The following is a 72089-nucleotide window of genomic DNA, read 5'->3' as shown; positions in this document are numbered from 1 at the left end:
GGGTACATAGGTTGCGCAAGTGTCATCTGGTAGTTATTTTTCTTCTAAGCCTACTTCTTGCTTGCATATTTCCATTGACAAGGAATGTGATTTAAAAGATTCCGTTTTGAGCAAAAACAATTTCTGCTTTTTGCACCCTTGCTTGTGTTGTTGGTGTTTAGCCAGCATCAATGGGTTCCTTTGTTCTGTCGAACACCAAGTAAAGCGTTATATGAAAACACGTATAAGTTTGGAATTGTGATATCACGACAAGCACAGCTATTCAGAAAAAGACGAGCTACCCTATAACGTATAAGCAATCCCATTTCTGGTACCTGATACACATGCTGAATGAGACTTCACCCAGTGAAACACCTAGATAAATGAACTATAGACAAACAAATTGCTGTTCAAAATGCATATGAAACACACATGACAAGCGACCTTCGAAATTGAAACAAAGATGAGACGGGCACCAATTAAAAAAAAAAAAACGGAGTACTATCAACATGCAAACCCATGTACACAGAGCACAATAATGCATAACGCAAATGCAATATTAAAGGTACACCAATGCAGAGACACACAACACATCTCGTATTTATCAGTTCACATGCCAAAACTGCAAGTCAATTTGTATCTGCCAAACATGTAGTAATTTAAACACCACACACACACACACACACACACACACACACATTACATAATGGCACTACAGAATCACATACGTCACTTCACATTTCTAGAGCAACTTGCTGATATGGTCCACAGGTCAACAGACATTAACACTGACCTCCATACATTTAAAGGCCATTCGCTGATAATAGTACTAAGAGAAGTGAAATACGACATGCAAGATGTTATTGTAGAAGGAAAGAAAATAATAAATGTATACATTACTCTCTGTAATGGAACTTTGTTCACTCCTCTAAAAGAGCAGTCTGAAGATCGAAATTCAAATAACACAAAATAATACTCAAGCTCTCTCTCCCTCCCGCTTCTCGTGCTACCCCTCTCTTTGTTTCTCTCTCTCTGTCCCTCTCTCTCGGTGTGTGTGTGTGTGTGTGTGTGTGTGTGTGTGTGTGTGTGTGTGTGTGTGTGCGGGTCTCACACATAAATGTCACTCACAAACTCTGCTGTGTAAACTAACTCTGAAATTTCCACCAAGAATACACAACGTAACATGCGGAGCAGATGAATTTATGTTAAACTGTCTGTAAGAGGATATGGACTATCAGACCAATTGTGTGATTGGATTGAAGATTTTCTAGATAACAGAACGCAGCATGTCTTTCTCAATGGAGAGAAGTCTTCCGAAGTAAGAGTGATTTCAGGTGTGCCGCAGGGGAGTGTCGTATGACCGTTGCTATTCACAATATACATAAATGACGTGGTGGATGACATCGGAAGTTCACTGAGGCTTTTTGCGGATGATGCTGTGGTATATCGAGAGGTTGTATCAACGGAAAATTGTACTGAAATGCAGGATGATCTGCAGCGAATTGACGCATGGTGTAGGGAATGGCAATTGAATCTCAATGTAGACAAGTGTAATGTGCTGCGAATACATAGAAAGAAAGATCCCTTATCATTTAGCTACAATAAAGCAGGTCAGCAACTGGAAGCAGTTAATTCCATAAATTATCTGGGAGTACGCATTAGGAGTGATTTAAAATGGAATGATCATATAAAGTTGATTGTCGGTAAAGCAGATGCCAGACTGAGATTCATTGGAAGGATCCTAAGGAAATGCAATCCGAAAACAAAGGAAGTAGGGTACAGTACGCTTGTTCGCCCACTGCTTGAATATTGCTCAGCAGTGTGGGATCCGTACCAGATAGGGTTGATAGAAGAGATAGAGAAGATCCAACGGAGAGCAGCGCGATTCGTTACGGGATCATTTAGTAATCGCGAAAGCGTTACGGAGGTGACAGATAAACTCCAGTGGAAGACTCTGCAGGAGAGACGCTCAGTAGCTCAGTACGGGCTTTTGTTGAAGTTTCGAGAACCTATCTTCACCGAGGAGACCATGAGGATAAAATCAGAGAGATTAGAGCCCACACAGAGGCATACCGACAATCCTTCTTTCCACGAACAATACGAGACTGGAATAGAAGGGAGAGTCGATAGAGGTACTCAAGGTACCCTCCGCCACACACCGTCAGGTGGCTTACAGAGTATGGATGTAGATGTAGATATAGTATGTGTTTGTGAACATTAGTCGACCGCAATATTATCGCACCAGGGTGTAAGGGCACTTCGGTCAGCCTGTCATGAGTTTTTTTGTGATATTTCAAGACGACACACTGCACCAGTTGATAATATATGCAATAGTGTCTCGAAATCTCTCACAGTGCGATGTGCTTTACTTATTCACTTATTTAGTGTAACGCCACAACGTGTTTCTGGTAACGGACACGGGAGGCCAAGTTCTATAACATCGTGGCTGAGTTGGACAGATCATAGTCTTGACACCGCGGAGGCAACAAAGAGTTTGTTAAAACAAATTACATACTCATCTAACATTCAGGAATTATGAAGCCTATTTACAGTTTTCGTTGCAAACTATAACAATAACCGCCTAAAGAAACGATAAACATAATTAACATACAACTCTTGGCCGTGGAAATTAACAAATGAATAGTAGCAGTAAGATAGATGACATTAACCGACAGCAAAATAACCCAATCATCAACAGTATCATCCGACCTAAGGAAAGTTCCATGCAATGCATGTTACCTCATGAGCCGCAGATAAAAAACTGTATGAGAAATAAGTAGATGATAGCAATGTGAATAAAAGCGTGTACTATTAAGGTATATGTGAAAGCTTGCCTCGCATTGTAAAAATTTAAGTGAAATTTCGTATTTACTTTGAACAAGTTTTACCATGAACTTCACACCCGATTTTCAAGTGTAGAACCCTGAATACCACAATCTGACTTGTAGAGTGTAAGTAACGACGTCGTAGAAGCTTCGCAAGCGCAGCGCGAATGTTTCTTCTAATGTATTCAAAAGTAACTACACAGGAAGACGGGGTTAAGTCACATGAGATAATCTCTTATCAATATCAATGCACACAGCCGCATGGCTATACGGGAGGTCAGAGTAAATGTTCTACTGCAACAAATATATATATATATATATATATATATATATATATATAATTGTTACATTTTTTCAGAACAGTATCGCAGAAATGGCCGTCCCACATGGACAGTATACATCATCAGTGCAACTGATGTACAACTTCATAACTCACGTATTCACCCAATAACATCTATAATTAAAGCTACGAAATGTTAACTGGACCTTCAACGAGAGACAGATGCAACAAGGAATTTTTACTCACAGATAATCAGATACTGCCAACCTCGTGTGCGCGTCGACTGTAACAGATTACAAAGAAATAAAGAAATCTCGCAGCAAATCGACATATAAACACTGTTACCACACTCTAACAAAGAGTTGAGACACTCACAGCTGCGAAATTTGTTACCGTCAGTTGGAACGACACTATCGCCCCTAGCGGCGAGAAAGCCAGGCGTAAGTTTAACGTTTGTTTTTGATTATTTTTCTACGTAATTAGCAAACCAGTTATTAAATGTTTGGGTCCCAAGAATTATTATATTATCAAGAGACATTAATGATCGCAAAATAAATGTAACAACAGTCAAATCTCATTAATTCAGTGACACAAGGAATAACTTATTTATGAAAAAGTGCTTTAGAATATGCATATAATTGTAAGTTACTCACTGAAAGTAAGAGATTATAATCACAAAATTCATGCATGGGACGCATATACACTACCGGAAAAATTAGTGTATGTGGAAAGACGACGTCGATTTTGACCCCTATGTACTGAATCATACAAGAGGTACTATAACGATTTCATCGTCGTCCACCAACAGATAGCGTAGTGGCAAAGCTTCCAGACTGCCGTCTGTATCTACTCTTTCATATGGAATGCTGACAGGCACAAGACATAGTGCGATGAAAACGTGTGAAGCAAGCTGGCAACCATGACACAGAACTGCGCTAGTGCTTCCTACACCCTACTGACTGAGTAGGAGATAGGGGTCAAGTTGCGGCCTTCCGATTGGGGGGATGGTCCTTTCTCACTACTGCCACACAAGCTGAACGTGCTGCGTCAGATGTGCAACGATGCTGGCCTCAGTGGTCAGGGGAACATTATCACAACCGCAGACGATGTTCTGGAAGCCCACGCAGCACAGACGCCTATATTGTTAACGGCAGTAGTGGCAGATCGTACAGTTACCATATCACGCATATCTTGTCTCGTGAGTCCAGACGTGCAAACAGGAACAGTTGCGAATCAGTTATTAACAGTGGGACTGCGGGCACGTACTCCTCTAGCCCATCTTCCACCCACAGCAAAGCATCGACGTTTACGGCTCAACTGGTACCGTCAGAGGATCACTTGGGAGATGGAATGGCGCGCCGTGGTCTTCAGGGATGAAAGCAGATTCTGTCTGCACGCAAGTGCTGGTCGTTTGTGCGTACGAGGTGCATTCAAGTTCTAATGCCTCCGATTTTTTTTCTCCGGACCGGAAAGAGATAGAAACATGCGCATTGTTTTAAAATGAGGCCGCGTTCATTGTCAATACGTCCCAGAGATGGCAGCACCGTACAGCAGATGAAATTTTACCGCCAGCGGCGAGAATGAGAACTGTTTTAAATACTTAAATTGGCGACGTTTTTCTTACTTGAACAGCGTGCAATCATTCGTTTTCTGAATTTGCGTGGTGTGAAACCAATTGAAATTCATCGACAGTTGAAGGAGACATTTGGTGATGGAGTCATGGATGTGTCGAAAGTGCGTTCGTGGGTGCGTCAGTTTAATGAAGGCAGAACATCGTGTGACAACAAACCGAAACAACCTCAGGCTCACACAAGCCGGTCTGACGACATGATCGAGAAAATGGAGAGAATTGTTTTGGGGGATCGCCGAATGACTGTTGAACAGATCGCCTCCAGAGTTGGCATTTCTGTGGGTTCTGTGCACACAATCCTGCATGATGACCTGAAAATGCGAAAAGTGTCATCCAGGTGGGTGCCACGAATGCTGACGGACGACCACATGGCTGCCTGTGTGGCATGTTGCCAAGCAATGTTGACGCACAACGACAGGATGAATGGGACTTTCTTTTCGTCGGTTGTGACAATGGATGAGACGTGGATGCCATTTTTCAATCCAGAAACAAAGCGCCAGTCAGCTCAATAGAAGCGCACAGATTCACCGCCATCAAAAAAAGTTTCGGGTAACCGCCAGTGCTGAAAAAATGGTGGTGTTCATGTTCTGAGACAGCGAGGGCGTAATCCTTACCCATTGCGTTCCAAAGGGCACTACGGTAACAGGTGCATCCTACGAAAATGTTTTGAAGAACAAATTCCTTCCTGCGCTGCAACAAAAACGTCTGGAAAGTGCTGCGCGTGTGCTGTTTCACCAAGACAACGCGTCCGCACGTCGAGCTAGCGTTACGCAACAGTTTCTTCGTGATAACAACTTTGGAGTGATTCCTCATGCTCCATACTCACCTGACCTGGCTCCAAGTGACTTTTCGCTGTTTCAAACAATGAAAAACACTCTCCGTGGCCGCACATTCACCAGCCGTGCTGCTATTGCCTCAGCGATTTTCCAGTGGTCAAAACAGACTCCTAAAGAAGCCTTCGCCGCTGCCATGGAATCATGGCGTCAGCGTTGTGAAAAATGTGTACGTCTGCAGGGCGATTACGTCGAGAAGTAACGCCAGTTTCATCGATTTCGGGTGAGTAGTTAATTAGAAAAAAAATCGGAGGCCTTAGAACTTAAATGCACCTCGTACAACGTAGAGCTGATGTTCACTGCTTCGTAGAGCGCATTCCTTCAAGACACACTGACCCACCCAGTCATTATGGTCTGGTGTGTGATAAGCTTCAACTCCCATCCATCTTTGGTGTTTCTGGATGGGACGCTAACTAGTGCTCGGTACGTGGAGAATATTATCACATTCTTTCTTTCGCCGTTCTCGCAACAGGACGTGATGTGTTGTTCCAATAGGATAATGCTCGCCCACACGCTGCCCGTGAAACTCGACTTGCTCTGCAAGACATGCAGCATCTTCCCTGGCCAGCATGATCTTCGGATTTATCTCCAGTCGAGCGCGTGTAGGATGCGATGGGACGAGAAATGACCTGTGCTACTCTTCATCCAATATGTCTCACACAGCTATGTGAACAGGTCGAGAAGGCCTGGCATAATGTATCTCTGGACAATATTCGCCATCTGTACGATCAACTGGATGCCAGCTACTCCCTGATCTGCGCTCATAGGCAGCACACCATTCCTGGTACACGCGGCGCTCGGTGACCACAGCACAGCTACGGTACCTGAGGATGGGCTTATAACAGTCCGAAACCGGTCGTGTGGAAATAAAGTAATTTACAACTGAAGCGGTATTTGCAACTTCTGCTTTCAGATACTGTTTTGCTGACTTATTTGGTACGTTAAATAAATGTGAGTATTGCATTCCATACACGTTTCATAAGTTCAACATTCACTGATGTCACTGCAAATTTAGTGGAGGAAACTTCGTGTTGTTTAGTAGATATAAGACGTTTGTCTGCAAAAGGTCAGGTTTTCTGACGTTTCTTAGCCATTTTTTTGTTCTTAAATGAGGACGACGTTCTTCCCCCCCTCCCCCCTCCCCCCCTCTTCTCTCCCTCCCCCCGAGTCCTTAGGAAACAAGGAATAGGCAAATGTGGTATTATTTTTTGAGTTTGTGCTCATTTTTACGCTGCTACATACGCTCCCTGTAGCAAAAACTATATTCAAGATATAAAAGATACTATTCTGATTAATCCGATAATGTATTCAGAAGTGCAACTTACTTGGCGCTTGGACCACTGCTGTCACAGTTTATAACACGAAGCAGTGAGACTTACGTGTCACTGTGTGTTAGAGTGTGCTGTTCTGTTACAATGGAGCAAATGGAAACAACAGAAGAATTTTTCTGTCATTTCCCATACGGAATAATAGGTTTCCATTATGCTGGTAAGTGCACAAGCAACTACAGCGTAAAAGCATTTCACAAACTTATCAAAACCCAAACTGGTTCCATTACAACTAGTGTATGCATTACACTTACCTAGAATTGTGATTACCGTTTACTGTAACAATTCTAACAGATGTTTACTGCATGCTCTATCCACTGACAATAACAGAGGAAATTTGCCATTTGTTTGCAGCACTCTGCAGGTCATTCGTAGCTCAAATAACTTACATTAGAAGAGAGGTATTCGACAGTAGCGAAGATGAATAAACGCTCATAAAGTACGCTTTTCAGAGTATACTTACTTGGATTTTTTTTCTGTTTTTGGTCCATATCTACACCTACTGCCGTTCAAAAAATGAAATACCCTTTTATTTTAAACAGTGTTTATTCTAAGGTCCTGGACAGTATTGGAAGAACGCAAATAGGTACGCAGTAAGAGTTTGCTATGGCAACGTCCTAATTAGATAGTGGCTTAGCAAGTCCCTCTTTCCATGTCTAAGGGGAAACACTTGTAATCTAAGGTCCTGGACAGTATTGGAAGAATGCAAATAGGTACGCAGTAAGAGTGTGCTATGGCAACGTCCTAATTAGATAGTGGCTTAGCAAGTCCCTCTTTCCATGTCTAAGGGGAAACACTTGTAGTTAAGGAGAGGTGAAGATATCTGTCACTAGCATGACTCATCGTGCACTGGGCCAAACGGAAGATGGATAGGCAACCCGCACTACAAGCTAAGGGACGACTGCACTGCAGGAATCTAACATGCGGCCTTCCAGATGTTGAAATTTTTATAAGTAGCACCCGTTCCCTTCACCCTAACCCTCTATTCTAGGTCAGTTTGGTTAGGTATAAATACCAGGCTGTTCTCCAACTGTCTCTGGCACCTGCATTCCTTATCCTTATCACTACTGGATTTCCCAATTAATACTACCTTTTCCCGCGCCCGAGTTCCCGGGTTCGATTCCCGGCGGGGTCAGGGATTTTCTCCGCCTCGTGATGACTGGGTGTTGTGTGATGTCCTTAGGTTAGTTAGGTTTAAGTAGTTCGAAGTTCTAGGAGACTGATGACCATAGATGTTAAGTCCCAAAGTGCTCAGAGCCATTTGAACCATTTTTTGAATACTACCTTTTCCTTACATTCTCCTTCATCTTATTCTGTAACACTGCTGCCCTCAGTGAACTTTGACTTCTTCCATTATTTTCCTCAACGCCTCTCTCTTTGTCTCCCTCTCACTTGTTTTCTTTTTGTTTTTTTGTTTTTTTTTTATTTTTTTGACGCTCTTTTCCACCTCAGATGCCGATACCAGTGAGATCCTTTGCTACACCATGAATTCAGTTTCTTCTAAGTCTCCTTTTTTGCCTAGCATCTTGTATCTTATCTTTGATCATTTTGTTTTGTATTCTGTCCTCTGGTATTCTTTCCACATGTCCTAGCATTTGTATCTGTTGTGATTTCGTATATTTTACTCTATCTTTTCTTTTCTTAATGAATGTAGCCCAGTGGTATAGTGTATCATCTAGCCTTCTTTCCCTTTATTGAGCTGTAAATTTTGTGTAGTATTTTTTACTCGACGATTATTAAAGCATTTTTGCCATCCTCTGTCAGCACCACTACCTCTGACCCATACGTGACAACTGGGAGAACTAGGGAGTTATGTACTAAGAATTTCGTTTTTCTTGTGACAAGATTCTTTCTGAATACTTGTAAATTTGGGAAGGCAGCTCTGTTCTTTGTTTGTATCCTTTCCATTATATACCCTCGAATGCTGTTATCATTTGATATTAAGACTACCAGTATCTAAAAGAGGAACACCTTTAAAACGTTTCCCCTTTCTACTTAGTTGTTTAGGTGTTCTTCTTTCCTCAGAGCATGACTTTAGTATTGTATTTTCATTCACTGTGAGGCCAATTTTAAAGCATCTGTTTTCATTGCCAGGTATATTTCATTAAGTGTATTGTTACTTCTTTCTACCATTGCAACGTTATCTGCATATTCACACATTTGGCTGTTTTCCACACATGTCACGTCACTTTTAGTGCCTTTATTAACTATGCTGTGCGTGGATTTATTGAATAAAACACCAGAGACACTATGATCTTACTTCACCCCTTTATTAAGTGCAAATTTTTCACCTGTCCTATTGATTATTTATAATTTTGCTTTAATCTCTCCCATTGCCATTCTGATTAGATTTATTATTTTAGCACATATACTAACTTCTCTCAGCAGTCTTACAGTTCTTGCGAATTTTTGCTGTCAGAATCTTGTTTGAAATCAGTGGCTATACTGGGCTTGGAGGCAGAAGGGTAGGCAACCCACACTGTAAGATAAGGGGCGAATGTATCATAGGGGCAAACAACACAGTCGTTCATGGTGTTGCAATTTTTATGACCAGAAACCCTCCACTTCCCCGCTCTCCACCACTCTAAACCAGTGTGGTGAAGTATAAATGGTGGGCTGTCTTCCTGTGCAACAAAGCATCCAGGTTTTTTCTCCTTTCGTTATAATTTAGGACCACCCTTTTCATTACTGCTGATTGTGATTACCCTGCCATGACATCCTTATCTTAGGATAATTTATGTTTCCGAGATGTCTTTCTAGACCCTTTTCCTTGTTACTATAATAAAACTCTCCTTTGTCCCCCCTTATGATGAGGTAATTTCGGAACTCATCGATTTTACATCCTCAGATCGATTTTTACCGGTATTTGTGGTAGTTTCACACACAAACGACACATGACGAGAAATTCTTTTTACATGTTTGCAAAATAAAGTGAAGACCATTTTCCGCGCAGCAGGAAAAATCAAAGACCTTCTCGGTTCAACCAAGGATCGACTAGGTCTGACGGCACCAGGTGTGTACAAGATCGGATGCGAATGTGGGATGCAATATATAGGACAGACGCAGCGTTGCATCTCACAGCGTCGCAGTGAACACATTAGGCATGCACGCTTGGGTCAGACCAACAAATCTGCTGTGGCGGAACATAGTATTGACGAGAAGCACACCCTTAGATTCCGAGGACACCAAGAAAATATGCAGTACAAACAGATTTTGGGACTCAGTAATCAAAGAGTCCATAGAAATACGGTTACACGACAACCTAATCAACCGCGACACTGGCTACCGTCTCAGCACAGCCTGAGAGCCTGCAATCAGGAAAATCAGAGACGAACGTTCCGTTCCATCAAGGGCCGCGGACGGAGCAGTCACAGACGGTCGCCGGGACTCGAGCCCCGCGCAAGCGTTCCCCCCACCACTGGCCGATCCAGGCGCATCGGGCGCGTGATTGGCCGACCGCGGGAAGCGGAGAGCGGTCCAGCAGAGAGATAAGCCTCAAAACAAGAGGGAGATTAAGATGGTCCTGGCTGTGCCTGTCACCACGGAGCCGCTGCGCCGTAAAAACAAGACGGTGCAGTGCTTCAGGTGTCAGGGCCTGAACCACATCGCTGCGCACTGCACCATGCCAGTGAGATGCAGGAAGTGCTCCGAGGCCCACGACACTAGGACATGCACACTAAAACACACGGACCCACAAATAAGGTGCGCGCTGTGTGGCAAAAACCACACAGCGGGCTACCAAGGTTGTGAGGTCCACAAAAGACACTCACAGCAGGCAAAGGCCGCCCCCCACACACGTAAACAAAACACGACAAACCCAACCAGTCACACAAGAAAACAAAATACAATAACACACACAGACAAGGCCTGGGTAAAACCAAGACCGGACACACCCAGGGCAACCTATGCAGAAGCGGTTTCTCCCCCGAGAAGCCATGAAAGCGTGGACCTGTCACCACAACACCAATCACAGTCATAAGAACAACACCGGGAAATACGCAACAACAACGACCAGGTCCACCAAGACGGAGGAAGCTCTAGGGAACACCACACACAGTCCCCACCCTCGGATCAGTTGTTAGGCGTTATGGTGCAGACCATGAACCTCGTCATGGAAATGATGAAGGAATTCAGGGAAGCCCAGAAGCAGAACACACAGATCCTCGCTGCCCTTCAGGCAACAGTCCAGCAGTCGCTTCCCTCTGCGACTTCCTCAGTAGTCACAAAACCCCATCATGGATCGACGACCAAACATCCAAGGCCTGAAAATGTGCGTCTTTAACGCAGACGGCATTGTTAATGAAGAGGTCGAGTTCAGAGAACTCATGAAGGAGTTCTCCATCGACATATGCATGATGGGAGAAACCCACCTAAAACCGGGAATAAAAGCGACAGTTCCCAACTACGTTAGCTACCGCAAAGACAGGCCAACCCAAGGCGGAGGAGTGGCCATATACATAAAAAGAGGGATCCCTCACCACCAGGTATTCTTACCAGCTTCCAATAAAATCGAAGCAGTGGCGGTGGAAGTAGCCACTGCCACTGGACCCCTAACAATCGTTGCAATCTACCGACCACCACAAGACCAGATAGATGAGGAAGACATAGCTACTCTAGGGCAAATTGAAGGCAAACTCATAATAGGGGGTGACTTCAATGCCAAACATTCTGACTGGAATTCTAGAGTAACCTCCAGAGCAGGCGCCAGATTGCAACAACTAGCACGCAACCACCATTTCGAAACATGGGGTCCAAAAAATGGAGGTAGGCCCGACGTGTTAGACATAGCTCTCACTAGGAGGATTACGGGGTTTGTGACCGCAAGGACAATCAACAGAATGTCCTCCGACAAACCCAGTGATTCCAGAGGTCGATGTGGGAGAATGGCAGTAGCACTCCCACGGTACCAGATGTCTTACAAACGTACAAACTGGGAGCGATACCGAGAAACTGTCGCCTCTGATATTGCTCGCGCACCGCCACCTACTGCCGAAACAGTAGAACAAGCGCTACAAGACCTAACAGGTACCATCCTGCAGGCAGCAGAAGAGGCCACCCCTCCACAAAGAGATGGCCCGCCGCCGCAAATACAGCTCCCGGAACACTTGCTAGCCCAAATTCGACATAAGAACAGAGTGGCAAAAGAGTGGAAGATAACCAGAAACCAGGCCACAAGGAGGCTGCTCAATCGTCTACAGAGAGAGTTGAAGGTAGCGCTCAATGAGCACAGAAACCAGCAATGGGAAAACCGCCTCACAGCCCCCAAAGTAGACGATCACACACTTTGGCAAGCAACCAAACAATTCACAAAAAGACGCGCCAGGATGCCGCCACTGCACGGCGAGCGGGGTATGGCCTGCAGCCATGCTGAAAAGGCCAACGCCCTCGCCGACACTTTCGAGAAGCAGTTCCAAGCGGCAGAACCCCAGGATGACGAGCATGGAAGAGGGGTCCGTCGTAAGCTGGCTGTCTTCCTCAATGCTGAGGAGGACCCAGAGGATGAACCCACAGTTTTTGCCCCTGAAGACGTGGCAAAAGTAATTAGGTCTCTCCCCTCCAAAAAGGCGGCAGGACATGACAGTGTCACCAACCAGTTGGTCAAAAACCTCCCACCCACGGCGATCGAACACCTAGCGAACGTCTTCAACGAGATTACTCGTACCCGCGAGTTCACAGCTTGCTGGACACACGCGGAAGTGATCGCGATACACAAACCAGGAAAAGACCCTCTATTCCCGCAGCACTAAAGGCCGATTAGCCTCTTGCCAATTCTCAGCAAGATCTATGAGCGCCTCCTGCTAAGACCCATACAGGAACATATTACCAGAGAGCAACTTCTGCCGGATTTCCAATTCGGATTCTGGTGGAACCACTCTGCCCCACAACAGATCATGAGAGTGGTTGAAGCAGCCACAGAGGGCTTCAACCACAGAGGCTACTGTGACATAGTGCTACTAGACGTAGCCAAAGCCTTTGACTCAGTATGGCATAGAGGGTTACTCTACAAATTGTACACACAAGGGTTCCCCAGGAGCATAGTTAAGCAGATCAGAAGCTATGTCTCGAACAGAACTATCTCTGTCAAAGTAGAAACAGCCACCTCCACCAAGAGGCGTATTCGTGCTGGGATGCCACAGAGATCGGTCCTGGGGCCCATTTTGTACAGTCTGTACACTGCGGACACACCAACGGCCCCCCTGGTGCACACCGCTCAGTACGCTGACGATACAGCCTTCTACACAAGAAATGCGAACAAGGACCTGGTCATCCGTAGGCTACAAAGGGTCTTAGATGACACAGAAACTTGGGCCCGTCGCTGGCGAATCACCATCAACTCCGAAAAGATGCAGGCAATGCTGATTACCCGTAGGCTCGGAAGGCGCGAACCTCCTCATCGCCCCCCCCCCCCTCCTCCTTCTTCACCTAAACGGAACCCAACTCTCCAGGCGCAGAACCGCCAAGTATCTTGGTGTAACCTTGGACTCTCGTCTTACGTGGAAACCCCTCAACTCATCCAGCTCCCTTCCTTGCTCAGTAGGAGTGAACGTATACCAGGCCCTGATCCGGCCAGTCATGGAACACGCATGTCCTCCCCCTCACACTTCCCCAAAGGGGGAAAGTAATAGATGAGAGCAGCAGCAGCATCCCAACATTTGCCCCCGAGGACGTGGCAAGAGTAACCAGGGCCCTCCTTACAAAAAAGGCGCCAGGGCACGATAGTGTCACAAACCAGTTAGTCAAAAAACTCCCACCCACAGCGATCACACACCTCGCGAACGTCCTCAACGAGATTACTCGTTCCCACGAGTTCACAGCTTGCTGGAAACATGCGGAAGTGGTCACGATACACAAACCAGGGAAAGACCCTCTATTCCTGCAGCACTAAAGGCCGATTAGCCTCTTGCCAACTCTCAGCAAAATCTATGAGCGCCTCCTGCTATGACCCATACAAGAACATATTACCAGAGAGCAAATTCTGCCGGATTTCCAATTTGGATTCCGGCAGAACCACTCTGCCCCACAACAGGTCATGAGAATGGTTGAAGCAGCCACAGAGGGCTTCAACCACAGAGGCTACAGCGGGATAGTGCTACTAGACATAGCCAAAGCCTTTGATTCAGTATGGAATAGAGGGCTACTCTACAGGTTGTACACACAAGGGTTTCCCGGGAGCATAGTTCAGCTGATCAAGAGCTACCTCACGAATAGGACTTTCTCCGTCAAAGTAGAAACTGCCACCTCCATCAGAAGGCGTATTCGTGCCGGGGTGCCACAGGGATCGTTCCTGAGGCCCGTATTGTACAGTTTATACACTGCAGACACTCCAACGGCCCCCCTGGTGCACACTGCGCAGTACGCGGACGACACAGCCTTCTACACAAGAAATGCGAACAAGGACCTGGTCATTCGTAGGCTACAAAGGGTTTTAGACGACACAGAAATCTGGGCCCGTCGCTGGCGCATCACCATCAACTCTGAGAAGATGCAGGCAATGCTGATTACCCACAGGCTCGGAAAGTGCGAACCTCCTCAATGTCCCCCCCTCCACCTTCACCTAAATGGAACCCAACTCCCCTGGCGCAGAACCGCCAAGTACCTTGGCGTAACCTTGGACTCTCGTCTTACGTGGAAACCCCACATAGACGAGGTCCACAGGAAGGTCTGCGCCAGAATGTCTATCCTATACCCTATCCTGAACTCAACCAGCTCCCTTCCCTGCCCAGTAGCAGTAAATGTGTACCAGGCCCTGATCCGGCCAGTAATGGAATATGCGTGCCGTGTCTGGGGATACGCGGCAAAGCAGCACCTGGACAAACTCCAGAGGCTGCAGAACCGCGCCCTCAGAAGGGCACTGCGTCTACCTCTTGGATTCCCCACAGACGACCTTCACGCCGCAGGCGAAATCCCACTCCTGAGAGAGCGTTTCCAGGATCTGGCAAAGGCCTTCTTTGAGGGTTCTTCCAGATCCGGAAACACACTCATCCACTCCCTAGGTCGGTATGACATGTCACGCGATAAGCACAAGCGCCTATGACGATCTTCGACGATTAAGTCGAAGAGAAAATCCCAATACCCAATCCCTAATCCTGTTCCTTCCCATATAACACCAAACATCTCGCCTACCTCAGGCAAGTACCAGATACAGTCACAACAATCATCACATATCACAGACACCAAAAAACTATAGAAAAATCACACACACGTTCACAGGGGAGTAAAAGCCGAAAGGCTACAAACTCCCCCTCACACTTCCCCAAAGAGGGGAAAGTAAAAGATGAAAGCAGCAGCAGCAGCATATATCCCGACACTTCGCCTGAAGATGATGGAGACGCATTCCATCGAAACATTGCTACGAGACGACGATGCTACTCCGCTGACAACCCCTTAATACTTCATATGTAACATTATTATTGGCAATAGTAGCAGTTTATGGTTTTTTCTTCCTTAAATCCTGTGGAATAACAAGATAAAGGTCGGCCAGCGTGGCCGAGAGTCCTAGGCGCTACGGTCTGGAACCGCGCGACCACTATGGTTGCAGGTTCGAACCCTGCCTCGGGCCTGGATGTGTGTGATGTCCTTAGGTTAGTTAGGTTTAAGTAGCTCTAAGTTCTAGGGAACTGATGACCTAAGAAGTTAAGTGCCATAGTGCTCAGAGCCATTTGAACCAATAACAAGATGCATGATGCCCAGTTCACCACATGTTGAAATGGTATAAACACCCTTCTTTAAACACATCCAAATGGGAACAGCTGTTTATAAACAGATTTTTTTTGTGAATCACCCAATGTAGCAAAAACCCTCACATACATCATTTTTCTGCATGTGTGTCAACATATGGCCACATTCCTTTAGTGTTTATAATAAATTCAAACATCTTCTGTTACCCTCCTGTATCTAGATATCTTCCGATTTCTGTGTGTAAATGTATATGAAAATTAATAAATATTTTATACAAGAATATTTGTGTTCTCTTTGATTATTCTGCCAATGTGGGTTAGTTTCTTTATCATCGAACTATGATACAGATGTCCCAGCAGCAAAATTATCTAGAAAGCGGTTGCAGGATCATTTCTTCTGCTTCTGCCAAATGTCTGCTCAGAGAAAAAGCTTTCATAAACACATAATAAGACTACCAAAGCTATCCTTCATACAGAATAAACACAAGGATTGTGGTCAAGATGGAGTGGATTACAGTGTTAGCTCATCATAGAATGTACAGAAGTGAGCGGTCTTAAATTCAGGTTTATGCTAACTGATTGTTACACAATCTCACACCATAACCACCTAACAAAGGTAGCAACCATTTTCACTTTCCCCTACGCTGATAACGAAGAATACTGATTTACTGCTGCTGTCAAAGCTTCATATATACTCTAAAGGTCCATTTTGTATGTAACAGATGAAAATTATGTTTAACGAACTGGCTTTATCATATATAGACACCTAGCCTAGCTGCTCTGTTTGCATATGCATGCATGTGTGTGTGTGTGTGTGTGTGTGTGTGTGTGTGTGTGTGTGTGCGAGAGAGAGTGAGAGAGACAGAGAGAGAGAGAGAGAGAGAGATTATGTGTGAATATCCAGGCCCTTTACATGACTGAACACTGATGGATTTCCTCTGGATAGTTCCCCAGACGCAACACATGGGGACCATCTCCAGACACTATCCCATATCCACTGCAGTAGGGTCCTCTTCTTGGTGCTACCATGAACCTACTGTGGGTCGATTCACCTCTGGACACTACCCCAAACATAACACTGTGTATTCACCTGTGCTGATGAACAGGCAGTGGCTGACACCCATTGATGCTGATTCAGCAGCCTGCATTTTTTAGGCTGGTAGCTTTTGGAGGCCATGGCCATTGATGTCCATTGAATTACGTGTTGTGATGTGATGGCGTTCCACTTGAGGAATGGTGCCTTAGTTCTACACATCGCTGCAGTGAAGGCGTATGGAGTCTGCTGGCTTCAGGGCTCAACTCACTGCCCTCACAAGGTACTTCGAGTATGGCTGTAACTTTCTAACAAGTCTGAAGGAACATACTACTGGTACTGCAGTACCAAATCAATATTTGGTAAGCTTCTTGATGAATACAATCACTCTGAGAGTTACATTTCAAACAGTTTGAGAATATTACATAATGTACCAAAAGGGCTTCTGTTAAATACTTTAGAAGAAACTAAAGGCTATTCACTTTATAGAAGTAAAACATTATGTGTTTAATGAGCAGCTTGAATTCAAAGAGAAACATTTCTTTGAGCTTTTTGACGACTTCCTTTAGAATACTTACTCTACTGTCTCTCATTTGTTGCAAATTATTCAAACCTTTATACAACATTTTATAATTTGTAACCTTCATTATTTTGCCAAATATTATTTTATGACTGACAATCGGTTTTTAGAATGTTTACTTCTTTCTCGTTTTAAGACTGCATAATGCAAATTCAAAGCCTTTTAATATTTTGGCACTAAAGCTGTAGTATTGTGATTTAAATTCCCTCTACTTTCTGACTAATAGCATAAACACGATTTATGTTTCCATATTTGTCTCATAAACATTTTATATACTTATGTGCAAGTGATCTTATTTTATGATAACATAGTCTGCCTCATAAGTTTTAGCCACTCTTCATTGTTTCCTTTTCCTTTATATTTTACAAAGAAACAAAAGTTAATTTAAACTGTTATAATATATATAATTTTGTGCATAAATGTTATTGACCAATATGTTTCATTCTTAGTCCTCTAGTACTATTTTTTATACTTTAACTACATTTTTGTTTATAAGACTGGCATGTAAAATAAAACATAGTAATGCGGTTTAATACTGTCACGTGTAAAATTTGCAATTTATATAGGAGTGTCATAGGCAGTATTTTAAAAATATGAACAAGTACAGTGCCCTCCTGGTTACTTGTGCAAGACCTAATTATTACCTATCGAATAATCAATATAAATGGATGTCACTTGTTACACCATGAAATTGTATTTGTGCAGAATTTACTAGAACACGCCAGTCAACGATTTTTGCAGCCTCATTAGTGAAAAACGCCCTGCTAGAGCGTCTATCGTTTCCATAACAACATGCCGCCGTTCATAGTCTGTCTGACGTGACAGTTTTTGCAATCGACATTACAACAACCTCGTTGGAGAGTAGCCTGCTGCCACATCTTTGGAATGGCATCTATACTTCCAATGGCAACCAGTAGCTTCTAAATGGTTCCCCAACAGGCCCAGAGAGGGCAACCCATGTACTGTTGAAACGGTTTCTTATTTATCTCATGTTTAATATTTTTACATATTTTATCTGGCAATAGCTAGTGAACCAGCTAAGTTTCCTGTATTTTTATTTTCCATTCTTTTCATTGTTCTCCTAATTGCTATATTTTACGTTGTTGTTTGACTTTTTACCGACTGGTTAGCGATGACATCAAAAGTGGGCAAAGCCAATGGGCAAAGCCAGTAAATAAGCAAGCTGTGCACTGCTCTATCTAGCAGTGATTTACCAACAGAAGGAGGCTCCTGCCTATACAGCATTTTGATAATGCATCGTTTTATAACTTTGTAGTTTTATATAATTTCCTTTCATGTATGTAGCCCTCTGATCAGACTTTGTGTTTGACTTGTAGGTCTGAAGATGACCACAGGCATGGTCGAAACCAGTCACCAGAATAAATAAATTTGTGATCAAGACTGATTATAATAGTAACTATTAGTAATAACATTGATCACTGTCTGCTCCCACGATGTATTCAAAAGTAATGTATTCGATTGTAGCGTATGGAATATTGTTCAAACAATTTAGACATTGTATAGAATATTGTTCAGTTATTTATGGCGAGTGAATGGAATACAGTTTATATATTTAGTTGAAGAATTTTTCTGGGAATCGATTGCTGTGTATGAAATATTGTTTAAACAATTTAGACAATGTGCTGAATATTGTTTACTTAAACAATTTAGGGGAGTCAAGGCAGTGCATGAAATATAGTTTATTTATTTATTTAAAGAATTTTTCAGGAAACCGATCATCACCTCCACCATCCCATCCCCGCCCCCTCGACGCCTCCCCTCTCCCCTCCCCAACGCTACCTGGAAATTGGCGGCTATGTGGTAGACAGGAAGGATCACATGAAGGGAAAATTCAGGGTAAATTGTTTATTTAAAAAAAATCAGTTTGTGGTGCTAGGATTTCTCCTGCTCATCATTCTCTGCTGTTTGGAAAGATGCAGGTTGTGATGGAAGTAATTGCATCGATCGCATTTCTCTTTTTATTCCGATTGCACAATGAATACCGTCATGAAATACACGTCACACGTAATTAGACAGTTAAAGATCATTCGATTGAGGATCACGTGCCGCCCGCCATCCCCTGTCCACTTGACTGCACAGGATGCTACTGCACATGAGTCAGGATGCATCAGTGGACCCCACGAGTAACGACGTGTTTGTGAGTTGCCGAACCACATGCACGTGTCAGTTCAGGTCCTTGAAGGATGAGGAGGTGGCATCCCATTCATACATGATACCTGAGAAATACCTGCCAAAATACGAGGCACCATTGCTGGCACATTGACACAGAGATGTGTGTCCAGTGCTGACAGAGAGGTTCGCATATCGGCCCATCCTTGCAGACGTAGCTGAAAGGTTCTCAATGGTATACTGACGTCACATGGCTATGTAAATAAGAGGCACGTCCACGTCTCAGAAATTGTAAAGTGTCACAGAAATAGTTAACAATCGCTTTTTATTTAAGAGAAAGCAATGTAACCTTGAATTTCCCCTTAGTGTGATCCTTCCTCTTCACTGCAGAGCTGACAGTTTCCAGGTAGAGGAAGGTAGGGGGAGCGGGGAGGAGGTGAGGGGGGCAGGGATGGATGGTGGGGTTGTGATCGAATTCTTGAAAAATTCCTTAAATAAATAAATAGTCTATATTTCATACACTGCCTTGAATCCCCTAAATTGTTTAAATAAACAATATTCCACACATTGTCTAATTTGTTGAAACAATATTCCATACACAGCAATCGATTTCTGGACAAATTCTTTAACTAAATAAATGAACTACATTCCATACACTGTCTTAAATATCTATAAAGTGTTCCGTAAATTGTCTAAATCGTTTAAAAAATATTCTGTACATTACAATCGATTTCCCTCCAAATGACCGATCAACTGAGTCTTTTCCCCGCCAATTTCCGGGAGGGAGGGTGGGAGGAGAGGGGTTAGCCAGGGGAGAGGTTAATTCAGTGATCGATTTAATTAAGTGGCCAATCAAATTGATAAGAGTGAGTTGGGCTATCCAGTAACTCAGACCTGAAAGTGTACCTGTAGCAGCAGTGCAGAGGAGGGGGAGGGGGAGGTTTCCTGAGGGGGGAATGGAGTAGGAGTGGGTGGGGAAACAATCGGTTAATTGCCTGTCAATCAAAAGGAAGGATCCTTTTAGGAGAACAATAGGTTAAGGTTCTGTCAACCAAAGGAGAACAATAGGCTAAGTACCTGTCAATCAAAGGAGAACAATAGGTTTGCCCTTGAGTGCATACCTGTCCCTCATGCAGGCACCCACTCTAACAAAATGTGATGGTACAAAGTTTGTCCCACTACTTGTATGTATCTGTTTACGTATGTTTCACAACTCTTCCAAAACTACTGCAGCAATTTCAACCAAATGTGGGACACCTATTACTTACTGTCTGGAAAGAAGCACGCTGTCATTGAGTACCACCTATCACAGCAGTTGGGGTGGGAGTGAAAATGAATTTATCGCGACGATATATGAGCACTCAGATTTTGTTCAACCAGTGCGCACTTACTGACTTGCAACAAGCTCTACACATAACCTGAATCCTTTTCCTCGCTTACATCCCCCACATAATGGTGAAAGAAAAAATTTACCATCTCCCACAGTTTCGTTTTTTGTTGTCGCATCTGGCATGACGTTTTAATTTATTACTTATTTACTACTAACTGTATATGTGACACATTTTGGAGACATTTTCGCATATACCACTGAAGGTACCACGAAAATTATATCATTGTGCGACATATAGTTCAGGATATATGGCGTCGTAGGCACTGAGATGCGTGGAAAACTGCCGCATTCAGCACAACTTTTAAATTTATTATTACTAACCTTCTGAACCGATTTCGATGAAACATGTTAAGGAGGCAGTTTGAGCCCTGAGGAAGAACACAGAATCCGTTTCAAAGCGTATAATACAAAATACCTATTGATTTCAAGAATATTACTCCAATTAGGGAAAAATATTTACTCTTTGACAAAGTGATTTGATCTCTGACTTTTGAACTTTATCGTATTTGTGAAAATGCTCTTCTTGGTTGATATGTACTACATGAAATGATTGAAAGTAATGAATACAATCTTCATTGTCTTTAATAAATACTCCACACTATTGTTCATAATGTACACGTTCTATAATGTGCAGGTATTACACGCACTATTCAGTATTTGAGAACGAGACCGTTTAGTGACTTGCAACAAACCTTACACATAATTTCAAACCTTCACGAAAGTTTTTCTCGCTTACAAGCCAACAATGTTATGAAAGGGAAAAATTTCATAGCTTCCTACGCTTCCATTGTTCATGCAATAAAGCTGTCCCATCGTGTACGACGTTAGAATTTATTACTTTTTTGGTACTAAGTCTATTCGCAACAGATTTAGTAGACAGTATCAATATATGATGCTTACAGTACCTAGAAAATTGTAGCATTGTACATAGAGCAGGAGGTGGACAGGGAAAGTGAAGAGATAGACATGAACATGGAGAGGGGAGCAAGAGCAGATGGTCTTAGAGAGGAAAGTGTAGGAGGCAGATGGGGAGAGGGGAAAGCAGAGATGGACAGAGAGAGGGAGAGGAACAAATGGAGAGAAAGGCGCAGGAGGAGATTCAGATACAATGGGGGAGAGGGGTGGAGGAGGTGGACAGAGATAAGGGGGAGACTGAGATGAACAAGAGAGGTGGACAGAGAAGATGGACAGAGCGAAGAGGGAGGACATAACTGACTAATTTAATTGTAATAAATACATGGCTCTGAGCACTATGGGACTCAACTTGTAAGGTCATCAGTCCCCTAGAACTTAGAACTACTTAAACCTAACTAACCTAAGGAAATCACAAACATCCATGCCCGAGGCAGGATTCGAACCTGCGACCGTAGCGGTCGCGCGGTTCTAGACTGTAGCGCCTAGAGCCGCTCGGCCACACCGACCGGCCAAATAAATACATACTTGGGCAGGCTGCTAAAGGAGGTACGAGTATATGGAATAAGTTCACAGGTTGTGAGTGGCTCGTAGATTTCTTAAATAATAGATCCTAGTATGTTGTCCTCGACGGCTAGTGTTTATTAGAGACAAGGGTATCGTCAGGGGTGCCTCAGGAAAGTGTGATACGACCGCCGTTGTTCTCTTTATACATAAATGATGTGACGGACAGTGTGGGTAGCAATCTGCCGTTGTTTGCTGATGATGCCGTGGTGTACGGAAAGGTGTCGAAGTTCAGCGACTGTACTGAGTACAAGACGACCTACACAAAATTTCCAGTTGGTGATATGAATGGCAGGTAACCCCAAATGTGAAAAAATGTAAGTTAATGCGGATGAGTAGAAAGAATAAACCTGTAATGTTCGGATACAGTATTACTAGTGTCCTGCTGGACAGAGTCTAGTCGTTTAAATATCTTGGGCGTAACGTTGCAAAGCGATATGAGGTGGAAGGTGCATATCAGAACTGTGGTAGGAAAAGTAAGTGGTCGACTTGGGTTTATTGGGAGAAGTATTGGTAAGAGTGGTTCACCTATAAAGGAGATCGCATATAGGGCGCTGGTGGGACCCATGCTTGTGTACTGCTCGAGTGTTTGGGATCCGCACAAGGTCGGATTGAAGGAAGACATCGAAGCAGTTCAGAGGCGGGCTGCTAGATTTGTTACCGGTAGGTTCGAACAACACGCAGGTGTTACGGAGATGCTTCAGGATCTCAAATGGGATTCCCTGGAGGGAAGGCGGCGTTCTTTTTGAGAGACACTATTGAGAAACTTTAGAGAACCGTCATATGGAACTGACTGCCGAACGATTTTACTGCAGTCAACATACATTGCGCGTAAGGACCACGAATACAAGATACGAGAAATTAGGGTCCGTAAGGGGGCTCTGTTGGTGAGTGAAACACGAGGGGAAATGACAAATAGTGGTACAGTTTACCCTCCGCCAGGCACCGCACGGTGGCTTGCGGGATATCTATGTAGATGTAGATGTTGATGCCGGGTACTCAGCTAGTTTATAAATATGGGTGTTACATTTTGTGAGAGCCAGACTCTGTTGAATTCTATGCTTAGAATAGTTTGATGTAGTTGCCTTTTGGTATTTATTATAGAGCTTACTCGAAAATGCCTTGTATAGCATTAAAACTTTCATCTTGAGGTAGAAGCTCACTGTTTTGTCAATGTCTACCTATAAATAAGTTTTTTTTGTCGATGGTATCTGCGTTGAGGAAACACAATTTTCTCTCTTTACCCATATATTTTTCGCTGAAGTTAAAGCATCATCTGTTAGGTTTTTCATTTTCTTTACATTAAATAAGGGGAAAATTGTTCTTTACTACCTTTACACATACAAATTTCCAGTTTCTGAGAAAAGTATTCACAAATCTGAGATGAATAAAAGAAAACGCTTAGACAAATAGATTTTGAAAATTGATGACACACAGATTTAACATATAGAAATAATGCAGCAGTTGTATATAGAAAACTGTAAACTAAGAAACATCCGCAATAACAAACTGTAAGGAAGGTTGAAACATCAGATTAGCGTCAGTGAAAAATGGATGGATAAAGTAAACGGTAGTTACGGCAGCACGTCGTGGCAGCTCTCTATACGTCCGTCAGGCGGTCAGTGGAATGTTTTTGATCATTGTTTCTCAATTTGGTCCTTAACATTATATTCAACAACCAGAGCATTTAGGCGATGATTTTAGCACATTTAGGACGCCTGAAGGTGCACAAAGATAGATACCGATCGTAGCACAAAAAAATGTGATTACAGGGCAGAGACTGTTTTCATTAATTATTAAAATTTCTCGATAATGTTTTGCGGAACGACCGTCGTCTTCATCCAGGGATTGCCACTTTAATGCGTGAAGCATCCATGTAACACTCGCATGTTGTCGAACCTCCCTGTAACAAATCTTGCACCATACCTCTGATTTGCCTCGATGTCTTCCTCTAATCTGACGTGATTAGGATCCCAAATACTCTAGCGATACGTACCGAATTGGGACTCCATCCGGGCCTGGCGACATCTGTTTTCAGCTCTTTCAGTTGCTTCTCAACGAGAGGGATGCCTAGTTCTATGTCCTCCACACGGGAGTTTGTGCGACGGACAGACGACGGTATGTCTGTTCGATCCTCCTGTATAAATGGTATTCTAAACGCGAAATTTAAAACTTCAATGTTCGTTTTGCTGTAATCTATTTCTACACCAGCTAGTCGACGAATGATTCGCTTAGTGATCCTACGTAGAACCTGAATTATCTCGGATCCTCAGAAAGATCAGATCGTTACAGCGTGGAAGCGCTGTGGCAACTATGAAGAGGCGGCATGCAGAATCGCAGTTTCGGGGAAGGGGTCTTCGTGCTAAGTCCTATTTGCATTAGAAGCCCGGACCAGCGTCCATTTGTATAGCCTTTAGACCATGTCTCACTGTAGCTAAGTTACGATATATTAAGCAATGTTTGAACGACCAAGTGGAGGTAGCGCATAGACAAATTGTAGGAATGGATTAATTGCTACTGCAAAATATTTTAATTGGGCAGAAATCAATGCTTAGTTAATGGCACTATTTCTATGTGCAGCGTTTGCACTGTAGCCGCAAATACATGCAAACAACACATTTTCTGGGAGATTTCTGAAACGCAACACTTCTGTACTTGAAACTTGTACGAATCTGTTGAAAGTTTGAACGAAAGTAGATATATGGATAACGAATTTGTTTTTACCGAATAAACTATGACCGAGATACGATAGTTTGAAGTCGAGCTAAAGTAGCACGCAAAGAAACACATGTTTATGGGAGGATTTTGAAGCACGCCACTTCTGTACTTTAAACTGGTACGACTGGATTCGAATTTTGTAAGGAAGTAGATTAATGGGTAAAGTAAGAACGAAATTTATTTGTCCAGTAACCTTTATCCACGATACGATGGTTCAAAGTCAAGTAAATGTAGCACACATTTTGTGAGCTTTTTGAAGTGCGCCACTTACATACTTTAAACATGAACGAATTTGTTGGAACTTTACACAAAATTATATCAGTGGATTAAGTCAAAACGAATGTTTTGAATCCCAGAATCTATATCCGTTGTCGAGACACAATTGGTTAAAGTCGTCCTAAATGCTAAATGTACCATGTAAAATTCGTTCTTACATGAACAGAATGCACGGAAACCGTTTAAAGTGAATCAAATAAATAAAAAAGGCAGTCTTACGATAAAATTGAAAACCCACTTTCAAAAATCAAGCATCATGTGGATTTTAGGTGCAAAAAATATTTTTGTGATGTTTTTGCGTGCGTTGTATTTTACGCGAAAAATCGCGTTTTCTAGGAGGCTTTTTAAGCGCTCTACTTCTGTAGTTAATCTGATACGAATCAGTTCAATCCTCGCACAAAGGTAGACAAATGAATAAAGTCAAAACAATTTTCTTTTATCCAGTAACCTTCATCCGTTTTCGAGATACGACGGTTTAAAGTCGAGCTAAATGTAGCACACAAAATTCGTTTCTACATGAATTGTATGCGTGGAAATGGTTTGAAATGCATCAAATAAATAAAAAACACTTTCTTACGATAAAACTGAAAATTCGCTTTCCTAAATATAGCTACTGTTGTAATTTACGTTCAAAAAGCAGGTTCTTTGTGAGTTTCTAGATGCAATCCACATCTATGTTTCATACTTAGTGCGAATTGGTTAAAGTTTTGTAAGAAGGTGGACAAATACATGCAAAGCTTTATCAATTACCACGATATAAGCACCATGTTCGAATGACAATAAAGAAATCTATTCCGTCGCCCGGGTCAACAAAAATCTACATCGGTTGGCAGGCTATGGCTGTTTAATATTAAAATTTTGATAGGGTAAATGTTGGGAGCTTTAACAAAAATGCTCCTATCATAGCACAAAAAGGCCAGTACATCCTGGGCACATTTAAGGATGTAAAGGAACGGAAGTATCTTTTCTAGGTATCTAGCAGAAAAAATTTGAATGTAAACATCTTGACATATTCCCTCTTTTCTACGAGTTAACCCTACTCCCCCTGCACAGTCAGCTCTCTTAGCTGCAAGGTGTTGGCACACATGCATCTTGCAACTTATAGGCTGAAGTCTCTAATCCTGTGCCCAAAATGTATAAGATTTGACAGTCATACTAAACAATATACAATACCAAACGGCTAAAGAGCATGAATATAATAGCTACAAACATTTTTCAGTGGGAGAAAATTTCTAGTGGTGGATTTATTCCTGGAGGGGACGCTAAAGAAAATTTCTTGGATTCCATTTGGGGGAGGGGGGCCTGTTTTTTCCCAGAGGGGACAGTTTCTCCTCCAAATCCAGCACTGTTATATTTATGGTGTGTGGTGTAAGAAAAAATACAGTTTTATGTGCTTCTAGAGAGTGGGTTGCATCTACTATAGGAAACAGTCAAGTTAGGGGGGGGGGGGGGAGTCGCATCTACAAAAGGAAATATCCCAGAGTGTAAATTCATGCCTCCTAAACTTTATTGGTACGTTACGTTACACTGCGTTACATGACAAATGCCCCACTGGATGACATGTATCATATTACACAACATGATATTGTGTATCATATTACTTTACTTATAACAATGCATTATATTATGTGACATTGTTACTAACACTAATAGGTAAAAATATGTGAATAGGTCAAGATGTTTCCATTTGAATGTCTCTTAAGTTGCCAGATAAGGCGAAAACTAGTTCCCTTCTTTTACAACGATAACTGTGCAGAGGGCATATTTGCTTTCATGTGTCAGAACCACCCTTTTCTAAAGGGTGTTCAAAAAGTCTCTCCGCAGTGCCGTACTATTGTCAGCCGCGCGTGCCGTATGCCGCAGTGAATATACCGAAATGAAACTCAGTGAAGTCATTAATTTATTGAATATTCATTTTTACTTACCAATTTTCACATTAAATGTTGAAACTGTCCCACTTGTTGTGGAATACGCAATTCAATTTATCCAATCATGTTTCCAAACACAAGCTGTGACATTTCTTCTGTAACAGAAGCAGTGAAAATGAATATTACAGTTTTCATTGATGCATTTTGGACGGTTTTCATAGTTCCAGAATGAGATTTTCACTCTGCAGCGGAGTGTGCGCTGATATGAAACTTCCTGGCAGATTAAAACTGTGTGCCCGACCGAGACCCGAACTCAGGACCTTTGCCTTTCGCGGGCAAGCGCTCTGCCATCTGAGCTACCGAAGCACGACTCACGCCCAGTACTCACTGCTTTACTTCTGCCAATACCTCGTCTCCTACCTTCCAAACTTTACAGAAACTCTCCTGCGAACCTTGCAGAACTAGCACTCCTGAAGGAAAGGATATTGTGGAGACATGGCTTAGCCACAGCCTGGGGGATGTTTCCAGAATGAGATTTTCACTCTGCAGCGGAGTGTGCGCTGGTATGAAACTTCCTGGCAGATTAAAACTGTGTGCCCGACCGAGACCCGAACTTGGGACCTTTGCCTTTCGCGGGCAAGCGCTCTACCATCTGAGCTACCGAAGCACGACTCACGCCCAGTACTCACTGCTTTACTTCTGCCAATACCTCGTCTCCTACCTTCCAAACTTTACAGAAGCTCTCCTGCGAACCTTGCAGAACTAGCACTCCTGAAGGAAAGGATATTGTGGAGACAAGGCTTAGCCACAGCCTGGGGGATGTTTCCAGAATGAGATTTTCACTCTGAAGCGGAGTGTGCGCTGATATGAAACTTCCTGGCAGATTAAAACTGTGTGCCCGACCGAGACCCGAACTCAGGACCTTTGCCTTTCGCGGGCAAGCGCTCTGCCATCTGAGCTACCGGAGCACGACTCACACCCGGTACTCACTGCTTTACTTCTGCCAATACCTCGTCTCCTACCTTCCAAACTTTACAGAAACTCTCCTGCGAACCTTGCAGAACTAGCACTCCTGAAGGAAAGGATATTGTGGAGACATGGCTTAGCCACAGCCTGGGGGATGTTTCCAGAATGAGATTTTCACTCTGCAGCGGAGTGTGCGCTGGTATGAAACTTCCTGGCAGATTAAAACTGTGTGCCCGACCGAGACCCGAACTTGGGACCTTTGCCTTTCGCGGGCAAGCGCTCTACCATCTGAGCTACCGAAGCACGACTCACGCCCAGTACTCACTGCTTTACTTCTGCCAGTACCTCGTCTCCTACCTTCCAAACTTTACAGAAGCTCTCCTGCGAACCTTGCAGAACTAGCACTCCTGAAGGAAAGGATATTGTGGAGACATGGCTTAGCCACAGCCTGGGGGATATTTCCAGAATGAGATTTTCACTCTGAAGCGGAGTGTGCGCTGATATGAAACTTCCTGGCAGATTAAAACTGTGTGCCCGACCGAGACCCGAACTCAGGACCTTTGCCTTTCGCGGGCAAGCGCTCTGCCATCTGAGCTACCGAAGCACGACTCACGCCCGGTACTCACTGCTTTACTTCTGCCAATACCTCGTCTCCTACCTTCCAAACTTTACAGAAACTCTCCTGCGAACCTTGCAGAACTAGCACTCCTGAAGGAAAGGATATTGTGGAGACATGGCTTAGCCACAGCCTGGGGGATGTTTCCAGAATGAGATTTTCACTCTGCAGCGGAGTGTGCGCTGGTATGAAACTTCCTGGCAGATTAAAACTGTGTGCCCGACCGAGACCCGAACTTGGGACCTTTGCCTTTCGCGGGCAAGCGCTCTACCATCTGAGCTACCGAAGCACGACTCACGCCCAGTACTCACTGCTTTACTTCTGCCAGTACCTCGTCTCCTACCTTCCAAACTTTACAGAAGCTCTCCTGCGAACCTTGCAGAACTAGCACTCCTGAAGGAAAGGATATTGTGAAGACATGGCTTAGCCACAGCCTGGGGGATGTTTCCAGAATGAGATTTTCACTCTGCAGCGGAGTGTGCGCTGATTTCATAGTTGCTTTCGCTGCACCCCAGAAGAAATAGTCAGATGGTGTTAGGTCAGGAGATCGCGGAAGCCGAATTTCCTCTGAAATTGTGCGATCTCCAAAAACATCAGCGAGCAGTGACATTGAATCGCGAGCTGTGTGCGCGGTTGCACCATCTTGCTGAAAGTAACCGTTTAGTATTTCACTTAACACAAGTTCTCCTATGAATGGGTACAGAATATCACTGCAGTATCGTTGTGTGTTTATTGTTTCGTTGAAACATATGGGACCCACAATACGACGTCTAGTAACTGCAATCCTAACTCCCATTTTCACAGAATGAAGTGGTTCTTCATGAAAACACAATGGATTTGCAGTAATCCACATACGAGAATATTGCGAGTTCATGTACCTGGATAAATGAAACCACGCCTCATCAGTGAAAAAAGTTTCGTTAAGAATATCCCTTCCGTTTTGCTGAACGAAATTTTTCAGCCATTGACAGAAATGCAGTCTCTTGCCATGATCAATACTTTTCAGTTCTTGCACTGCTGTATCTTTGTACGGGAAAAGTTCTAATTTTTTCCTTACAGGTGTGTGGGCCCTTCCGACACTAACATCGATCTCGTGGGCGAGTTTTCTTACTGCCTTGTTCTGACTGGTGGATATTTTATCGGAAATATCGAGTAGTTTATCCTCAGACCAAACGCTAGGACGACCACTTCTCGGTGCATCTGTCACTGAACCCGTACTTCGAAATTTGTTAATGAAATCTCGCGCAGTATCGCGATGTGGGGGTGTTGTCTCCGGGAAAGCTGAATTAAATGTTTGACGATCTGAAACTGTGAATTAACCGCCAGCTTTGAACACTTGTTCGGTTAAAAACACAAGTTCCCCAATGGTTAGTATTTTAACAAAAAACTGGCTCTGAGCACTATGGGACTTAACATCTGTGGTCATCAGTCCCCTAGAACTTAGAACTACTTAAACCTAACTAACCTAAGAACATCACACACATCCATACCCGAGGCAGGATTCGAACCTGCGACCGTAGCGGTCACGAGGTTCCAGACTGAAGCGCCTAGAACCGCACGGCCACACAGGCCGGCGAGTATTTTAACAGTGAAAAAACGAAACAAACGAACAAAGGGACTTAAACGTTCACGTCAACACGTAACGACACACACCAATGACACTCCTGACGCTGGCTGAGATAAACGAAACAGTGGAATGTTGGGAGAGTCCACTTGAGGGGAAGTAACCCAGGCAGGAGAACAATCATATGGCACGAGCGGCTAACAAATCATACGGCGCTGCGGAGAGACTTCTCGAAAACCCCGTATTAATTATGTGATACCTCACTCGTTCCTCGAACAATTAATTACAAATGCACTAAATCATACGCTACGTCAAGCGAATTACGAGCTGAACTGCAGGATACGTGACAAAAATTAATAAATGATTAGACCGATACCTGGCCTGTCGACATCATTTTATCTGTCGATTTCAAAGGGTGTTCTCGGGCCTGTAGCTATGACTGCTTGCATGGAGAGCAGCTTCTACACTCCTGGTAATTGAAATAAGAACACCGTGAATTCATTGTCCCAGGAAGGGGAAACTTTATTGACACATTCCTGGGGTCAGATACATCACATGATCACACTGACAGAACCACAGGCACATAGACACAGGCAACAGAGCATGCACAATGTCGGCACTAGTACAGTGTATATCCACCTTTCGCAGCAATGCAGGCTGCTATTCTCCCATGGAGACCATCGTAGAGATGCTGGATGTAGTCCTGTGGAACGACTTGCCATGCCATTTCCACCTGGCGCCTCAGTTGGACCAGCGTTCGTGCTGGACGTGCAGACCGCGTGAGACGACGCTTCATCCAGTCCCAAACATGCTCAATGGGGGACAGATCCGGAGATCTTGCTGGCCAGGGTAGTTGCCTTACACCTTCTAGAGCACGTTGGGTGGCACGGGATACATGCGGACGTGCATTGTCCTGTTGGAACAGCAAGTTCCCTTGCCGGTCTAGGAATGGTAGAACGATGGGTTCGAGACGGTTTGGATGTACCGTGCACTATTCAGTGTCCCCTCGACGATCACCAGTGGTGTACGGCCAGTGTAGGAGATCGCTCCCCACACCATGATGCCGGGTGTTGGCCCTGTGTGCCTCGGTCGTATGCAGTCCTGATTGTGGCGCTCACCTGCACGGCGCCAAACACGCATACGACCATCATTGGCACCAAGGCAGAAGCGACTCTCATCGCTGAAGATGACACGTCTCCATTCGTCCCTCCATTCACGCCTGTCGCGACACCACTGGAGGCGGGCTGCACGATGTTGGGGCGTGAGCGGAAGACGGCCTAACGGTGTGCGGGACCGTAGCCCAGCTTCATGGAGACGGTTGCGAATGGTCCTCGCCGATACCCCAGGAGCAACAGTGTCCCTAATTTGCTGGGAAGTGGCGGTGCGGTCCCCTACGGCACTGCGTAGGATCCTACGGTCTTGGCGTGCATCCGTGCGTCGCTGCGGTCCGGTCCCAGGTCGACGGGCACGTGCACCTTCCGCCGACCACTGGCGACAACATCGATGTACTGTGGAGACCTCACACCCCACGTGTTGAGCAATTCGGCGGTACGTCCACCCGGCCTCCCGCATGCCCACTATACGCCCTCGCTCAAAGTCCGTCAACTGCACATACGGTTCACGTCCACGCTGTCGCGGCATGCTACCAGTGTTAAAGACTGCGATGGAGCTCCGTATGCCACGGCAAACTGGCTGACACTGACGGCGGCGGTGCACAAATGCTGCGCAGCTAGCGCCATTCGACGGCCAACACCGCGGTTCCTGGTGTGTCCGCTGTGCCGTGCGTGTGATCATTGCTTGTACAGCCCTCTCGCAGTGTCCGGAGCAAGTATGGTGGGTCTGACACACAGGTGTCAATGTGTTCTTTCTTCCATTTCCAGGAGTGTATTATACTCGACTCTCGTACGCGGCACGTTAACAGTTTCAAAACGATGAAGCAGGTTTGAGTGCAAAACTCTCTTCCCGCTTTTCATCTTTCCGACATCCATCATCTCTTTTCCAGTAGGCGTGGCATTGATGGGCAGCGAGAGCATTGTACGTGCTGTTTGGCTTTGTGTCTCTCCAGAGGAACTGGCTCTCGGTTTCGTGTGTGTGGTGTGTGTGTGTGTGTGTGTGTGTGTTTGAGCGCACTGCGGAGCTGCGTGGGAGGCGCCGACGTTCACCTCGGAGCACGGTTTAGGTTGCCGTCAATTAATTACGGAGCATCCGCTCTCAGCTGCCACAAGTTGTGCTACTGTTTCACTCAGCTGTGCATATTAGATGGCTGCGGGCGGTGCAAGCGGGCGTCCGTCAGATTCCCTGGCTGGATATTGGGATACCAGCGGGTAGTTTCCCGTGCCTCAAATTCCGTCTACAGAGGCTCGAGTCTGCGTGTTTAATTCACACCTGTTGTTAGTCTATATACTTTTAAAAATGGTATAGTGAAGAGTTTTGCTTGTATCCGGAAATGCAACGGCTGGTGGTCACTAAAACCCACGTGAAGGTTGCCCTTCGTACAAACATGAATAACATCCAATTAATATGACACAAACTGACTGCTCTCAGTTATGCTTTTTCATACAGGGTGCGGCAGCGTTCATAGTAGGATATTAAAAACACACCATCAGGCAGTAACTGTAATTTATTTATTACCTCTTATGCAAATTTATAGTTAAATGTATGCCATTTACTAACGTGTAACTCATTGACCATTGCGTGGATTACTTTTTGAATATGACTCGTGCCAAATGATGCCCCCTCCGCACAACACATTCATCCAGACGGCATTGGAAGCTTTCCACAACTCGGGGTAACGTATTCCCTGGGATACTGCCGACGGCCGTTCTGATGCGATCCTTCAACTCCGGAATGTTGGCACAACGTGTTCTTGCTTCAGGCAGCCCCAAAGGAGAAAGTCTGCACATGAAAGGTCAGGTGAGAGAGGCGGCCAGGAAATGTCACCTAAACGGCAAAATTACTCTACCGGGAAACGTCTGTCGCAAGAAATCTAGGCAATTTCTGGCTGTTTGCGAGGTCGCTCCGTCTTGCTGAAAATTGTTCCACATCCACATCGACCATACCTAATTGGGGAAGAACGAAATCTTGAAGCATCTTCAGGTGGAGTTCACTGATGACAGAGGCACACCGTTGTCATCCTCAAAGAAGTAAGGGCCATTAATCCCAAAGGAAACAACTCCACGCCACACTGTGACACGAGAAATGTGCAAGGGCCTCATGTGCAGTTCATGCGGGTTTGCATCACTCCAATAACGCATATTCTGTTTATTCATTGAACCACATAACTCGAAATGAGCTTCATCTCCTATCAGGATTGTGTGCAACATTTGTGGATTTTGGCGAAGGAGATCACTCATGGTTGAGCAGAATGTTTCGAGCGAGACCCAATCCCGAGGCCTAATTTCCTTAACAATCTGCAGCTTACGTGGGTGAAAATGGAGATCTCCGTGCAGTATTCTCCTGAATGAGCCATCGGACGTATGCACAGTTTGAGCTTGACGACGAGCAGATCTTTCTGAGCTACGCAGTAGTGCAGCACGAACATTTTACACGGTTTCTGGTGTCCGCATAGTTCTTTCACTTTTTCCCGGTTTGCCATTACTAACAGAACCTGTTGTTCGAAATAAACGAACCCACCTCACAATGGTCCGTCCATCTGGAATTTTCCAATGACGTCCCAAGTTGAAATGTGGCCGAAATAGACGCTGGGTAGCAATAACACAGTCGCTATTCTTGAAATAACTTTCAACAACAAAGACACGATGCTGCGCACTCCACCGCTCTATATTACTGTCACACTCGAAATGGCAGCTCAGTAGTTCACGAACGCGGCACAAGCTGGCGCGCATTCCTGCGGTACGTCATTGTACTACGCAAGTCAGTTTACGCTATTAACGCTGCCGCACCCTGTACTTAAAACTGAGTGGGCCTAACAACGTTTAGTTTTTCTCTGTCATAGACCCAGGCTTGTATGTTCGTATACAAAATGATAATATTTCTTCATGAAGAGTTTGCAATACTATTGTATCACTAATATGTAATCAGGAGCCGGCTGGAGTGACCGAGCGGTTCTAGGCGCTACAGTCTCGTCCCGCGCAACCGCTACGGTCGCAGGTTCGAATCCTGGCTCGGGCATGGATGTGTATGATGTCCTTAGGTTAGTTAGGTTTAAGTAGTCCTAAGTTCTAGGGGACTGATGACCTCAGATGTTGAGTCCCATAGTGCTCAGAGCCATTTGAAACATTTTTTTGTAATTAGGATATGGTGCAGTTGTCCTCTCCAAGGTCTCGAAGCGAACCTACCTTCCGTGACCTGAAAGTACCTTAGTAATGCAAGGAGTGGCTTATTTCTCAGTATTCGTTACGAGTAAAAATGATGCTGAGTGACACAGTAATTGAATTTGTCACGAAAGTTTTTGTTGCAGTTACTCTCGCACAAGAATCCGTGAAAGACCTTATAGCTTGCTTACATCCGTTACTTCACAAAAGTTTCACTTCATTTAACTGAACATATGAACAGCATGGATTTGAAATAAAGATGTAAGATTTGCGTTAAGTTTGGATTGTTATCGTGCCTCACACATACGACAGCTTGCATATCCCACATGGATTAAATTTACATGAATCCTGTCATGTCTTTAGAACACCCATTCAAAAATCAGTTCTTCAACGTACACTGGAAAATCATGTAAGGCAAAGAACCAATCTAAAGAATTAAATACTGACTTGTCAAACCCGGTAGCGAGATAAATTCAGTTGTTAAACAGAACGGAAACTGTATCACTCAATCATATTCGCCACTGAACCACAACAGCCAGATAATTCTCGACAAGCCAATATGGCTCTCCCGGGATATACAGCGAGTCCCATTCTTCTTGCTCACCAAAAATAATTTTTGTCTCACGCGTTAAATGAAAAATTGCTTCTACGAATGTTTTTTTAACTTCATTGGGTAATTCTTGCTGACGGTATACGGGATAGATGTTACATTGTTTAAATGGAACCATGTACATTTTATTCAAGAATACACTCACATTCTCCAAGAGCTATTCATTCCAGCCACTAATTAAGAGACTAATGATTATTCTAGCTTTGCACGGTCAGTTTCACACTGTACTATTTTACCCACGAAACTAGTAGCTGTCGAAATGATAAATAATACAAAACTTCTCTAATTTAAATATCACTTCATTGAATTTCATGAACCAAATCATTTAACCTCCTCAACATTTTACAAATTACTAATAAACATTGACTGCAACAGTACTGCACTGTACAGTTTTGATCTTGTTATTGTACAGTATTGTATTGCAGTACTCATAACTATGCAGAAGTAATATGGCACTTTGTAGTAACTTTTACTCTGATACTACCATTACATGAAAAACAGATCGTTTACATCACATGCTCAGAATGGTGTCCATTGGCTTTCATACACAGGGTCGTTCTCTGGATGAAGGACGCCCTACATCGTGTTACTACTTCCTCTGTGATGGTTGTACAAGCATCAGTAATAGATTGCTTCAAGTCCTCTGTTGTTGCTGGAACATTTTGGTAGACAGAATCCTTGAATGATCCCCACAGAGAAGAAATAGTGGTCTATGGTCCGGAGATAGGGCAGGCTAACTAACTGACCCATCTCGTCCAATCCACGTATCAGGGCATTTATAGTCTAGAATTCGTGGTGCTTGTAAAGCGTTATGTGCAGGGCATCCATCATGCTGATACCATATGACCATCCTCTGATTCAGAGGTTTGGCGTCTAAGAGAACAAGAAGAATGTGCCTAAAAAATCGGGCGTATTGTCTTCCATTTTGGTTGCTATTTCCAAAGAAACGTCCGATAATGGTATCTCCAATAATTCCCCACCAAACATTAACGTTCCATGGACGTTGAGGCTCTATCTGTCGGAGCCAACGCGCATTGTTGATGGACGAATAATGTGCAATTCTCATATGGACAATTTCTTATATAGAAATTAAAGCCTCGTCCGTAAGAAGAAGATCTGAGAAGAAATTGGGATCAGTAAAAAGTTGTTGCTAAGCTCAATGTCAAAATTGAACATTACTGTTGATGCCACGTTCATTAAGTTCATGGTGTAAATGAACATGGTCGGGATGGAATTTATGACGTTCCTGAATGGAATGTGCACTCGTTTTCGAGACACCAGCTTCATGTTGAGTTCGTTGTGTGCTGACTTGAGGATTCACGGCTATGGCAGCGAGCACAGCGGCCTCAGTAGCTTCGTCTGTTCGTGTTCTGCGACGGTTTCGAGGTCTCGCATTTAAATCTCACGTATCACATAGGCGAGAATTGAGGTGACGAAACATCCAGCGACAGGGTGATGACTTGCCACGGAATCCTCTGCTGTACAGTAGTTGGGCCTGAACTGAAATTCGCCTACTTACAGCAGATTACAGTACAGGTATCTACTGTACAGTACAATATACATATAATAACGTAATAATCATATTGTTCTCTAACAGTACTGAACATAAAAATACAAGTTACTAAGCTGCTTCCTGTCAATGCACTTCCTCCACAGATCATCAGCGTTTCTTTGTTATCGTCTGCGCAACAAAAATTATATTCACGATGTGTGGTACCGCCATGCAGTTACTACGTTACTCTGATGTACGACTACATTTGTATACACTGCTCTGTACGCTAAGACAACAACAAAAGAGATGCGCGAGGAGTGAGAGAGGGGAGGTGGGAAAGTGGAGTACATGTGTTCACATTATCCGGAAATCATAAACAAAACTCTTACTTCTACAACAACACTACATTGGGTACGTAATGTGTACAATCAAGGGAGTAAAGAGCTCGGTTTCTTCACAACCAGTGTACTCTTTAGTGCTTGCACGTCTACGTTTTACTGACAAAAATGGTACAATGATATATATTTTTGTATAGGTCTTGGAGAGGGTAAGCGTAGTCTTGAATAAAATGTACGTGGTTCCATTCAACCCTCCGTCACTCGCGCGAAAATTCATGACATCGTCACTCGCATGGATGACTGGTTTCATCCACAAAGCAAGCAGTGTAGTTGTACACTTTGAACGGTCTTTATGACTGGTTTTATGATTTTCTATTAAATCCAAATAAAATACATTTAATGTTTGTACACAGTATAATATATTCTAACGTTTGAAACAGTTTGACCATTCGAAGAACAATATCTTCAGCTGAATTACTGGCATTACTTGCTCCCTCTTGTTGCTTAGCGATATACGGTTCTAAATTCAAACTGTAAGCTGTTTTTACATCGAACAAAGCAAACACTTTTAACCCATACTTTTCTGGTTTGCTAGGAATATATTGCCTATCGGGTAGTTTCCTCTAAATGCCAAAAGCTATTCGTCAACAGTAAGATATTCACTAGGTGAAAAATATTTTTAGCAGTTTTTCGTGAATAGTTCAAGTACCTCTCTGATAGCTATGATAGCAGCCAACTTTTCAGTCTCTCTGCGAACACCTCTATCACGGATACTGTCAAACCTCCGACATCTCAACAGAAACCTGAATCGGTTTTCACTTATCACTTATGCATAAATAACATGATTCAAGTCCGTTTTCCTTCGAGTAATCCCACAATATCGATATACTCTTCCTAGAACATCTCAAAGATCCACGTACATAGCCTATAACAAACCAATGAAAGCCCTGATCTCTATCGCATCTATATCTTTAGCGTCCCTTTCTCTAGAGAAGTTACCACGAACTTAATTGATGCATGTATTAGCGCATGTTGCGATAATGCTTATTATTTTTTCATCCAAGAACAAATTCAGAATTTGCATTTCTGTCTTTTCTATACGTGCTTGTCTTTTGGTCCAGGCAAATGCGTAATAAAATTACAAGATCTGCTTCTAACAGTGGTAGGATATTTATTTTTCCTCCGTTTAGTTATTCCATCTTTCCCTAAAAAATGCATCCTCTTGAGTTACTTTCTCCTGTGATTCATATTCATCATTTTCTGACACTTCTTGTTCTGCTCCTGAACTATGACCGCTTTCAAAAACAGAATCCTCCGTCTCTGAGTCAATGTTATCACTGTGAGCATCTTCATCACTCAGCTCATTGAACCATTCCAACCATACTAAACTCTGCCCGAGGTTTTTTGCCTTTGACATTTCTTCCACAATTTAAAAATAAAGAAAATACTAGGTGACATGGAAAGTAACTTCAATCAGTTTCAATACGTCTTTATTTACGCAAATGAAAGGTCGATTGAATCTAGGGAAGCAATAAAGTAATACAGACTTACTTTGTTTCAGATTGTGGTAGCAAAGCTCGCGCAGATGACAAGCGTCCTCCACACTACAATAATGTTTCATAAACAATGTATCTTTCGTAACTGAAAGCCAACAATGATTGGAGCTAACAGCCGGACAGTTAACAGAAAGGTACTGAAAATAGCGCCACCTCAGTCCAGACCTGTCACACAAAACTGAGCGGGAAAGTCATGTGGATGACGAGTGTCATCCGCGCGAAGAGCCGAGGGTTAAAAAATTTAATCTCCTGCCTGTATCTCCTGTATTTGTGAAAAAACATAACGCGTATAGCTTCAACAAAAACTACCCACTGATCTAAAGAAAAACATTGGTTAAAACAATTTCTCATTTAACGTATCAGAAAAAAGTTATTTTGGGTGAGCAACATGAATGGGACACCCTGTATTTAAAGGGTGATTCTTATTAACGTTTAAAAACCTCAGAAGCGGCATAGTTGCTGCTGAGACAAGTAATTTAATACAAGACACATGGGGTCGCAAATGCCAGGAAACCCCAAAAATTGATGTGGGATGTTGAACATGTGACGTCACCAGATGACGTACGCCGCCGCACGTGATGCGGCTCGGCTTCGGCGTGAAGGAATGATTAAGTGATGCAACACTAGCATTCGAGTAAACAGTGCAAATTTCGATAACCTCTTGTAACTGTATTCTGTTGCAGGCGTAGAAGTTACGAAACTGTTGACGTCACTGTAACCAGGTAAAATCTGTTCCTATTTTGCATTTCTTTACTTTTGTCCATTCTCTGTTTGTGTACAGACATTATTTAGTAAAGAATACGTAGTCCTTTACTGCTAACGACGCAGTTCGGAAGCTTACTTCACTTGTGATGCAGTATGGCAGGTTTTTGTAGCACGGTACTGTACTTTGCAATAAACCAGAGGAATCTCGAGACTGATAAATAAAATAATAAATCTTACCTCATTGTAATTGTCTAACGTGATGAGAAAGGTACTGCTTGTGAGACGCAAGACCAAGAATCGCGAACTACTGTCGTCGATTTGGGACCAAACACACACCGACGTGAAACCTGACTTTGGGCTCATCAGGTGATACAGACCAATAGGCTACATGCGGCGAGGTACGTCACGTGGCGGCGTTACAGGTTCAATATTTGTCTTAGACCCTTGGGGTATTCCCGACATTTATGACATCACGTGTCCTTATATTAAATTACACGTCTCAGCGTCATCTACGTCGCTTTGGAGGTTTCTAAACGTTTGTAAGAATCACCAGCCGCTTTCAATAGTACACAATTTCACACCATAAAGAAGAAAATCGTATATCTACCACAGTCACGAGCGTAATAGGGAGGAGGTACAATTACCATTCTCTTTCGCAACATGCGAACCATGGCCAGCGACTGCGCGCCTAAGCTTCTCATTGGCTAGGTTCTTCAGGCGCCAAAGAACCTGATTACGTAAACTACCGTAGCAGATGTCATAAAGAAAGTCGGTCATTAGGTTCAGACATAAGAGCAAAGTTTGTTCGCGGGTAACAGACAAGGAATTAATTTGAACTTGACAAATGTACAAATATAAGAGACAACTTACGAGATCATTGTATGCGGGAGGCATGTCGAGAGAATAAGACTACTGAGCTTCTATCGCTCAAACAGTTTTTTTTTTTTTTGTTTTTTTGTTTTTTTTTTTTTGTAAAGCAGGCCACAACGTGTTGAAGAAGTGGGTTTCGGCAGTACAACATACGCTCGTTTGTCTCAATCAGCTTACATTTTCTACCGCCTCTGTTCTGAATCCCTCCAGCTTCGAGGTAAAGAGTGGAAACCGGTTTCTTCTAGCAAAGGGAAATGCGATGTTCTAGGTTTTAAACGAATTCAGAATTGCTGATGGGGATGTTCTGTAATAATGTTACCTGCGGATGAAAAAATATTTATGATGAACAAAAGATTGTACGTCCCTAAACGTCGCTCACTAGGTGTTGACCAAGACTGAGGTGGTGGTATGTTTCCAGAAAATTCCAGATTCTTCTACATGAAATCATTAACGGAACACTTAGATTTGGAAAACTTCAGTGTAGGTGATTACAAAAAGAGCTCACAGATTAACAAAATGAACCAGAATTCTACATCCACATCTACATTTATACTCCGCAAGCCACCCAACGGTGTGTGGCGGAGGGCACTTTACGTGCCACTGTCATTACCTCCCTTTCCTGTTCCAGTCGCGTATGGTTCGCGGGAAGAACGACTGTCTGAAAGCCTCCGTGCGCGCTCTAATCTCTCTAATTTTACATTCGTGATCTCCTCGGGAGATATAAGTAGGGGGAAGCAATATATTCGATACCTCATCCAGAAACGCACCCTCTCGAAACCTGGCGAGCAAGCTACACCGCGATGCAGAGCGCCTCTCTTGCAGAGTCTGCCACTTGAGTTTGCTAAACATCTCCGTAACGCTATCACTGTTACCAAATAACCCTGTGACGAAACGCGCCGCTCTTCTTTGGATCTTCTCTTTCCCCTCCGTCAACCCGATCTGGTACGGATCCCACACTGATGAGCAATACTCAAGTATAGGTCGAACGAGTGTTTTGTAAGCCACCTCCTTTGTTGATGGACTACATTTTCTAAGGACTCTCCCAATGAATCTCAACCTGGTACCCGCCTTACCAACAATTAATTTTATATGATCATTCCACTTCAAATCGTTCCGCACGCATACTGCCAGATATTTTACAGAAGTAACTGCTACCAGTGTTTGTTCCGCTATCATATAATCATACAATAAAGGATCCTTCTTTCTATGTATTCGCAATACATTACATTTGTCTATGTTAAGGGTCAGTTGTCACTCCCTGCACCAAGTGTCTATCCGCTGCAGATCTTCCTGCATTTCGCTACAATTTTCTAATGCTGCAACATCTCTGTATACTACAGCATCATCCGCGAAAAGCCGCATGGAACTTCCGACACTATCTACTAGGTCATTTATATATATTGTGAAAAGCAATGGTCCCACAACACTCCCCTGTGGCACGCCACAGGTTTTCCATCGCGATGAAAACGAATCGAGTGCTTCAAACAGAAAGGTGAGCAATTTCTTGATACTCACGTGACTGGCGACGAAACGCGGGAGACTCACTGTACCCATGACACGAAAATACAAATAATGCAGAGGCGACATCCCTTCTCATCATTATCGAAACAGTTGTAAACTGTTGTTTCGATCAGAAAAATTATGGAATCTGTCTTTTGGAACCCTAAAGGGATTCTCCCCACCGAATTCTTGGCCTAGGGGATGATCGTTAATGCTACGCCGTTCCGTTAAACCTAATAAATTACGCAGCACAATGGAGACTAAAAGAATAGCTATGTTACCGAAGGGAGTGTCCTTGTTGCATGACAATTTACATCCCCTCACAGGCAACGTCGCAAAGCAACTACCAGATTTGTTTCGTTGGGACGTCATCAACCACCCAGCAAACAGGCTTCATATGGCACCTTCAGATTTTCATTTTTTCAACTGTCTGATGTCGTTTGCGTGAGACAAAAGGTTTTCTACGAGCGCTGAGATCCAATGCTGTCAGACAATGAGACAGAGAAGTGTCAGGTGACATTCTTGACTACTTCGAAAAATAGTGTTCGATGTACACCTGCGACTCTTCAATTTTCTCACGAATACATTGCCCTTACGATTTTATAACAACCGATTATGCTTAATTTCTGCATTTTCTGCATATATGTATGTGGCTTCCAAATCTTCTGCGAAACAACGGGATCGGTTTCAACCAAACTCGGCGCGTAAATTACTTACTATGTGGAAAGGAGCATTGTAAAGGTAAGAGCCACGTACCTCCGAAGAGGAAGGCGGAGATGGGGGAAGCGTGAAGAAGGGGGTGACATAGGAGGAACGTCTGGTGCAGTTTCCACCAAGGCTCATGATTTGTATAATTATTTCTAAAAAAGTTTGGTGGCGGAGGGGGGGAGAGGTGGAGGCACATATTCCTCTCTTACCGTTAGCGAAGGGCGTCGGGCTGGGAAACTCTGGCATGTAGAAATACTCTACAACGAACGATATTAGACTCGAATTCATAGTATTTGGGGTCGATAAGCTCATTGACGACAGTGCCAATGACGTAACACACCTAGGAATGTTGGAGGAGAGGGCGTAAAGATATCGACATAGCAGCACACCTCGTATGAAGTAATTTCTGCTAAACTGGACACACGTGTTGCTTGTTATCCGAATAAATACTAACGTAAGACACTCCTAGCACCATAATGGCGGAGGGTGAAGGCGAAATTTGGTGACATAAAGCCGTAACTCTGGAACAGGTGTATCAATTTCAGCCAAATTTCGCATATGTATGACTCACTATTTGTATAGGAATACTGTGAGAATAATATACCTCTACTACTCCTAGGGGTAGAGTTGGGGACAAGAAGGAGTAATATGAAAAATGTAGTGGACTGACAAGACAGCCAGTCCACAGTGACGGGTAACCGAAAGGCACGCGTTTACACACGCCGGCTGGCGTTAGGTCTGAAACAGGATACGTAATGAATGCTATAAAGAAAAGTACGTAGCTGCTGGAATACTTAACTTTAATCCATCATTTGTATACAGCATTCTGGATGATACAAGTGAGACTCTCTCTAGAAATCGTTAATGGCGCCTTGCTAGGTCGTAGCCAGGGACTTAGCTGAAGGCTATTCTAACTATCTCTCGGCTAATGAGAGAAAGGCTTCGTCAGTGTAGTCGCTAGCAAAGTCGTCGTACAACTGGGGACGAGTCCTAGTACGTCTCTCTAGACCTGCCGTGTGGCGGCGCTCGGTCTGCAATTACTGACAGTGGCGACACGCGGGTCCGACATGTACTAATGGACCGCGGCCGATTTAAAGCTACCACCTAGCAAGCGTCGTGTCTGGCGGTGACACCACAAAAAACCTTTCCTGTATTTATTAATTTTGAATACTTTGAAGGTATGGAGCTCAATGTGTCTCTTACTTGTATTCTTAAATGCTTCAACCAGATCGTGAGAACAAGCACAGCAAAATGCCTATAATTTTATCAGCAAGTTTCGGGAGATGAAGAACTGGAGATAGACAAAATATGCCGCTCTATAGCAGGAGTAAGGCATAGTACAGTAGTGAACCTTCAAAGAACGCCTCAGGACCACCGCGAAACCATTTATTTTTGGATTATTGGCTGTATGTTGTTGTCTGACCTCCTGGACTTGTCATGTAAATCCACACGCTTGTAACAATATCCTTTGAGTGAATGTGAAGAATCAGAAGAAATACTTACCATATTACAAATATAACAAGGGTTTGTTTCATTTCACACCTATAAATCCGAACCATTGTCCACGATTCTTGTATACCTCTCACCCCATCAGAGTGACCAATTTCCTCACAATTGAAATAAATCATCAGTGTGGAATACAGATGAAATATGTGTTGAAGTATCTGTGAAATACTACGAATATGTTCTAAAAAGTCGCGAGAGGGAAATTGGATTTTTGAGGGGGGCATATCCCTGGTTCCATTGATCCCAAACATAAGTGGTCAAGTGTTTAGAAACATCCCTAGGTCTATGACCATTCACTTACCTAGTGGAATGACGGGCATACTGTAGATACCCTTCAGCAGACGATCAGAACTTACACTTTGCGTTCTTTCTTCAGTCCACAAAAATTTAAAAAAAAAGTTGGTTCTACCGAATTTGTTGTGTTTTACGGTTTGCCTTAGGCGGCTTATAGAAGCACCGTTTGTTAATGGGCGGTTTCTATGAAAACAAACTATGATTTTTGAGTACGAGAAGTACCAACTGGGATGGCCACTTCTATAACATCGATTCATAACAGATGGCCAAAATTTTTCCGTTTGTTATTAAGGAGCTGTTCTCGGGGAACCCTGAAACTTTATTCGATATAATTAACCGTTACCGAAGACAAGAGATTCAAAATTCCCATACCTACGCACGTAAAATAGGTGCCTGATATCTGGTCTAAGGCGTAAACACATTATTAACTGAAGTAGAAAAACAGTTTTGCTATACGAAATTCTTTGTACTTGAAATGAAACACCGCAATTTTTTTTATACTGTAGGTAAAATGTTGAGTATTTATATGTAAAGTAGTGTAAAGGGAAATTCCGCTGGATGGGAGTCCTGAGCATGTATTTTTTGGTGTGCTCACTTTACACCGTATTTTTCTAGTACTGCTTTAAAACCTTTTGTGTTTATTCCTCGAGCAGAGGTTTTAAAATTCCTCTAATATTACGTAGGTCGAAATTTGTGTTCGGACGAAACGAACGGCAATTTCCATTTAAGATACGAAACATTAGCCTGGCTTTTTCAATGAGCGATGAGAAAAGTATAAAAAAAAACTTGAAGCAAAATGTATACATATTTCAAACTATACAGTGTGAAACACATAAAAATTGCACTGGAAATATCGCGGAAATGAAAATTGCTATTGATGCACGGTTTTCACAGAATCGATTGGTAGTCATCGGTTCGTATTGTCAGCCAGTAAACAGATTGTAACAATACTTAGAAAATGCGTTTTTGTGCAATCACACACTTTTTTAAAATGAAACAACTATTAATATCAACAGACTAAAAGCAGCGTCAATTAGAATGTCAGTGAGATGTTTTGCAGGTTTCTGGTGATGGTCGTTTCCGAGATATCGAATTTGGAAAGTTTCACAACCGACGCTTGTTTGTGTCATTCAACCTGCGTAGTTGCTAGGTATGGTGATGTTACATTTGCTTGAGTGCCTGTGTGTTTCTTGAATGCCTTGCGACTTGCTTTTCAGTTAGTGAGTGATAGTTTAAGCAGTAGGTCGTGACTGGGCGATGGGATTTACGAACGTGGAAGAGCCCGACATGTTCAGGGTGTATGGAGAGTGTAGGACGATTGCATTTCATTCCTGTACGGAGTGTGTGGCAAGATATCTCAACAGACGTCATTAATCTCGGCAAGATGTAGTTTTTCTTTCCCCTATGATGTCTGTCTGTGTGACATAAGATATAACCGACAGTATTCTAAGACAAATTACTTGTGCAATTGCATTGGATAACTTCGATATTGTTCAGCTTCAAAGGAGCATGGGATGGTTTTAACTAATCTGTTGTACCCTAAATCCTGGATGATGGTTAACAACTGTAGATGACTAATAGGACAAATAAATAGCGGGTAGGTGAAATGTATTTTATTTAAAAAATTATAATTCCTGTGAGAAAGTGTGTAGTAATTTCATATAAAATTGTTTACATCACATACCTCTCTGCGGTATTTTGCACATGACTTACGTATTATTTCTCTTTCCTATAATTTGTTACCCTCTTAGTGATGTGTTAAACTCCACTTACGTTGTCAGTCACATAAGTGTAACTGAACCTGAAAATTAATTTTTGTCTGCCTTATTAATAATTTCAACAAATTTGTAATTTATTTCATTCGAAAAGTAGACTTCTCCATATGTTGGTACTGTTGTGAAAAATTATTATGTGAGATGATTACAAAACTTAGTTACAAAATCGAACAAAAGTACTTAAATAATTAACCAAACAAACACACACACTATATATATATATATATATATATATATATATATATAGCATTCGGAATGTGGTGCTACAGAAGAATAATGAAGATTAGATGGGTAGATCACGTAACTAATGAGGAGGTATTGAACAGAATTGGGGAGAAGAGAAATTTTTGGCACATCTAGGTTAGAAGAAGGGATCGGTTGGTAGTCAATGTTCCGAGGCATCAAAGGATCGCCAATTTAGTATTGGAGGGCAGCGTGGAGGGTAAAAATTGTAAAAGGAGACCAAGAGATGAAGGCACTAAGCAGATACAGAAGGATGTAGGTTGCAGTAGGTACTGGGAGATGAAGAAGCTTGCACAAGATAGAGTAGCATGGAGAGGTGCATCAAACCAGTCTGTGGACTGAAGACCATAACAATTACATTTCAAGTACCTTACTTACAATGATCTTCCATTCGCCTCAACGAGCTGTATGGAGTCCTAATGCCGGCTACTAATTCGGCTACCTGCATTACAGGGTTGGTCACCCGGAGCCAGCAGGTGCTTCAGCTGCTTTATTAGAGGCATTGCGGAATGTCACACATGAAGAACTTGGTTTCGCTTTACGCATCTTGGCCGGTAATCAAGATAGAGACTGATAAGACCGTTTGTGGATGAGCAGCCTTCGCGTGAAACCTGCGTGCCTCACTCCACCCCTAGTGATTGTAGCCGATACTGCTTACAAGGGCCCTGTTTGAGCTACTTATTCTTCCTTGGCCTGGATGCGCTATACAGTTTCCATATGTGATCACAACCGCTGCGACTATTAAAGCTCTGAGACTAATTTTCACCACTAAAGGTACCCTAAAGTCATTATGGTAGATATAAGCCCAGAATTAACATTAATGCAGTTTCGATGTTACTAAAATTGGTGTGGTATTCAACTAATCATAAACACAATGTCTCATAAAGAAGGAATCTTGGATGGCGATTGATTCGCAAGATTCCACAGACAAAAAGAGCACTTCTGCTACAACAGAAGATGAAGCCCTTACTTCTTAGTCACTTGTAGATCTAACCTCATTATCACACGCATTGTAACCTATATTATGCATTTACAACTCCGCAGTTCTCTGCTGGACAGCTTGCATTCCCTTCCTCCACTGACATACACGTCTGGAGTGTTACGCTGGTGTGGATGTGATCATTATCCACTGAGGAGATCTATGTCTGTGACCAAGGCGAAACATTGGTGTACCATGAGAACCAGCTGATTTTGTGTCCATAACTGGATACATATAGACCAACCCCATCTGTACACCAGGCCCACACATCATACCATCACACTGCTAGACCGACCACAACCTCAATAAAACTTGAACTGTCAGTAACACAGCTCACCTCTAGTACCACTGCCCTGGAACCGTGATGACCATTCAAAGCGGGAGCTTACTCCAGCTGTGGCAGAGCCGTTGCTTCTACCTCAGATGCTGTCAACACCCTTAAAGCGATTGACGTTTACTGAACGCGAATTACAAACGGCCTGCAAGACTGTACTAGATGGCACTTTTCATACAGACACCTCTGACTGGAGTGTCAGCAGTTTCTCCTCATCACTGCTGGTCCAGATTCCATCCAAGATTTTTAACACCACTAGGGTCGTTTCAGATTTGGGTGAGATTTGTTATCTCAAATAAAAAATATATATAAGAAAACAAATTTACGTACGGCATATTTGACCAAGAGTTTCCCTTCTGGAGAGTTCAGTCACTTTGTGCACGTCTTTTCATTTGGCGTCACTTCGGCAACTCGCACATTGATGAAGAAGACAACATCCACATTCAGTGGTGAGCAGAGAAAATTCCCGATCGGCCGGGAATCAAATCTGTGATCGAGAGTCAGCAACGCTAACCAGGAGACCAGGAGCTGCGGACCTGGTATCGCAACCAGAATGTAATATGAAGCTCACAGTTCTTCACGCCCCACCGGTGAGGACGGCACCATTGCGAGATTCCAGAAGCCACCAATAGTGTTGCTCTCATTGTAAATCAAGGTCAGCATGTCCGACAAAACTCTGCGCAGAAATCTTCACATAAATAGTGTACAGCTAGTGCTGTGCTTGCCCTGAATGTCACCTATATGTTCCCGTTACGACAGTTACCACAACCTTGCTATGGCTCTCTTTCCCTATATTCTTAGGTTCTTATACAAATGAAATGACGCAGTTCGAGAGACTTTGTTGGTCTCATATAGATGTGGTTTCATGTATGTAGACTGAAGTGGCGAATAACAATTTGTACCGAGGCAGGCAGTCGAACCCGTGTCTCGTGCTTACTAGGCAGGTTCGTGAGCCACTAAGCAACCTAGGGAAAGTGATTCAAACAGCTGCACACCTCACCCCACGATCCAAATTCTCACAGCCGACCCAGTCTACTTCAAATTCCCTCTAACACACGAACAGGACTGTCAAGGCTATTCATGAGCATGTGTAAAGGGGATCTGAAGTAGACTGGGGCGGTGGTGAGAATTTGGAACGAGAAGTGAGGTGTGCAGCTGTTTGAACCACTGTGCCTAGGTGGCTTAGTGGCTCACGAACCTGCCTAGCAAGCAGAACCTGGGTTCGATTCTCAGCCCTGGAACATTTTTCTCCACACCGCTTCAGTCTACATGTATAAAATCATATTCTGAGGTTGTTTGTAATGTGACGACAACATAATAAGTAACTACAGTACAAAATTAGTTTTAAAATTTTTGTGATAAAATTGTTACTAATTGAATGTCGATATTGTTATGATCGGTACTAAAGATTTTACCACTGTTACTAAAGATTTTACCACTGTAGTGCTGTATGAAAATTAAAAAAAAACTGAATGCTTTATATACCTATATGGCATAACACTTGTAATGCAATGTAAAATAGATTTCGCTCATTTCATTTGAAGTGTAAATGACTGTTCTACTTCGAAGGGAACTGTGTTGAATTGATGTTTTTAATAATCATCCACGTTAACTGGGGAACCACAGTATCTTTTCCATTGGCGCCTTTTTTCATGACCCTGACGTTCTTAGCGGCAGAGGGCAGAACCGAATTTAGGGCATGGAGAGACTCACTTGTTGGTCTTGAAGCAATCCAGTGTTGAAGTAGTGTTTTGAAGTGCACAGCTGAACTTGTTCATTATAGCGCGTTGACGAAAAGGCGAATAAAGTTGTGTGATAATAGCTTGCACAATTATAAGTCGTATCAAGTAAATATTTGTCACAAATGCAAGAATTTACACACATAAATTGTGACAAAATGATCGCGAAGCCGATACATCAAGGGCAAAGGCTGTGGATGGTTGCTTGGTGAGCCATACTTGTCTACATTAATGAAAACTCGAACAAATTGTGTAACGTGGTTTGTTACCACAAATTACGACTGTTCATCTTTAACAGGGCACAAATTTCATGTGCTCTCATATCTAGAACTGCATATTTTGAAGCAATACTATTTACCAATTCTCAATATTTCTCTATATTGATGTTACGAGAAAAATTTAATTATTTTATTTGCTGTGTCACATTAAAAGGAATTGAGTTGCTGACGAATAGCGATCTTAGTAAATATTATTGTCTGAAATGCCCATGAACATTAATATGTAGTTTACTTACAAGTATATGGATTTACTAACGACAAAAGATGAGAAAGTCTATATGGAATGGTCGTCTTTCAACTTGTAACGCTTGTGGTGTGCTGTAAAATTTCGAGTTTATCGTAAATGATTTCTGATTATTATTTGAGGTCAGTTTCTGAAACAAGGTAGCTAGAAAGTTACGCAGTAAAAAACATGCTTGTTTCCATAAAGTAGTATACTCACTGGCGACCGTCGTAATTTACATCAAGCATTTATTTTAGTTGAAAATTAACAACAGTGAATTAGCTAATGCTTCTCAACCTGACACTGAATACAAGTCCTGTTTGTTCGGCGACATAAGTCAATTATCATGAAGATAGCACTGGTAGGTTGTGCAGTGAAATGTACTGTAAATGCAGTTTGTGTGGGAAGAAGAAGAACCCCACATCCGCCCAACACTTCGGCTAAATTGAACGATAGTGTTTTACAGTAGTTCCATTAGGGTTCAAGACGTGATAATAATGTCAAATTTGTTATCAACAACGTGCCTTTCCAATTTCATAAGAAGTTCTAATCGCATTACGAAGACTGAAACTGTAAAATTCACAGCTTCCTTCGAGTATGAAAATTAAGATACGCTGGGGAGCCAAGGTTGCGCTCCGTGTCGCTGTGACAGACATCACCAACAATTCGCCACATAAGACTTATAAATAGAAGCCATTTAAGGCAGATTTGCGATACTAAATATCTGACAAGAGGAGAATATGGTGGGGTTACAGATTCACCTGTGAAGCTGATATTGATAGTTGCGTTGTTGAGTGGTTTTCCTTGGAGTGTTCCCATTCTAGACTTCTCGTTATTCTACTACGATTCTGCTGGTGTCAGGCAATGAGTGACTGAGTGGATCGCTGTTTCGAAGCTTCCACGGTTCTATACTATACGGTACCTAAATTGTGGGGGAATTAATCATTGTCTAGTAAAGTGACAAAGCTAGTCGCGATCACATTCCATGGGATGATAATGTGCGTGTTTCTTTCTTGGTGGTTGCATCTGGCACAAAAGCCGTTAATTTCTTCTAGTCTCGTAGATTGACTGCTGCTGAAGCTTAGCTTGACAATAACTCTGACACAAATTATTATAATTCTCCTATTTATTCAAAAAACATCATGAGAAAAGCTTTCTGCACGCAAAGACATTAAACAGAGAACATTATGAAGAAATTTCTTGAATAGTTTCTGAGAAAAAGGTCATATATTACTTTTCGAATATAAAATTTTTAAATTCCATAAAAAATTTAAATACATATACTTAGCAGTATACGTGCTAACTTCACGTAGAACATGGTACAAAATTGCTCATCTGTATCTGCAAAAAAAAATAGATTTGATGCATTTTTAAACAGTGTGCGTTTTTCATGAACGTCCCCCCTTAAGGGGGGTTGGACGTCAAACGGGCCCACTTGGAGCAGGTGAGGCACCACTGGACATTTTAATTTCCACTGTCTATACTTTTACAAATAAATTCATAAAACTTTAACAGCATGACTAGGAAGGATTCAGGATCCATGCTCATAGCAGTGGAAGCTCAAAAACGTAACAAAATACATTCTTTTACATGTGAAATTTCATCATTTTTTCACTTACTACTGGCTGCATTTGTTGCTATAGGTACACTTTTCTTTCTAAGTAAGAGAGATTCTTTGATGACCTTTGCGCAGCATACAAAACATAGATACAGGTGTACGAAACTCTAGAAGTTACTTAATTTATGAAAAAATGAATGAATTGTTACATTTTAAACTTCATGTTTAGAAAGAAATTCAAGTTTTATAGTTAATTATCTCAATTTTTTCCACATTTTTAATAGTTTTGGAAAATTCTAGAGTTTCACACACCTATAACTACTGTTTGTATGCTACGAAAAATTCATCGAAGAATCTCGCTTACTCAGGAAGAAAAGTGTACCTATAGCAACAAATGCAGCCAGTAATAAGTGAAAAAATGATAAAGTTTCATATGTAAAAAAAGGTGTTTTGCTACGTTTTTGAACTTCCACTGCGATGAGTGTGAGTCTTTAATCCTTCTTGGTCATGGTGACGAAGTTTTATGAATTTATTTGTAAAAGTATAGACAGCAGAAATTAAAATGTCCTGTGGTGACTCTCCTGCTCCAAGTGGGCCTGTTTGACGTCTTACCCCCCTTAAGGAGGTGGTCGTAACGTTTTGGCTCTTCAGTATTTGTAGAATGACTGATTCGATTAAGGAAGAGGACCTCATGCGTCTAATCTTGTCTCGCTGAATCAAGGAATAAATAAATTAATTAAAAATTCAGCCAGTAGACAAAGGAATGTTCACGTGATTTGCGTCCTGGAAGACAGTAATCCAGCATGTTGTACTGGGCGCTGCATTCAGGAACGGCAGCAGTTTTACACCGTGTGCAGAGAGCAGGGCGACCTGCGGTGTTCGTGTGTCAGAGTGGTGGCCGCACTTGTTGGCGCTGTCAGCTGCCGGTGACTGCTGCCGGCGGTGTCCCCACTGTGGGTGGCCCTGTGTGTGCCAAAGCAGAGTGGCGACCCCGCGCCTGCGTCACACAACCACGCTGCGACCTGCGATAGAACATTAAAGCCGGCAGGCCACGCGGACCCGCTGTTCCATCAGCAGGCGTGTCACCACCACCGGCCAGTGACCCCGCTCTCTCTCACTCTCTCCCCCTCTCTCTCTCCCACACATACACACACACATGGGCTAAACCGACGGTGCTAACAGGGACGAACGGTAGTTCGTTAATTGTGTATGCTTGTGCCCTGCTGATCCACCCGTATCAAAAACATTTTATTTTTCCCTTACCCTTTAACAGGTTTATTTAATTTTTTAAATTGAGTAGACGTGCGACGCAAACGAATACATATCCTTTTTTACAGTGACGCGTGTTAAAAAAAAGCGTTGTAAAGGAGGGAAGCAGCTTTAGGCTGGAATCTCTGGTCGGCGATGAGGTTATTAGAGACGGATCTTCTTAAGAGATTGGGGAAGAAAACCAGCCAAGTCCGTTTCAATAAAGCTATCGACACGTCATTCACCTTAAGCCAGAAGAGAATCCAAATATGGGGAAAGAACTGAAACGTGACCCTGCCGATTGCGATTCCATTTTCTTGACCTCTACGCCAAACTTTTTTTTCTGTCAGTTCAATGGAGTAAATTGTCTCGGCCAGAGTTTCCGTTTGTTTCATTCATTTTCTTTTCATTGAGACTGGCGTCCAAGGGCTATGCCGTACCCATGAAACTCCTCTAAATCATGCTCCGCTCTTCATTTCTTCAAAAATATGCACTTCGTTGCTTCCGGTAGATCATCAACTATTTTCTTTCTGAGCTATCCCTCTTTTATTCAAAAATTTTTCTTCGATAATGTCTGCTCTAAGTTCCTGTGCCTCCACAAAGGTCCATAGTGTTCTGTTTTCCTTTCTTGAATGGTTCCTATGAGTTTTTTGTTAGCTAACCTCTTTGAAAGCACACGCCGGCGATTTTATTTGTTGTCCACCTCGTCATTGTTAGCATTCTTCACAGCTACATTTCCATCAAATGAGACGCTTAAAGCAGTAAATGAGTTTCGCTATTTTGGGAGCAAAATAACTGATGACGGTCGAAGTAGAGGGGATGCAAAATGTAGACTGGCAACGGCAAGGAAAGCGTTTCTGAAGAAGAGAAATTTGTTAACATCGAGTATAGATTTAAGTGTCAGGAAGTCGTTTCTGAAAGTATTTGTATGGAGTGTAGCCATGTATGGAAGTGAAATGTGGACGATAAATGGTTTAGAAAAGAAGAGAATAGAAAGTTTCGAAATGTGGTGCTACAGAAGAATACTGAGGATTAGATGGGTAGATCGCATAACTAATGAGGAGGTATTGAAGAGAATTGGAGAGAAGAGAAATTTGTGGCACAACTTGAGTAGAAGAAGGGATCGGTTGGCAGGGCATATTCTGAGGCATCAAGGGATCACCAATTTGGTATTGGAGGGCAGCGTGGAGGATAAAAATCGTAGAGGGAGACCAAGAGATGAAGACATTAAACAGATTCAGAAGGATGATGGTAGCAGTAGGTACTGGGAGATGAAGAAGCTTGCACAGTAAAGAGTAGCACGGAGAGCTGCATCAAACTAGCCTCTGGACTGAAGACCACAAGAACAACAACATTTCCATCGTATCTTCAACACTGTCAACCTGTCAGAGCCATCTACGAGCACACTTCAGAGAAACTTCTTGACTGCAATGACTTTTTTCGTCTTTATACTGAACTATTTGTTCGCCAGTAGGCTTCTTTCATTGATAATAGCAGGCCGTGTTGAAAAGTAATGCCTCCGAATTTTTTATGTGAAAACTCTTATAGCTTTTTAAACAACACCAGCATTATTAACGTTCTACATCTTTAGTCTTGAAGTCTATATATCTGTCGCCTATCTGTTGAATCACACTTCCACACAGAACAGTTACATTTGTGCTTTGTTGTTTCGTAGCTTTTATAGTTGCTGGGGACTTAATCAATTAATTGTGTTAACGGAAGTTTTCTTTCATTCTTTGTTGTTATTCTATGCAGTCAGATTGCGTACTAATACCAGTCAGGGCCAACCGGTTACGAGACTGCGTAACGGGACAGTCAGCTACTAAAATTAAAATTATTTGCATAATAAAATTTAATTAAGCCCCTATGCACGTGGCGACCGCTGCTTCGAATCGCCCCTTGGAATCTTCTGATAGTAAAAATAGCAGACATTTGTATTGTTGAAGTAATTTGTAGTTTAGTAATTGTAGTCTATATTGCATGTGTAGATTTGGTAATGAACATTTGTAGTTGTCTTGTCTTTCTTCTAATGGTATTTTTGCAGAATTTAATTTTTGATGACTCGTATACGGGTTTGTCAATTTGTGCAAATATGAAGATTTCAGTTGTTCGTTAATCGTGTTTGTCGGGAAGTATTTCGTGTGAATGGTATTGTTGGAGATAAAGTGTCATTGTGTGTAATTTTCGTATAGTGAAGAGTTTTGTATGTTTTGTAAATGATTTCGCGATCGATGAAAAAGGCAAAAATGATGGATAGTCAGAATGACGAAATATTTGACATGGCGAACTCGCCAACACAGGAGAACAGAATGGACATGGTCTGGTCTGAGATTTCGTATGACGGCAGGAGCATTCTCGTTGTTATCCCACGCACCCTGACATCTGGTGATTCGACCCCTCGTGCTGCCATTTATGAACAGCATTCCAGGGGGTCGATTATTCTAAAACGGGCTTAATCGCATTTATTATTGTTATAATACCGCCAATCGATTTCAACCCGACGTAGGGGTCATCTTCTGGGCGTTTACACCATTGGTCGACTGCTGGTGGTGTCACTCCTGTCTACATTACGGCAGGAAACTGTGCATAGTTTCCTGCCGTTATGTAGATAGGAGTGACACCAGGTAACACTTGCACCAAACACAGGCATTCTTTTCACAAACAGGTGGGTTTGCCGACAGATCTGCCAAGTAGTATCAGCCTGGGGCTGGGGGCAAGTCAGTCAATTAATCGATTAGTCAGTAAGGTACGGGAGGAGACAGAGATGGTGATGTTGACGGTGAACAGACAGTCAGAAGAATCAAAAGAAACAGTGAACATGCGTTCTTGAGGCATGCTGCAAATCTATTATCGATTCAGTCTTTAGATTTTGAGACAAATCCCTCCATTCATTCTGAGGTCATAGTCCTTATTGCTCCATGTTGAATATCCGAACCCTTGCAGTCTAATGCTTAAATCTTTAAGTGAGCGGACTTCCACATACGACCTTTGCCTCCAAATATGACAATGGTGTGCAAAACTAAAGAACGAAAGTGCCTTCCGCTTGATGTCGGGTAACTTGGCTCTATAAAGCTTGGACCATCGTAGAATGAACTGTTGCAGTGTAGTACAGAAGGTAACTGAAAGAAATGCGCAGTGAGACGTAATGAATTGACTCTTTTCAAGTTGTTACAATGAAGTCGCTGCGATTTACAATGTCTCCCTCGACATTACAAAAGGTATGGGCACTGTTACTAATTGGGTGTGTGTGTTCACCACGGACAAAAATGCATGTTCTGCAATACGACTTAATATTTTAAAAAATAATTGGAATCCGATATTTGTATAATCAAAAAACATCATTATCTGCTCACGACACATCGAGAAAAAGTATCGATACATCGATATATAGACAGAAAAACTGGCGACATATCTGCCTATAAATACACTCCTGGAAATTGAAATAAGAACACCGTGATTTCATTGTCCCAGGAAGAGGAAACTTTATTGACACATTCCTGGGGTCAGATACATCACATGATCACACTGACAGAACCACAGGCACATAGACACAGGCAACAGAGCATGCACAATGTCGGCACTAGTACAGTGTATATCCACCTTTCGCAGCAATGCAGGCTGCTATTCTCCCATGGAGACGATCGTAGAGATGCTGGATGTAATCCTGTGGAACGGCTTGCCATGCCATTTCCACCTGGCGCCTCAGTTGGACCAGCGTTCGTGCTGGACGTGCAGACCGCGTGAGACGACGCTTCATCCAGTCCCAAACATGCTCAATGGGGGACAGATCCGGAGATCTTGCTGGCCAGGGTAGTTGACTTACACCTTCTAGAGCACGTTGGGTGGCACGGGATACATGCGGACGTGCATTGTCCTGTTGGAACAGCAAGTTCCCTTGCCGGTCTAGGAATGGTAGAACGATGGGTTCGATGACGGTTTGGATGTACCGTGCACTATTCAGTGTCCCCTCGACGATCACCAGTGGTGTACGGCCAGTGTAGGAGATCGCTTCCCACACCATGATGCCGGGTGTTGGCCCTGTGTGCCTCGGTCGTATGCAGTCCTGATTGTGGCGCTCACCTGCACGGCGCCAAACACGCATACGACCATCATTGGCACCAAGGCAGAAGCGACTCTCATCGCTGAAGACGACACGTCTCCATTCGTCCCTCCATTCACGCCTGTCGCGACACCACTGGAGGCGGGCTGCACGATGTTGGGGCGTGAGCGGAAGACGGCCTAACGGTGTGCGGGACCGTAGCCCAGCTTCATAGAGACGGTTGCGAATGGTCCTCGCCGATACCCCAGGAGCAACGGTGTCCCTAATTTGCTGGGAAGTGGCGGTGCGGTCCCCTACGGCACTGCGTAGGATCCTACGGTCTTGGCGTGCATCCGTGCGTCGCTGCGGTCCGGTCCCAGGTCGACGGGCATGTGCACCTTCCGCCGACCACTGGCGACAACATCGATGTACTGTGGAGACCTCACGCCCCACGTGTTGAGCAATTCGGCGGTACGTCCACCCGGCCTCCCGCTTGCCCACTATACGCCCTCGCTCAAAATCCGTCAACTGCACATACGGTTCACGTCCACGCTGTCGCGGCATGCTACCAGTGTTAAAGACTGCGATGGAGCTCCGTATGCCACGGCAAACTGGCTGACGGCGGCGGTGCACAAATGCTGCGCAGCTAGCGCCATTCGACGGCCAACACCGCGGTTCCTGGTGTGTCCGCTGTGCCGTGCGTGTGATCATTGCTTGTACAGCCCTCTCGCAGTGTCCGGAGCAAGTATGGTGGGTCTGACACACCGGTGTCAATGTGTTCTTTTTTCCATTTCCAGGAGTGTATATTGTCTACACGTTGTAAATATACTGCTTGTTTTCGAGCTGTAAATTTAAATGTTGATTTATTATTAGATATTATGGTACATCAACACGCTAGTAGCCTGCCTGTCCCTTTCACAGCAAGAATTGAAAGGAAGACGATGTACGTTCACGCTTGGCGATAAGCACTTTCCTAATAGTGGTAACTGCGTGTAAGTGGCACAATAAAAGATTTACGATGGGTCCGTCGGTCCGTCGTTCGCTTTCGTCACGTGTAACATATGTCTGGAACACTTCATTTCCACGTCCCTGTTTTTCGTCTCTTGCCAGCACCAGCGACATATCAATTGTAGAGTGAAGCTAAACACTGCAGTTTCTATTGGTAGCGCAGAGTGCCGAATGCGTCAGCATTTCCTCTCCGCCCACCGCAATGACCAATTTTGTCATTTATATTTTTATTCATCATTTTCGGCAACTGTTTTTGAAAACGCCAATTTGAAGAACTATCACCCAAGTTGGGATGGAAATTATTTTTAACGCAACTGGCGTGCTATTTCTTCACATCGGAGATCTTATTTTTCCATTCACACAGCCACTTCCAGTGCAGTCGGAGTTCTTCTTTTGTGCGACATATACTTGATTCACACAGTCAAAGGGAAAGATAGGACGTGATGATAGATCAAAAAGGAATGACTCCTTCACACATTGAAAGTAAAACGATGTTCTATTACAATTTACAAAGAACAAATAATTACCGAAAATTTTGAAAAAAAAATGTAAAATAAAAATATCGGTACTCTGTATTGCCGTTTTGATATACATGTATCGGCTGGGCAGTATTGTCAATTTATATCGATATGAAACTTCCTGGCAGATTAAAACTGTGTGCCGGACCGAGACTTGAACTCGGGACCTTTGCCTTACGCGGGCAAGCACTCTACCGACTGAGCTACCCAACCACGACTCGCGCCCCGTCCTCACACCTTTAATTCCGCCAGTACCTCGTCTCCCACCTTCCAAACTTCACAGCAGCTCTCCTGCGAGACTTGGAGAACTAGCACTCCTGGAAGAAAGGATATTGCGCAGACATGGCTTAGCTACAGCCTGGGGGATGTTTCTAGAATGAAATTTTCACTCTACAGCGGAGTGTGCGCTGATATGAAACTTCCTGGCAGATTCATTGTAGAAACATCCCCCAGCTGTGGCTAAGCCATGTCTCCGCAATATCCTTTCTTCGAGGACTGCTAGTTCTGCAAGTTTCGCAGGAGAGCTTCTGAGAAGTTTGGAACGTAGGAGACGAGGTACTGGCGGAATTAAAGGTGTGAGGACGGGGCGTGAGTCGTGCTTGGGTAGTTCAGTCGGTAGAGCGCTTGGCCGCAAAAGGCAAAGGTCCCGAGTTCGAATCTTGGTCCAGCATACAGGTTTAATCTGCCAGGAAGTTTCATATCAGCGCACACTCCGCTGTAGAGTGAATATTTCATTCTATATCGATATGTCTTGAAAAATATATTGATATTTTATCGACAGACCTACCCTGCAAGATTGGTAAGGAGTTCTTGCGGTAGGGTTTTCGCCCCTCCACCAGTGCGATTGGCAGCCGACGGATGGAACTTGGCTCACGTGGACGTGATGCCATAAGTGTGCCTAGCGCATCTCACTTGTGCTCCACGGGGAATTAAGTCGTGGGAAAAGGGCAGGCTGGACCATTCACCGAATATTCTCTCGTTGCAACAGCTCCTCGACCTTCGCTGTTCGATGCTGTGAAGAGACGAACACGGGAAAGGAGTACAGTGTCACAATACGGCTGACCAGTGAGTACACCGTGTTCTTCTTGTACACTACTGGCCATTAAAATTGCTACACTGCGAAGACGACGTGCTACAGACGTGAAATTTAACCGACAGGAGAAGATGCTGTGATATGGAAATGATTAGCTTTTCAGAGTATACTCACAAGGTTGGCGCCGGTGGCGACACCTACAACGTGCTGACATGAGGAAACTTTCCAACCGATATCTCATACACAAACAGCATTTAACGGGCGTTGCCTGGTGAAACGTTGTTGTGATGCCTCCTGGAAGGAGGAGAAATGCGTACCATCACGTTTCCGACTTTGATAAAGGTCGGATTGTAGGCTATCGCAATTGCGGTTTATCGTATCGCGACATTGCTGCTCGCGTTGGTCGAGATCCAATGACGGTTACCAGAATATGAAATCGGTGGGTTCAGGAGGGTAATACTGAACGCCGTGCTGGATCCCAACGGCCTCGTTTCACTAGCAGTCGAGATGACAGGCTGCTTATTCGCATGGCTGTAACGGATTGTGCAGTCACGTCTCGATCCGTGAGTCAACAGACGGGGACGTTTGGAAAACGACAACCATCTGCACGAACAGTTCGACGACATTTGCAGCAGCATGGACTATTAGCTCGAAGACCGTGGCTGCGGTTACCCTTGACCCTGCATCACAGACAGGAACTCCTGCGATGGTGTACTCAACGACAAACTTTGGAGCACGAATGGCAAAACGTCTTTTTTTTGGATGAATGCAGGTTCTGCTTACAGCATCATGATGGTCGCATCCGTCTTTGGCGACATCGCGGTGAACGCACATTGGAAGCGTGTATTCGTCATCGCCATACTGACGTATCACCCGGCATAATGGTATGGGGTGCCCTTGGTTATACGTCTCGGTCACCTCTTGTTCGCATTGACGGCACTTTGGACCTTGCACATTACATTTCAAATGTTTTACGACCCGTGGCTCTATCGTGCGAATGGTGGCGAGCAACTGGCTCGTCACAATACGCCACTCTTTACTCCTGATGAACTGTGGTATCGTGTTGAAGCTGCATGGGCAGCTCTACCTGTACACGGCATCCAAGCTCTGTTTGACTCAATGCCCAGGCGTATCAAGGCCGTTATTACGGCCAGAGGTAGTTGTTCAGGGTACTGATTTCTCAGGATCTATGCACCCAAATTGCGTGAAAATGTAACCACATGTCGTCAGTTCTAGTATAATATATTTGTCCAATGAATACCCGTTCATCATCTGCATTTCTTCCTAGTGTAGCAATTTTAATGGCCAATAGTGTATATATTTACCGGGACAGTTTTATTTTGGTTCAAAATGGTTTTAATGGCTCTGAGCACTATGAGACTTAACTTCTGACGTCATCAGTCCCCTACAACTTAGAACTACTTAAACCTAACTAACCTAAGAACGTCACACACATCCATGCCCGAGGCAGGATTCGAACCTTCGACCTTAGCGGTGCGCGGTTCCAGACTGTAGCTCCCAGAACCGCTCGGCCACTCCGGCCGGCAGTTTTATCTTGTCTGGCCTGTACATACATGAGGTAAAAGCACCGAAAATACGACACGGTAGAAAACAACTAGGACAGGAGGGAGGTTACAAGAAGAGCTGCAGGAGTTCTGATATTAACGTTCTACAATGCAAAGAAAATCGCGGCGACCCCTACGTTCTCTGCTGCTACCAGAGACAATATTATATGACTTTAAATTAAAAATAAAAAACGAACTCCATTTCATTGTATAAGTAGATTCAAAGCTAACATTTCTCTCTTTACTACAAAGAAATAGCTCCAAAAATAAATTCATTGTTTCTTTCTCTTTACAAACATGAAATTCCCTACCTGTGTGCAGTACAGCCAGCATTTCTTTTACGGTTTTAAGTGAGTTCCGGTGTAATCACCTTTCCTAACTGCTTTCCAGGCGTACGCATACGAGCCAATTTACCGTGAGTGCTTTTCGGCGTTCCAGGAACCTGTTTGCTAGCGTCCCTCCTTCTTTAGGTTGTGCCGTGTTTGCTGTTGCTCACAAAATGCGCCTAATTACCTAAGGGATGTAATTACGTTATGAGCTGCGTTTTAATGAAGAAGTTCCACTTTGTATAGAACGTGTTAAATGAAGACGGTTAATGGTTAGTTACACAAACCTGTGCTTTCATTGTTCCTCGTAGGGTTGTGGGCCTGTTACTACCTGCGAGACACTTAATGGACTTATGACGTAGAAACCAGTAAGTATTTCCAGCGTAGATGGTAATTACGTTATACAGTAACAGCCGAAGCGTTCAAGCATATAGAAGAACGTCTTCTTATATAGAAACAGAAGCTACCAACGTTCTTTTGTCGATTTGACAAATTCCAACTTAGGTACAACGGTTAGTCAGTTTTCAGTTCTTCTTGTTTTCTGTTATTGATCAACAACGCTGAAACACAAGAATCAGCTACACGTTTACTTCAGTATTTCGTGAACCTCTGAATTATTTCTGTTCTCGCATCTGCTGCCCATTTCCATCAAAGCTACGAGGGCTGTCCAGAAAGTAAGTTACGATCGGTCGCGAAATGGAAACGACTATGAAAATCCGATAAAGCTTTGCAAAGATGTGTTGGGCAGTGTCTCTAGTAGGACTCTACGTAGAATTATGTCGCTCTTTTAATTCCTGAGCTGATAGTGAGCGCGTAAAGATGCTATAGAAAATGGTGTCTCCCGCCAAGTACGAGGGCCTGGTGAGAATTTTCCCCTGAAGCTATGCAACCAACATTACATAACTGTCGTGCGGTTTCTTTTTCAAGACAATTCTCAGCCTCATTCTGCAGGGGCAATGAAGATGTTACTGCATCGTTTCAATTGGAAATGTTTGGTTACCCACAATACAGCCCGTAATTGTCTCCCACTGAGTTTCGTCTCTGCTCAAACGAACCGCTGTCTATGAAGACAACATTTTGGCACAGACAACGAGCTTTAGGCCAGCGTAGAGAATTGGCGGAAAGCACTGGCGGCTGCCTTCTATGATGAGGGTATTGGAAAGTTGGTACAACGCAACGACGAATGTCTAAGTCAGAACGGCGACTACGTAGAGAAGTAGCTGAAAGGTGTAGCTAACTGTTACAAATGAAACATTTCTGATTTTCACTGTGATTTTCATTTCGCGATCAATCGTAACTTACTTTCTGGACAGCCTTCGTATATTGGTTTTTTTATGTTCGAAACGCTCCCTGTCGCTATACGATTTTCCTGCTCAAATTTCTCGCTTGTTTACTATTATTTACTACAGATATTCGTGTACTTTCCTTAGACTTAAGTTTTTATTTTTTAAATATTTGTCAGATTGCTTAGAACTCTACGTTATACAGCCCATACCCCGTCATTTTAATATATATATATATATAGTCCATTGTCTCATTGTAGTTGATTTCTTAAAGGAGGTGTGTGGTTCTTTCTCCATTGTGAGAGTGTAAGTCCTCCCTAACTGAAGATTAACACTGAAGAGTAAAGCAGTTTCAGTATTGTAAGTGGTTCGTTTTATAGTGGAGAGAGGGGTCAACAACCTGTATGGCCATTATGAAGATCTATCTCTGAAAGGGACCTCTGTCTCGAATGTTCTTGCCAAAAGTCTCACTACAGAAGGACATTCTGACACTACTCGATCGTGACTTTTTTCAGTACTGTAACCGGTCATGGATATTTAAACAAACGAATTACAACTGGAACATGCTACGACCATCCCTTCTATTAACGCATAAAACAAGTAACTGTAGGAACTTGAGAAATGTCTAATTTTTTCTAGTCAAATTCACTTTTTTAGCATTGGCAACTCTAGTGTAGTTCAGGTATTCTGGTAAAAATGCCTGGGAAAAAAGGTTATACAATAAAATTTTTTCACTCGTCTGTTTCATATTACTAATTTTTTGTACATGGTTTTACGACACAATCACATGTGCTCTTCACAATGCCATAACTGCTTCCTACCAGCCAATTCCCGTATTGAAGAAGAAAGACGAAAGTAATGAGAAGTATAAGAAATGAGAACAGCGAGATTTGGCTACCTAGGCAGCAAAATAACCCAAGGCGGACGGGGCAAGGAGGACACATACAGCAGACTATCACTGGCAAAAAAGATATCCCTAGCCAAGAGAAGTCTACTAGTCAGAAACATAGATCTTACTTGGAGGAAGAAATTTCTGAGAATGTATGTTTGGAACACAGCGTTTGGAACACAGCACTGTATGGTAGTGACACATGGACCGGAACAGAAGAGAATCGAACCAGGTGAAAAGCGGTGCCACAGAAGAATGTTGAAGTCCAGCTAGACTAATAAGGTGGGAATGAGAAGGTTCTGTGCTGAATCGTCGAGGAAAGGAATGTATGGAAAACACTAAAAAGAAGAATGGACAGGACGGTAGGACATCTGTTAAGACATCAAGGAATAACTTCTGTGGTACTGATGAGAGATGTAGAGGGTAAAAACTGCAGGGGATGACAGAGATTGGAATACATTCAGCAAATAATTGAGGACGTAGGTTGGAAGAGCTACTCTGAGATTAAGTGGTTGGCACAGGAGAGGAAGTCCTGGTGGGGTGCATCAAATCAGCCAGAAGACTGATGACTAAAGAATAAAAAAGTCACCGTAGAATAGACTATTATAGGACACGTGTATCCACACATTCTCCAAAATTCAATCTTGCCGTATCTGCAGACGGATGGCGTGGACCTCATATTCGTATAAGATGGTGCCACCCCACAGTTACGTCTTCACGTTCATGAATTTTTATCAATAAATGATATAAAACCGTTATATGAGTATGCGATCGTAATTGAACTAATAAGTAAATTTCTGTCTCGATCGTTTTTTTTTTTTATTTTATAAACTACAAAATGGTTCATGGTGTGGGTTCCTGTTGTCATGTCCTAGTTCATGAACCACGGGCAACGTATGAGTGGCCAAGTAAGTCGTCCCGACAGTCGGGATACCAGTTACTTTGGAATAAGGCTGGGCATCTCGGACATATTCTGAGTCGTGGTCACCTTTGTGCTCATACGGCAAAGACTATCAAATCCACCGGTTAGTCCCTCAGCCGTTAGGGGTAAAACCCAATGGGACTCGGGGCAAGTAAGGCTAGCAACCTGCTTCCCTGGTACTTTAAATATGATGCTGACAATAATCAGAGCAAAATGCCTCGGACCTTTGGAGGTGACGGATTCGCACCTCTAACTGACAAACCAGGGACTCCTAAGATACGACTTGGCAAACAAATGGTAATGAGATGGGGAGCTATTAATATCAATGGGGGCTACTCTGGGAAGAAGGTAGAGCTGGCAGAGGCTGCAAGTAAGATGGGGCTGGACGTTTTAGCTGTTAGTGACATTCGGGTAAGGGGTGAGAAAGAAGAGGAAGTGGGAGAATACAAGGTCTACCTGTCAGGAGTCAAAGCAGGAATAGCACAATGGGGTGTAGGGCTTTACATCAGGAAAGAAATGGAACCCAGCGTAGTTGCAATAAGGTATGTAAACGAACGACTGATGTGGATAGATTTGACAGTGTCTAGCAAGAAAATTAGGATTGTGTCAGTATATTCGCATTGTGAAGGGACAGATCAAGATAAGATGGATAGTTTTTATGAGGCACTCAGTGATGTACTTGTTAGAGTAGAGGACAAGGACAGTGTTCTGCTCATGGGTGATTTTAACGCCAGGATTGGAAATCGAACAGAAGGGTATGAAAAGGTTATGGGTAAATTTGGAGAGGATATGGAGGCCAACAGGAACAGGAAACAACTCTTGGATTTCTGTGCCAGTATGGGCTTAGTAATCACAAACTCCTTTTTTAAACATAAAAACATTCACCGGTATACTTGGGAAGGCAGGGGAACCAGATCTGTCATTGACTATATAATAACAGATCAGGAATTCAGGAAGGCTGTGAGGGACACACGTGTATTCAGGGGATTCTTTGATGACACTGATCATTATTTAATCTGCAGTGAAATTGGGATTGTTAGGCCGAAAGTGCAGGAGGTCAGGTCCATATGTAGGAGGATAAGAGTGGAGAAACTTCAGGATAAGGAAATCAGACACAAGTACATAACAGCGATCTCAGAAAGGTACCAGTTAGTTGAATGTAGTCAATTACAGTCATTGGAAAAGGAATGGACAAGGTACAGGGACACAGTACTAGAAGTGGCTAAAGAATGTCTTGGAACAGTAGTGTGTAAAAGTAGGATTAAGCAAACAGCTTGGTGGGACGATACAGTCAAGATAGCCTGTAAAAGGAAAAAGAAGAAGTATCAAAAATGGCAACATACCAGAACCCAGGTAGACAGATAAAGTTATGTTGAAGAAAGAAACAAAGCCAAACAGATAATTGCAGCATCGAAGAAGAAATCGTGGGAAGACTTTGGAAACAGGTTGGAGACTATGGGTCAAGCTGCTGGAAAACCATTCTGGAGTGTAATTAGCAGTCTTCGAAAGGGAGGTAAGAAGGAAATGACAAGTATTTTGGACAGGTCAGGAAAACTGCTGGTGAATCCTGTGGATGCCTTGGGCAGATGGAGGGAATATTTTGAAGAGTTGCTCAATGTAGGTGAAAATGCGATCAGTAATGTTTCAGATTTCGAGGTAGAATGGGATAGGAATGATGATGGAAATAGGATCACATTTGAGGAAGTGGAAAAAATGGTCAATAGATTGCAGTGCAATAAAGCGGCTGGGGTGGATGAATTAAGTCGGAACTCATCAAATACAGTGGAATGTCAGGTCTTAAATGGCTACACAGGATAATTGAAATGGCCTGGGAGTCGGGACAGGTTCCATCAGACTGGACAAAAGCAGTAATCACACCAATCTTTAAACATGGAAACAGAAAAGATTGTAACAACTACAGAGGTATCTCTTTAATCAGCGTTGTGGGTAAAATCTTCGCAGGTATTGTTGAAAGGAAAGTGCGAGTATTAGTTGAGGACCAATTGGATGAAAATCAGTGTGGGTTTAGGCCTCTTAGAGGTTGTCAGGACCAGATCTTTAGCTTACGGCAAATAATGGAGAAGTGTTATGAGTGGAACAGGGAATTGTATCTATGCTTTATAGATCTAGAAAAGGCATATGACCGGGTTCCTAGGAGGAAGTTATTGTCTGTTCTACAAGATTATGGAATAGGAGGCAAACTTTTGCAAGCAGTTAAAGGTCTTTACATGGATACTCAGGCAGCAGTTAGAGTTGATGGTAAATTGAGTTCATGGTTCAGAGTAGTTTCAGGGGTAAGACAAGGCTGCAACCTGTCTCCACTGTTGTTCATATTATTTATGGATCATATGTTGAAAACAATAGACTGGCTGGGTGAGATTAAGATATGTGAACACAAAATAAGCAGTCTTGCATATGCGGATGACTTAGTTGTGATGGCAGATTCGATTGAAAGTTTGCAAAGTAATATTTCAGAGCTAGATCAGAAATGTAAGGACTATGGTATGAAGATTAGAATCTCCAAAACGAAAGTAATGTCAGTGGGAAAGAAATATAAACGGATTGAGTGCCAAATAGGAGGAACAAAGTTAGAACAGGTGGACGGTTTCAAGTACTTAGGATGCATATTCTCACAGGATGGCAACATAGTGAAAGAACTGGAAGCGAGGCGTAGCAAAGCTAATGCAGTGAGCTTCTGCAGTGAGCTTCTGCAAGAAGGAAGTCAGTACCAAGACTAAGTTATCTGTGCACCGTTCAATCTTTCGACCAACTTTGTTGTATGGGAGCGAAAGCTGGGTGGATTCAGGTTACCTTATCAATAAAGTTGAGGTTACGGATATGAAAGTAGCTAGGATGATTGCAGGTACTAGTAGATAGGAACAATGGCAGGAGGGTTTCCACAATGAGGAAATCAAAGAAAAACTGGGAATGAACTCTATAGATGTAGCAGTCAGGGCGAACAGGCTTAGATGGTGGGGTCATGTTACACGCATGGGAGAAGCAAGGTTACCCAAGAGACTCATGGATTCAGCAGTAGAGGGTAGGAGGAGTCTGGGCAGACCGAGGAGAAGGTACCTGGATTCGGTTAAGAATGATTTTGAAGTAATAGGTTTAACAGCAGAAGAGGCACCAATGTTAGCACTGAATAGGGGATCATGGAGGAGATGTATAAGGGGGGCTATGCTCCAGACTGAACGCTGAAAGGCATAACCAGTCTTAAATGATGATGATGATGATGATGATGAACTACAAAACTTTACTCGATTCGGATTAAGACAACATCAGCATCGGGTTGAGAGGACATCGACGTACTGTATCTCCTGAGATACTTCGGAATTCTGACAACCCTGAAATAATGAAAAATCTGGTGGAAGCTGGCTTCAGGGATCAGTTTAGATTCCGGAGGAATGTGGGAACGCACGAGGCAGTACTGGGCCTACGATATATCTGAGAAGATATCTTGAAGATAGGTATATCTACGCTCATAACTTTGTACATTTCTAGAAATCGTTTGACAACGTAGAGTGGAATACAACCTACGAAATTGTGAAAATATCAGGAATACAACATACTGAACAGAAAACTTACCTAAAATCCGCACAGAAGCCAGACTGCAACTATACGCTCTTAACGACATGAAAGGGAAGCAGTAGTTGAGACGGGCGTGAGACTCTCGTACCGAACATTGAGTAAGCAGTACAGCAAACGAAAGAGAAACTTAGAAAGGGAATTAAAGTTCAGGAAAAATAAATAAAAACTATCGATGACATTGTAATTCTGTCAGAGACGGCACACAGCTTGAAAGAGCAGTTGAAGGGAATGCATAGTGTCTTGAAAATGGGTTATAAGATTAACATCAACAAAGCTAAAACAGGGGTAATGGAATGCAGTCGAATGAAGTCAAATGATGCTGAGGGAATGTAATTGAGAAATGAAAAAAGTACTAGAAGAGTGTTGCTCTTTGAAAAGCAAAATAAGAGATGGTGGCCGACGTGGAACGGATATAAAATGCAGACTGGTAATATCAAAGAAAGAATTTCTGAAAGGAGAAGTTTGTGAACCTCAAATATTAATTTCTGTGGTAGGAAGTCTTTTATGAAGGTATTTGTCTGGAGCGTAGCTTTTTAAAGAACTGAAATGAAGAGGACAAGCAATTCAAACAAAAAGCGAATAGATGCTTTTGAGATAAGGTATTGCAGAAGAATGCTGAAGCTTAAAATGGATAGATGGAATAACTAATAAGGAGTTACTGCACTGAAATGGGAAAAACTGAAATTTATGGCACAAGTTGAATAATGGAAGGGATCGATTGATAGTTCCCATCCTAAGGAATTAAGGAATTTTTCAAACAGAATTACGTGATCTTACAAATGTTTATATTATAATTTTTTACTTCATGATCGAGCAATAATTGTAACACTCACATTACCATTTGCGGATACTTATTGCCATCCTTGGAGGATTAACCCACTAACAGCCTCATCATGATGCACAAAGTTTCAAGTTATGAACGCTGGGTGGCATAATTATGTCTATGAATTATACATCATGTCAACATCTAGTAAAAGTGAGACCCTTTGGAAGCTGAAGGAGCATGCAGAAGAAACCAAAAAAATTTAATGAAATGTGTTTCACTAAATAAGACCCCGGCACATTCTTCACTGAACACACACATACATACAAACACACACACACATACTAGCGCTAAGAGGATTTTACTGACATATATGTAAACGAAAATGAACTACCTTGTCAGCGCTTGCTATCCATATACCTCTACAATTCTGCTTGTTGAAAACTATACACTTATAGGCATATTCTTACACTGTAATCATGAATCATAAAACAGTGTTTCTTTTTCCAGGGAAGGAAACGTTAAGTAGTCGCTGTTGTGACTGACAATTCGCAATTTTTCACAAACACAACTGTTATTTATGTAAGTTCACAGGTTTGATGAATGACTGAACAACAAACAAAAGGTAACAAGAACGATGCCAGTAAATGTCTCCTAATTGAGGCAAACAAAAGTTCACCTCTAATTTTCCACGAAGGTTCGTGGTAACACACAAAGACAAATAACAGTTCAATTCAGAGACGAAGAAGTAATCTTCAACAGTTGCAGTACACGAGGTTGGCATCTGGCGTGAACTGAACTCTGGGTTAATTTTTTTTTCTTTATTGTGATGTCATTCCCCTGCCACATATGGGCAGGGGAGGGCTGTCAGCGCCACAATCCGCCGCTCTTCAGCCAAGTGACATGACAACTAATACGAGAATAAAATATTACATACAAGGCGATAAAAAAGGGGGACATAAAATAGAGTAAGGGGAAATAATGGAGGTAAAAATACTCTGACATGGAGACGTTCATCGGGGGACAATTAAAAAAGTCTACATAAAGTTAAAAAACACTGTTGGCGATTCTTAACACACAAAGAAGACACTGGAGGAACATGCACAGGTTAAAACTCGGCCACAGTATGAAAAGCACTCCAGAACAACACACTTTAAACCCAATTGGAGCACACACGATGAAGAATAAAGCTGCGAAGTGGGACCTGCCTAGGGAGAGGCAGGAGAGGATGGAAAAGGAGGGGAGAGCAAGGCGCAGCAGAGATGAAAAGAGGAGGGGCGACAGCGGGTACACCAAGAGGCAGGAGACTGGTTGGGCAGGAGATGAAGAGGGAAGGTAAGGCAGGAGGGAGTGCAGAGACACTGAACGGGATCAGAAGAGAGGGAGGGGGAGTAGGAGCGGAAAGCCGTTCAACAGAAGGAAGGGGGAGGATAGGGAGCCCTGAGGAGGAGGCAGGAGGAAGATGGGGTTAGAGTTGGTAGGGAGGGTAGATGTTAGGGCGAAGCTCATCATCTGGGAGGGGCAGATGGTGGAACTTGCGTTGGGAAAGGAGGCTGAGGGTGTAGAGATGGAGAGAGGGTGGGACACAGCGGTAAAGGCTCAGCAATGGTCTCGGGGTGGAGAGGAAAGGTGGCACCAGGGGGTGAGGGGGATCAATGCGGCGGACAATATATACTGTGCAGATGTGTTCAAGGAAAAGGAGAAGGTGGGGGAAAGGGACGAGGCCGTACAAGATGTGCATGGGGGACAGAAGGCGGATGTGGAAGGTGAGGTGGAGCGCATGGCATTCGAGGATTTGGAGGGATTTATAGAACCTGGGAGGGAAACTTCGGGGCTGGTTCTAGCCTCTAAATAGCTGTCTCAGCCAATCAGGTTTTGGCATGGCGATACTTCCTCCAGGCTGTGGCTCGAGCTCCTCTTGCAGGAAGTAGTGCTCGGAAGGTCTGTTTCCATTATCTTATATGTAAATAGCTGGTGTTTACCATGGTGCTTTTGGTACGCCTTGGGCATAGACAACCTCGTCCTCTGTGTTGTAATATGGGTTGCCGGCCCTCAGGGGCTACCTTGGCTCCAGTATGTCGTCAGCCTATCTGAGTATAATTTTCCACGGAATTCACCAAAGCCTGGAAAGCTTCTGGAATGATGTTAGACTTAGAACAGCAGACACCTAGAACTGGAATTTCCACCTAGGATAACTGCTCTCGGTAGCAAGAATTTGAAGCGTCAGAGCTAACTTATGTCGTCTCGTGTATTTTACCTTCTGCTTTGTGGCCCAAAATGATGAAGTATTATCTTGAAATTATGAATGCATTTGCTTCTTCCGGCGAGGCTCAATTAGAGTTAGCAGAAGGTATTAATTATTCTAGTCCAACGAGTGTGTCAGAACTCTCCATTGCACTGATTAAATATTACGTTGAGTATCGAAAACAATATAGCCAACTTTAGGTTATTCTTTGCGTTGTGTAAGATTTTGCGATTCTCTATGGAAATAAATAAGCACTCAGATACCAGTAGTAACAATCTGAGGGCGAAACATGGGAGCGAGATTATAAGCATTGTTGTGAGACGAGGTCTGTCCGCGAAAGTAAAATTCCAGTAGTGTTGGTCGAGAGCACGGAGACAGTAGACGTGTTACGCTGCCCTCATGTCGCTGATAGCAGATCTTACCACACTCAAGGCCTGATTTCATTTATATGGCCAGGAGAGATTTAGATGACTTAACTACGCCTAAAAATGGAATTCAAGTAAAATTCGCAAGCATAGCATATAGCACAGCTGCAGGCTTTGCAATAATCCCATGTTTTGCTTGTCAGTTAAAGACGCCTCCTTATCCTCCAAATAATATTAATTATTCTCCACACCTAATTCATAAATATACTGTGGTTATTAACTGTTAATGTAACTTTGAAACTGAAATAATTTGTTAATCTGGCACTCAGCCATTATTGATACTTGTCAAACTATTATTGGTCACGATGATTTCTGAAGTTTTTAAATAGACTTAATTTATAAAATCCCTTCTTACAAGTTATTTAGTGGTTAACAGTATCGAAGCAAACGCCTTTTTATTAAATTCATTCTTAGTGACAATAAGCTTTAGCCGCTGCTACTGCACGCTGCTGCTAATTGCTGTAAACCACATGAAAATGGCAGTCACCTAAAGAGGTGAGTGCAAAAATTAGGGCCAAAACAGAGTCACTGACACACCACAACATAGTATGTGTTCTAATCCAGTAAATTCCGTTGCACAAGCCAGATTCCGCATCACTTGAAAATTCTTATTCAAATACGCAGTCAGATAGCTTATCCAAATGTTAGTTTTGAGTTTACATGAAATGATCTGTTGAAGGCTTAAATGACAGTGAAACTGACACTCGTACAAGAGGCACACAGTGTTATGCAGTTTAGATTCCTTTTACTGATAGCTCACGTTGCTTATCGAGTGCATTTTCACAGACGCTTTATTTGTTATAGGTACATTACACCAGGTCTTGTGCTAGTTTCTACTATTTCGTCTTTTTCTCGAAATATTCTCGCTGCAGGGACAGTTTTTTTCCGGCCAAGCGAACAACTTAATCACTGGAACAGAGTACTTGGCTCTGTCTAGGTGTCAGTGGAACCACACGTGTGCTCATGTTGAGAAAGAGAAGCGCCCCTTCACGCATGCTTCCGCTCAAGGCGATTAGGGGCAAGGGGGCCAGGTGTGACTACACCATAAAGCGTGGTATACACGTGAGAGTTTTCCACTCTCG

The sequence above is a fragment of the Schistocerca cancellata genome, chromosome 3 (assembly GCF_023864275.1).
Source record: "Schistocerca cancellata isolate TAMUIC-IGC-003103 chromosome 3, iqSchCanc2.1, whole genome shotgun sequence".
NCBI classification, from domain to species: domain Eukaryota; kingdom Metazoa; phylum Arthropoda; class Insecta; order Orthoptera; family Acrididae; genus Schistocerca; species Schistocerca cancellata.
Note: the sequence above shows the minus strand (reverse complement) of the source record.